Genomic DNA, 69,871 nt, shown 5'->3' with positions numbered 1-69,871 from the left:
AACTTGACATATGGTGCACACAATTTCCCTCTCAATTTCAGATCCAACTCCCACAGACGTCCTCGCATGCCGGCAAATTGCCACACCCCCCTCCCCACTGCTCCCACCACCCTCCCACTGCTCCTCTTTCCTCATCTCCCCATCTCTTCATCCCTCCCTCCCAATTCACTCCCCTTTCTGAAAGTCATCTGCTCGCTAAGCAGTAAGCAACATCGCGGGCCGCTCGCAGAAATGAGAGTATACAAATGATTTGTGGCACAGGCGTCCCACTGGCGCCAGCCTTGATGGCGGTGTGCAGAAGGAGGAGGGGGATCGAGGGCGGGAAGGGGGTTGGATAATGTCACTTTCACCTTGTGTTCCTCTAGCAGGCCCATGATGAACATTTTTCCCCATTTTCGTCGCAAATTTGTTTCGGGCCGGGGCTAGCGGGGGAAGAGAGAGAGTGAGAGAGCACAAGGGAAAGATGGTGGGTGAGAGCAATTCCCCTATGCTTCACAAAGTGGAGGCAGGGAGAGGGAGGGAGAGAGAGAGGGGTAAACAAGAGAGGAAGGGGAGGAGGGTACATATAAGGGGGGATGGAGCAAAGAGGAATGGTGGGGGGCACATCTGCACGGTGACCTTTTTCTGATCCAATCTCACTGATGAATCCTAATGAAGGATTTAATAAAATCACAGTTTACAATCTGTCTCTGCATCAAAGCGTGCAATCCAATTCGAAAACACAGGCCCATCTACATTTCCAATATTGTTGCAAACCCATCAACCCCACGAAGCCCTTCCCCGAAAATAAGTGAGCACATGTTTGTGTGTGTGTGTGTGTGTGTGTGTGTGTGTGTGTGAGATAGATGGAGGGAGAAATATTGGCCGGGCTGAGAGAGTGAGCGGCTGGCGCATTTGTTCCAGCTGTAGCCTAATGTCACAACTCGTCATATTCATTTGGCCCTCTAATGAGGCTAAAGTCAACAAGGTGCAGCATCCATGAGTGGAATTGCTGCTGCGGCGCACTGCTAGATGAACAGAGAGAAGTAGACAAGAGAGTAAAAGACACAAAGGACATGATACTGAGAGTACATGGCAATTCATTTCAAACTTGGTCATGTACAGGCCTGCTGTAAGTTCACGCAAACACACACACACACAAATTTCATACACGCCAGCATAAGATTGCATTGACATTTTCCTGAAATCAAAAGGGCACACCTGTTACACTGTCAGTGAGCTTGGAGGCTGCAGCGTAAACAAGACAGATGGACAGATCAATGTGACTGTTTGAATGTCTCTAAGTTGATGCAGTGAATTGAAGAGGGCCGACGGCTGTAAAGCAAAACACCGAGAGACCTGAGAGGCTCGCTAAATTCTTAGCAACAGTGACATCTGCTGGTAATAAGTCACAATATTATCGCTCTAACCGCCTTCAGAAGACTAAACCAACAATTCTAACAAACATACACACTAGGAGTCGAAAGCTTTAGAACACCTCAATGCTTCTTAGCTGTTTACATTAGATTTACATAAATCTATGTAAATCAAAGCATAGAACAAAACAACATTTGGAATATTTAGGAATAAAGAATCTAATTTGTTGAAAATTAAATAAAAATGGACTCATCCAGCCGCTGAACACTTGAAAACTTTAGACCTCATTTCCAAAATGGAGATGAAACCCTGCTGCATAGGTTCCCACAAATGTGTTGCACTTGTAGTTTGCTTTGTTTTCACCTTGTGTCCAGTTCATCACAAGCCCTGTGAGGTTTGGGCTCTGTAAGGTTTATGTCTATAATTTGTGTTGCTCTTCATCTTGTGAAGCCTTCGACAGCTTCTGTTGCTTCAGGGGGAACGTACTTTATACTATACTTACTTTCAAGGCCTCATTTACTTTCATTGCTGAAGGAACTATGTTAGTTAACTCGTCATCCCTAAAGGCCTTTTCTTTTACCTTGGGTAGTTTCTTATACTTGCAATTTAACAAGCTAGTGCAGTGATTGCTCAAAACACGTCTGTTTAGAATGGGTTGTTGATTGGCCGGTGGTAATGTGGGTTTCAGTTTTCTTTCCGAAACTGCAAAAGTGACCTAAGATCAACCAAATACTGTTTTTACCCCAATCCTAGCACCTATCAATGTGTGTGTCCGTCCAATATGGTGAAACATTAAAAATCAAATAATCAAAATGACCTGGCAGGACAGATATTATTACTGGCGGGACAGTTTTTAACGGTAGGGTAAGTTGTTGACCACTGGTGCAATTTATTAGAAGAGGTGTTTTTTTGTGTTCCCTAGAAAACTAGTTTTTTTGGGGGGCTTCCATTTAAATCAATGGAGTGTCCCTTTCAGACAAATAATATGAATATTAGATGAAGTCCAGTGAGTTACTTAAATCTAAAAACAAATATTAAATTGCTGAAGGTATCAATGCATGACAATGGTGTGACAGCTTGAACTGTAAGTCATTTAAATATTGAGAATATCACACCAGGCTGGATTGTCCTCCCTGTGTTTCAGTGAATGCCTCTTGGCCCAGTTGAACAGTTAAGATTCAAATTTAAATCATTTAACTTTCATCACTTAAGAAAAAGTTCTTCATCAGCCTGTTTTAGATAGGAAACAAAACCAGATCAATAAACTAGCTTGCTTACAATGCTTCTCGGCTGTGATATGTTATTGATCCACACAGTCAAATTGTTTTTTCATTTATGACCCTGAACAGAAGGAGTGCAGGTTCAGCTACAGTGCAGATCCCTTGGAGGGTTTCTCAGCAGGGTGGATGCTTGGAAAATTGGAGGTTGGATCTCTAGTTGAAGAGTAACTGCACCACCCTGCTGCCCCTGCCAGGGCCTCACTGTCACATAACTCCGTCCATACTCTGCGATCAAAGCCACAATACCACTACTACACAATAGATCAGTGGCAACTCTGAGGAATAGGTGCATTGATTGGATATGAGATCTAATGTCTGACTGCTGCCTGCAACTAAACATCTGTAATTTCTCCATGATTAGACCTCAGTTTGCAATTACTTTCTGTATTGACAACTCCGGTTAATGAGACTGTTTGTGCCAGAATCCCAATCTACATGAACTGGGCCCTGAGCATGTATAGTTTAATATGGATGTTTAGTTCTGGGGTATGCTCTAAATATCTGCATATTGTGCGTGTGTGTGTGTGTGTGTGTGTGTGTGTGTGCGAGCGTGTGTGTTTGTGAGTGTGTGTGTGTGTGTGTGTGTGTATGTGTGTGTGTGTGCGTGTGTCTGTGTGTGTGTGCGTGTGTGTATGTGTGTGTGTGTGTGTGTGTGTGTGTGTGTGTGTGTGTGTGTGTGTGAGTGTGTGTCTCCAGAAGGCCCGAGTTGATCAGAGTGTGGAGCGACAGCTGTGCTACAAATCAGAGCCCATTTACTGGTGACAGAGTCATTAACGCCTGCTCATCTCATAAAACACAATGCACATGGTCAAATACCATTCGCTCCATTCACGCTCATAACTCAGTCTACTGGGCACACTCACACACACACACAAACACAAAATCTCTCACAAAGGTAAACCGAGTGTGTCGATTGGAATGAGGTGGTTTCCCTTGTGTGTGTTTGTGTGTGTGTTGTTTGCAAATCCATAATAAGTAGGGTGATAACGACACAGAGGTAAAGATGGATATTTGCTAAAAGCACAGCAGCTGTAAACACTTTGTATAAGGCTTGTTTTTACGATAAGTGCACAACATATACACTATATCCTCTTCTTCTTCTTTTTCTTTTTCTCTCTCAATTCAGCGCAAACACAGAAAAACAATACAGACAGACACACACACACGTGTATATGTATATGTTTATATATATATATGCAAATCTACTGCATGATAGCATACTGCATACATAAACATTTAACTTTCATACACAACCCTCTGCCACATTGTTTCCCAGCTACACTGATTCCTGCTGCCACTGCTACTACAACAACCTCTCTCCTCTATTAATACCACAGTGTCGTAAAGATGTTTAAAAAATAAGGTAATATAATGCATTAATGTATTTTAGAGCTCAAGTCTCTCCTTTGAAATTGAAACAAGAGGCAAAAGTAGAATCCATGCATTGCAAAATATATTTATACCATTGCTGGGTACAGAATTAATGAATGTGTTAATGCAGTGGCCCTACAAAGTATTCAGACCCTTCTGCTCAATTTATTGAATTGTGGATTCAATTGTAATAATATCAAATAAAATAGGAATTTTGTCCATTGATCTACAAACAAGCATTTCTTTAGAAAATGGAATCATGATGAAAAACTAAGTATATCGGACTGTGGACCCTCCACATGGTAACAAGCATCATCTTGTTTTTCATTATTCTTGAGATGAATCTAGAAATGGAGCCAATTTTTCTCTCCACCTGTTTCCAATTGGAATGTTTAGACAGAGAAACATCTGCTTATATTACATCCCTCAATTCACATGATAATATTGCAGTGAGACACAGATCAGGGTATATGTAATATAATCATTTCTAAAAGTTCAAGTGATCACAGGAGCACAGTAGCCGCAATACTGAAACTGATGAAACACCAAAGACTCTTCTTACAGCTGGTCTAAGTAATAAGGCAATAAGGATTTTAATTTTGGAGGTAAAAAATAATTCAATGTTCACTCTAACATAACTTCAAAAGTCCTCCGCTGAGAAGAATGTGTTTGAATGATGACCATGGGAGTATACAAAAATCTATTTTGCTTAGAAAGGTTCCTAAATACACAAAGTAAAATGACCCAGACTTATTTCAGCGTATCTCCTTAAGCATAAAAAACATAAGACCATCCTGTTGCGGTCCCACAATTCAATAATGCGTTGAAACCTCGTGGCACCTGGATAGACTAACAATAATATATAAAAATAAAACAGCTGTTCTATTCTCATGAGTTGATCCAGAAGCGCTGTGTAGCTTCACATGATTGTGGAGGTCCTGATTTTCTTCTCTGTCACATCTGTCCAGTCAGGAGTCACAGTGACAAGCATATTGAACCTATGGGTCACAATATCATCATCAGAAGTAAATATATAAATAAAATCGTCATCCAACTAAGTACTAATATTAAAGTCATTTCAATCCCGATTCCGGAATGCACAAACAAAATGCCCCAATATACCCGTTCTGAATATACCTCGTGTCGTTGTCTTATCTCAATATTTCAGTCCTGTTTGTTTCGATTTTATTTCGACAAAATCTATTCTGTCGTGACTTCCTCTGAGTAAATGGTGGTTAAATGTTCCCTGTGTATGAACTATTAAGTTATCTTTAGTTAGGAGGTGTCACTGTGCATTGGACAGGAAACTTTACTTCTGCACATCATCGAGTTTATCACTATAATCGTACAGTCGTTGGTGTGTTTCTAGCATTTCTTATAAATAAAGTTGGTTTGATAAAAAAAAAACAAGTGTAAGTGGAGTCGGATTTTCTCCTTTCCTAACTCCTTATGGCTGCTCCTTCACATCTTTCCTTGACCTTGTGACATTTTCCGTCGGGGTTAAGGAATGGTGTTTAGGAGAGATTCTTTTGAGTTTCCAACCACAGCCGTGACTAACCAGCACTTTATAAATCAGGCCTGCATGGTTGGCGAAAAGCCACTCTGACTCAGGGGCACATGACAACCTGTTTGTCAAAAACATTTAAAGGATGAGAACACAAATCCATAAACTATGTCAAGTTAAACCCGGCAAATATGATCTCATGGTGGCGGCAGCACCAAGCTGTCGGGAGGCCTCTAAGCAGCAGGGACAGGGAGATGGATGAATGTAGCCAGATACAGGGAGCTCTTTGGTATGAGGAAAACCTGCTGTAAAGTGCACACAGCTTGAAATTTGGTTCATCTTCAGCCGGACAACAAGTTGATCCATAAACAGCCTAGACAACACCAGGGTGGATTTAAGTATCTGACTGTCCTTGAGTATGCCCCCCCCCCCCCCCCCACACACACACACACAGACACTTCTCACTCTTTCCATATTATTATTTTATTTATTTTTGATCATTATAATTAACTGGTGTGTCTATCTATACATATCACTCTTATCATTTTCATTATAACAACTGGTCTCTCTCTTCTCCCCCTCCCTCTCTGGTTGTACTGAAGACCAATACAGTTTGCTTCCTCATCACTGACAGTACCACCTAGTGTTGACGGAGAGCGAGGGTCGGCATCCCCCTCAGATTTATACAGCACGTTACAAACTACTATCTCAGGATTAATGTGCCATAAGCAGGCACTGGGGTGTTAAATGTTACCAACCTCAATCTGATCTGGGGTCAGTTGCTGTACACTGGCAAGGTCATCAGCCATGTGTGAGCTTCCATCAACACCACAGTCATACCCACCAAGGCCAATTTAAATTCACTAGATCCACCAGATTGCCAACACTCAAATAAATATCAGTACCCTAAACATTCCTGAATTTTTTTTTTTTTATTAATTGATGAATTGTTGTCTGAGAAATCAACAAAAATGTAAACGAATTTTAAAACATCCTGGATCAGCTCAATGTCATAGCTTCTTCCATGGTGCATTCTGTATCCTTCCATCCTTTGTTTCTGGAAATCTGTCTGACGTAGGTAATTATCAATGTGAACTTACTGTTATGCTAGTGGTAGCTAGAGTTTATTATGCCACATTAAGAAATTACAGAATCATGAACAATCCGTGTATCTTGAAAAGGTTATATGACTGACTAGTGCTAGAGTGCATGGCTTGCAGCTAGCATGCCGGGCCGGCTACGGCTGCTCATCAACTAGCCTTGCAAGTAGAAACTATGTTCGCAAGCCTCCACTTCCAAATAATTCAGTTTGGCACTAAACACAGGCCCTTGAATCTCTATGAACATCGTAAAACAAGCAATTGGAATACTATTGACATCTAGTTTCTCTCCATAGTGCAGCATCTTACCAGTTTACAGAGACATCCTGGACCACAATGAGTTTCATTCTGCTTTCATCATTATTCTTCATTGTTTTGGACCATGATTCCAGTCCAGTATACTGAGACTCTAGTATGCAAGCTCATATACATACAGAAATTGCCTACTGTAAATATTGCATGCATGCTGCGCTCTCATGCGGCGGCCGTGGCTCAGGAGGTAGAGTGGGTCGTCTAATAAACAGAAGATCCCAAGCTCCTTGATTCAGTGTGCTGAAGTGTCCTTGGGCAAGATACTGAACCCCAAATTCCCCTGTATGGCTGTGCTGGCTATGTGTGAGTGATATGCGATGGAGAAAGCTCTGTATGAATGTGTGTGTGAATGTGGGTGAATGCACTTTGAGTGGTCACCAAGACTAGAAGAGCGCTATAAAAATACAGACCATTTATCATTTCTTTCAATTTCAGAATTGGAAGTGAAGGTCAATATTTATATAACTGTAAATCAAATATCTTGACTTATGGTAAAGCTCATTACACTTTACAACAATTTAATTAGGAATTCTACAACACATACCTACATGGCAGATGAATTATGTAGACTGTACATAGTACATCACACACACACACACACACACACACACAGACTTCTCTGTCATACCTTTCCCCGAGAATTCACAATCCTTCATGGCCTGGTCACAGTCGGAGCATGTGAGAACAGCTATTGATGACCCGATGACCTTGAGATGAAGAACTCCGCTATACATCACCATGTGCCTGAAGAGGAGACTGAGTTTATTAGTGCCCACAACACAGGAGCCATTATCTTGACCAATTAAACTAAAGTTCCTGAAAAGTTGTGCTCTTGTTCAAATGACCCTTTTCTTTTTGTCACGCTAAAAAAACACTATTTTTCGCGTCATCTATGTATTTAACATTATAAAAGCAAAAAGTGTAAGATGTACATTATGTACATGATACTTTTAAAGTGAACATGTAGTAAGTCACATGAAGAAGAAAACTCACCTCCTTTCCTTTTCTTTTTAAAAGGTTCTGTGCAAATTTTCAACAAATCCTTTTAGCTGTAATTCCCCATAAGATCTCAAAACTTTAAGAACAACTACTGAGCTGAACACTCGCCACAGTGACACTACAACAAAAGAAAAAAGTTCCTCTTTCCTTAAAGAATGCTGTTGGAGTAGTTGTGTTGCCACTAGAGCTTTCAGGGAGCAAAGAAGTCACAAAGCTTTCCTTTCAGGGGTGAGAGAGGGAGCAAAACAAGGGGGTCACACAAACCAAAATATAGCTGGGGGCTTAAACTCCATGAGCATGTGCCATGGAAAAGCACACTATACATGTATTACTATTTGCTTCAGTGTGCTCTTCAGTCACAGACTTAGCATTAAACTTATCATTTGAGGGGGTTTTAAGTTACAGATCATATCTGTATTTACAGCTGAGACTTAGTTTATAATTAGAGTAGAAATGTCTCACATCCAAAATAAAGTATATATTTGGTGGTCTGCCAGGAAAAAGTTCAAAGTAAATGTGGAGTGTCATTAAAAAAATGTTTGCACCCCAGGCAACTCCAGTACTCCCGTAAACAGTTCCCTATTGTCCCGCCTTGTGACTCTATCAGTGTATCTCCTCTCAGCCCAACTGCTTTCACACCACTTTTTTCCTCGCAGAAACTCAACATTGAAGCAGAAAGTCACAAGATTTGCTTGAGGCAACATTCAAAATAAAAAAACAAAAGTTTGAACAAATTCTGAAAATGTGTGAATAAAACTCTTCTCCACTCATAATGACATTTGATCCACGGCACACATTTGTTCCCAGGCTTTAAAAATACTACAAGAGTAGAGCAAGAATCCCAAATCTAGAATCTTACCTGGGTTTTGTCAGTTGAAGTTCGTTGGATGCTGGAGGAGGTGAAGACAGGTGAGAGGCTGCATTGATTTCCCTAAACAAACCGTCACAGGAGAGCACCTGCGATTCAAATGCATCAGAGCAGTAAAAAACTACACTAAGCCACGTCTCCCAAACCAGAATTTGCCTGCATTTGAATGGGACAAAAGGACTTGAAAAGGAACTTTGTGAGTTGAATAAATAATTAGATGACAAGTCATTCAGTCTCATTCCACTTTGCACACATCTGTGCTGTCAGCTATCTGATTGTATGAAATAACTCAGCAGCATAAATGGAAAACTCACTTTTCAAACATTTACAGTAAATAAGAGGTGGTTCAACTGGTTTCATTTTGACCATGGATCCTTCACTGGAACAGAGAATGGCTGCCCTCATGTGGACAAAGTCTCAACCTGCAGCATCTAGAGAGAAAAAAAAGAGAAGTATTACTTCAAGCAGAGGAAGTGTTTTGATTTGCGTTCTGGTCTGTGTATGGCTTTTAATGTGAGGAATAACAGTATTTAATGAACAGTGCAGAGTCAGACCTCCCTATCAGATATTTACTACGTCTTTTTTTCTTTTTCTAAAACTGATTATGATTGCAATTTAGTCCTGATCATACAATACATTTTAAATATAATACACAAACCAAGGAAGTCAGACATCAGCTAGACAAGAGCACAGGTTAGTGTTGTAATGAAAGTGGATCATCTTAACATCTGAATATCAAACTCTTTTGTTAATAGTAATCAACATGTCTGACCATCTCTAGAGGAGGTACGGATTTGATCAACAGCTGTCAAAGTGCACGATAACTTTTCTTTATATTTGCATTTTTTCCCGGTCAACTTATTAACACACAGAAAGCTATGATTCCGTTTGAAAAATGTAAGACCATAAAACTACCAATATTTTCATTAGCAATAAGTCTGGTGATTATTTTCTTTCAGATTCTCTAATTTACATATTCACTGTGGTTTTGTTACTTTGTATGTAAGTATACATCCTTAACCACAATATCCACATTTCACTTGAACATACTAAAATAAAGCATTTCAGCCTTACAGCACTGGTTGGTTTCTGGGTATCTGGGGCTATACTATCATAATAATAACACATTTACACTGGGGGTCTCTGTCCTGAAGGTTTAATCTGACCTGAACATCAGCAAATCCCTAAAACTGAGACAATAGAACTAGGAAACGATTAATACCTCAATAGTTAGTTGTTAATATTCCCTGCAGTTTATAAGAAATCATGAGCAATTCATTTAAGGATTAATTAGAAAAGCAAAGGAGCTCAAAGTGCTTTGACAGGTCAGGCACCGGGATATCATGGGTGACAGTATTTAGTGTCACACCTGTCTCTCTGTCCAGAGGTCGTGCTGGAGGGAGACTCCTCCGCCATGTCGCTTCCTGTCTCACATACTAACAACACGCAGGCATCAACATGGCTGAAGTTCGAGCAGTGGCATGAACTCAATCCAGCAGCGGGGCTTCTCTCCGCGCGTCCCCGGGTCCGCAGCATCCCTGGCTGTCAGTTCACTGTCACCTCACCGCATCCTCCTATTGGCCACTGCCCTTGCACCTGTTCCCCCCTCCCGCCAATCACACGCCCCGGTCGCTGTGCTCCAAGATGGCGGCTTCCAGTGCTCCTGGTTATACATCATAAGCATTCGAAAGCGAAATATCTCCGTCCACCGGCTGTTTGAATCCATGAGGGAGCCGGGAGCTGTCAACACTGAAACACGGAAGCTGTTCCCCCGCGGTTTGTTCATGTCGGTTTCGGAGTAAGGGGATTGTGTTTACCGAGTATGGCCACCGAGAACAGGATCAATTTTTGGAGGAGAAACGCAAAGGTTCCCGGAAGGTGGGTCTTCGTCACTGTCTCTTCCTTACCGACGCGGGATTGGGTTCGTTTATTTAGTGAGTTTCACACAGTAATGAAGGATATGACAGGACGGAAACATGATCATAGCTGGTTTTGGCTTGAATACACAGTTTCAAGTTGATCTCGGCACATTTAAAATGTAGACGCCTGACTTGTAGTCATGAGTTGCTCATGTGTGTTCTGTGACTTCACGCCGTCTTGTGTGAGCGTGTGTGTCTGCTGACGGAGACACTCCACCTCTCTGTGTGGAGCTGCCAGCTGTCACACACCGTGCGTCGCCCGCCATATGTTGAGAGAGGGCAAGAATGCACTTGTCCAGATGAGGATCTCGGCTGGAGTCTCAGACCTCTGATTTCTGTAAAGATGAGTCAGAAGTTACATGAACAACATCCTCTTTTTGTGTCAGTTTTGACCACACCATGTATACACAAGGAGCAGGGAGCCCGTTCATTGTAGGTGTGTGGCTTATATTGGGAAAAGGCTACACACTTATTAGTTATCAATCCAGTTTTATTTGTAAAGCCCACATTCACAAACCACTCTTAGGGTGCCCTCTGCCCTTGACCCTCTACAAAAGTAAGGACAAACTACCCCCCAAAAAAAACTTTTAACAGGGAAATAAAATGTAGAAACGTCAGAGAGAGCCACAGGTGAAGGATCCCTCAGGACGGACAGAAGTGCAATAGATATCACCTGTAGCAGAGCACATCTACAAAATTACAATATTTAAAACATTGATTAGAAAAGACCAGGTCCAACATAGTGGAAAGGTGTATCAATGTTTTAAAGTATTTATGCAAAATGTCTTACAGAGACGAAGGGAGCAGCAATGTAATGATAGTAGTATGCCTATTATTACATATAAGAGAGTGAGAAGTCAGGGGAAAACATTAGTATTTGACTGAAGGTCATTAAAACCGTTACCTGTGCTTTAGGCCTGTCATGAACTGAGTACTCCTCTGTCACTGTGGCAATTAGTGATTGTTTCTCTGAAAAATATATACATGATCAAACCCACCAGGTTATTTTACTGCTGCTCTTAGGCATTCCTACGTGTACATGTGTCTTGGATAACGGGGGAAATATTACTGCAGTATTTTGTATAACAATATAAAACAATACAAGATAGTTCCAGTCAAGAGAAATATAGCTGGTAGCAAACATGTATTTTTATTGTGTCATCTCCAGCTGCCATCTTTGTTTTTAGGGGAGGCTGGAGTTTGGTCAAATTGCTTAAAAATCTGTTATTCAGCTAATGACTATTCTTTTTGTGAAGATGCTGAGACCGAATTAGTCAAGTGTTGTTAAGCTTTTCAGAGAAATGTATGTTAGGCATTTTCACTTGTATGGTTAGTGCCAGCCTGTAGTGCTCATTGTAGTGTAAGATCATGTAATGGGTTATAATTGGCTCTGAGGATCTAGGGGTATACTCTCCTTTTATTCCTCTCACTATACACTTTTCTGCTAAATGAGAAGTCACCATTGTTGTGGCATGACACTTTCATGCATGTGTTTTATATTTGTCTTAATTGGCCTGCATGTCTTCATGACTATCAAGACTCGTGAGTAGCTGTACTACTTGGGCTCCATGCAGCTGCCTGGCAGAGAGGCTGCAGCCGACAGGAGGGAGTGTGGTGGTGGGCAGCTTGTTATGGAAATCTGAGAAGAGAGGATCTTTAAGGAGAGGGCGTTGTTGCCTTTGTCACAGACTGATCCTTCTCATTCTGTGGTGGGCGGAAGGCTGGGAGCCCAAACTCAAACACATGTTTGAACAAGAAAAGCCAGCAGCAAGTCTTGCCTGTCCTTGAGCCGCTGCTGATAAAACAAGTCTGCTGCTGTTAAACAAGGGACTCTGGCTCTTCCAGATTATCAGCAGGCCTAGTTATAGCTTCTCAGGTATCAGGCTTACCGTCAGTTGGTGCATGCAAATAAATGAGCGAGGATGAAAAATTGTAACCTCTGATTTAGCCACTGTTTGACAAAAATCCAGGTTACTAGTGGTGTTTATTTCTTTGTGATATTAACACAAAAGCTTTTCAGCTTGTTTGAATGAGGTGCTTATCATGTGTGAATTTCTGAGACAGGGATGCTAGGTAATGTGTTAGACCAATGCTTGTGTGGGGAAAAAATAATATTCATTAGAAATAGCTTTGTCCTCAGAGGGAGAACAAACAACGACTGACCTCAGACAATTTTTAGTTTCCCAGTAAGTTTGACTGAAAGGGCCGTCGGTCGGAAATGTGACAGGTCAATTGTTTGTTTACAAGACGTAACTTATATTTGATTTGTGTGCTGTAAACACAGATGCATGACTCAGTAACCACGCTGTGTGACCACAACTACAACTGTGTGACTGTTGAGCTTGAGTATGTGTTTTGTTAGAAAAGCCTAAACAGCTTAAAATGTAGTGGAGGGGGCTGCAGTGAAAAGAGATAAGGAGAGGAGTGTTGTTGGCAGTTACGGCCCTGGCCCACATCCCATTCTACAACTCTTATCTGTATCTGCTTTGGGCCGATGGAGAGTTAGAAAGAAGCTGAGCATCAAGATTCTCACATCCGCTGAACATAATGGCCCCCACAGGGTGGTAAGGAATACGGGGGCTGTGCAAGCTGTTCCCTAGTTCAGTTCAGTACTCACTAAAAACCGCACGCTCTAAGTAAAACAGGGATGGGATATTTAGTCGGAGGGTTGAATTCAGCTGTCATCTGTTAACTGCAAATTTCAGTTTGCTGTCAACCTCATTTTTTCCTTTGTTTAGATTGGTTTTGTTCTACACAGCAGAAGTTGGATGGGCAGTATCCACTCTCCTTCCCTTGTGTCGGTATATATTTCCTTGTAATACTGGACACAGTATATGTTCGACCTTGTGCATTGGCTAACGTATAATTTCCATCAGTGGTGCTTCCTCATCTGTGATTATGCAGATTTTTAAAGAGATTGAGCAATTTATTGCAACTAATAAACAAAGCAACACAGACAAGTACAATATGTGCGTCTGTCCACCTTCCTCTGAACAATCATTCACGAGTCGATCTTCTGAAGATTTCCTCTAGGCCTAGTTAGGACAGTAACTTGGTAGCTGAATGTGTTTTGTACACAGCAGTGACCGCGTTTCACATCATCTTCTACAGCGTACAACCAGTCTATGGAGCACAGCATCCACCTCTTGACCCGCGATTGCGACGCACGTGAGTGAGCACATGAGAACTCGACTGCATGGTGTCAGGCCCCCCCCCCCCCCGTGGATGCATTTTGTTTGTGTCTCCCATTTTCACACTATGTTTTGCAGCTATTTGTTCCTTGCTGTGAAGATCTGAGCATGTGTGGATTGTATGCAGTACATATATTTACATTTACATACGTCTGCCTGTTCGAGAGAATAGTTTTGTTTTCCTGTCCTTTTCTGTTGGCTTAGCAGTTTAGTTTCATTGTTTATTTTTGTGATACCATCTTTTAACTGAGTATACATCAACAACAGCTGCTGCCATGAATGAGACTGTTAAATATATTTGTTCTGGCTTTCTTTGTTTAACCTCTGGATATGTCCCCTGCAGGTATCCCAAAGACACAAAGCCCAAATTCAACAATCTAAAAACAAAAAAGGCCTCCAGCTTCCACGAGTTTGCTTGCAGCACCAACGATGCCTGGGACATCGATGATGAGGAGGACGATGATTTCCTCGGGAGCCCCGCCCCAACTTCATCCCTGTCATCAGGCCTGTCCTCTAAGCCTGCACAGATCCATGTGATTATAAGACATCATTTTTACCTGTAAGGGCATGGGGTTGGTGTAAAATTAACGGAGATATTCTGAAGTGTTTCCTTTGTCCTTCCAGCAGCAGAGTCAGGCAGGTGACTCGGAGAGCAGGATGTCACATGAGCGGGAATCTCTTAGCCCAGAACCTCAGAACCTCCAGGATGTTCTAGAGGAAGACGTGGACAGTGAGACTGTCAATGGCAAGGTTGTCAAGTCTAATAGTGAGACCTACCTCAACTCGTCCTCAGGTATGTGACTCGTGTGCTGCAGCACTACATTGTACATTAAGAGTTACTGAGCATCTTATCAGGTGATTCATAGTAAAGCTAAGGGCCACTGGGATTATCAGGCCTTTAGAATATACCAGGCAGGGCATTCACAGCCTGAAACACTGTCAGAACAGGTGATAGATGAACAATTCAAACATTTTGTCTGCAAGGGTTTAAACAGAATTTTGTGTGTTATTTCTGGGGTTTTGTTAGTTTGATTATTGTTTCCTTTGTTTTTTAATAAAACACATGTTTTTACATCATAACCTATATAATAAACTTATTTTTTCTTGCATGGCCCTCTATAGTCAGATCCACACTGCAGAAACAGCAGTCTCTCCCAGTTCGTCCCATCATCCCACTAGTGGCTCGGATCTCCGACCAGAATTCATCCGGGGCTCCACCCATGACAGTGCGGGAGAAGAGCCGACTGGACAAATTCAAGTATCTGCTTGCCAGTCCCAACACTGACCTAGGTACAGTAGAAGAGCAAACCACACAGCTACACATTTTCAAAGTTTAGATATGAGTTGTGTTGTAGGGGCCGCATCCTTCGGAAGCTGCATTTAAAGGCCCATGGTGTCACAGCATTGTGACTAGACATGACTGAAAAGGGCATCTATCCGTTAATACAAATGATTCAATGAATGGATCTTTCTCAGGCCAAACTATCTCTGGATTCATTGAGCACTGGTGACAGAGCTTAGATGCTAACCATGCAGGCGTTCTAGGCTGCAGCAAGTGCAATGGCTCAAAGTAGCTGACGATGCAACAGAAGGGGTAGGAAAAGCTGGGGATGCCATAGGAAGTCCTGCATAGACCAGCCATTGTATAGATTCTTCCCTTGTGGTCTACTCGGCCTAGGAAGGCCACACTTTAGAAGGAGTCTAAACTCCAGAGGATGCAGCAGCTGATTTGGTACACAGCTATGGAGTAGGTATTAATAATAATTCAGTATTACATGCCACACTACCCTCTGAGTTACAACCAGCTGAATATACAGTTTTTCAGTGTGTTGATTGCTGCTGTGATTTTAATCCAGTGTTAATCATTTGTGTTTCTTTCTGGCTTTGTGCTGTTTACAGATGAACTTCGGAAGCACAGCTGGTCAGGTATTCCAAAGAAAGTCCGGCCAATCACATGGAGACTTCTCTCTGTAAGTCTCATGACCTTCAGTTTTAAAGTATCACACATTTCGGGCATTCTGTCTCAATATTCCAAAGTCAAATGTTCTAGCCTCTGTGTACCTATTTCCATTTCTTTGGGAAAATGCTGACATGACGTCAAAAGCCTTATCCATCCATGCAGCCTTGTCTTCAGGCGGCTCTCCTATATCAAATGGCCGTCCTGTTCTGCTCCTCTGAAACTGTTCATGTAATCAAATAGACGTTTCTTCTCACCGACACTTTCTCTTATGTATTTTCTCTGTGGTGCTCTGACAGGGCTACCTACCGGCCAACAAGGACCGCAGAGACCTGGTGCTAAAAAGGAAGCGAGAAGAATACTTTGGATTCATTGAGCAGTATTACCACTCCAGAACAGACGAGCACTTCAAGGACACATACAGACAGGTAAAGTTGACAAATAGAAATAACCCTTCTACTGCTAATGTGTCAAAATCAGTTAACACCACCATTTCACAGTTCACATGTTATGAGCTTTGATTATCCTGAGTAACATTTTAATGTTGGTAATCTTTCTTCCTGTTAGATCCACATTGACATTCCAAGAACAAACCCTCTGATTCCCCTGTTTCAGCAGCCTGTGGTACAAGAGGTAAGATCTAAGCTACTGCAGAATAAAGGCATTACAATATAAATATATGGAAGAAGATAATTTTGTATAATTTGTCTGTTAGTGTGGTTTTTCTAACGTGTGGGGACATGTGTGGGTGTGGGGTTAGGGTTTATGTTAGCCAATTAGTGGTTATGGCCATGAACTAGTTATCTTGTTCCTACGTCTAAATAACTTGTTGCCATACTCATTTACAACCTGTTTTTATTATATCCTTTATTCAATCAGGTAGCCTCTTTGACATAGATCTCCTTTGCATAGAAGTAGAGGATACTATGCACCAAAGTATGTATGTAATGGCTAAACCATATAAATATCATCATAACAAAGTCCAAGCTTGTCTCCATTGTTTTCCCTCATTATTCTAAGCCGTTCCCATGTGTCTGTTTCCGTCAAAACGGTAAAGCATATAAATCCAATCAAATCAAATCAAATCAAGGTTTGTTGTCACATGCACCAATGACAGCGTCATCGAAGCAGTGAAATTCTTATGACATGGCAGGCAAACATCTACGCAGTAGGCGACTTTACAAAATGAAAAAAAATATATATCGGCCTTTAGTTCCGCATTATATTAAATACTTCACTCGTGGTTGCTAATAGCTGCTAATAACAAATATAATAGTGATCTGAGATCATTGATCTTAGACTCAGTTAGCTCAAAGACAGCAAGACTGAGCTTACCTTGGTTTGTGATGGAAGTATCATAAATATATCAAGGACTCAGGGTTCATTTAAAAATAATGAGAGGATTCAATCATGTAAAAGAGAGATTTCTTTGAGGTGAGAGATTTTTGAAAGAATGCTAAGTTGTAGATGTTATGTGGATCTATCTTAAACTTAGATCACAATATTTAATTTCTCGTAATCACTCGTGGTTTGACCAATTATATTGTGAACTAGTGCTTTGTCCATTGTAAACTGGCCTGTTTGGAATGGGGTGGTTGCTTGGCCTGCTACTACTTAATCTAGAGAAACCCTTCAATTGGTAAAAAACAACTGACACTCACTCATTAATATACTTTCACAGTAATCAAATTCTCACTGAGATAATGATGATGATCATCAGGAGAAAAGCTTGTAAGCTCATGTTGCATTGATTCTGTGATCTCTATACCTGTTAATACATGGGTGTTGGAGTTTGAAGTAGATTGCAGTAAATTCAGTTATGGTATCAACCTCTCTGTCTGAATCTGTGAGGATTACTTAAATTAAATTATTTTCAAAGAATTGAGTCAAATCAAGAGTTGAACATTGTAATTCAAAGCAACTTTCCCTGAAATACTAAAACAGAAAGTTAAGAATCATGATTACAATTATACCATTGGTGTTTGCCTTGTATTCTCCGTGAATCTGCTCCACACATCTGCTAATCAACATGTTGTCGTCTTTCCTTCCTCAGGTTTTCGAGCGTATCCTCTTTATTTGGGCCATCCGTCACCCGGCCAGTGGCTACGTCCAGGGAATCAATGACCTAGTCACACCCTTCTTTGTCGTCTTCTTGTCAGAGTTTGTCAGTAAGTTTCTGGAGGGAGAATTCCTGTAAGAGCCCCATTATCTTCAGATGGTCAGTTTCATGACGCTACATTTTACAGTGTTGTTACCAAATCAAGGTCATAAACATGTCACTTAGCCACCTCAGCAGAGGGCAGCGTAGAAGAATCATATACAGATCGTATCTGTATGATCAGTGTTGTCTTGTTTTTCAGTGGAGGATGTAGAGAACTTTGAGATGGCAGCGCTGCCTCTGGAAACCCAGAGAAACATCGAAGCTGATAGCTTCTGGTGCATGAGTAAGCTGTTGGACGGAATCCAGGTCTGCTCACACACAAACACATCAGTGAACATAAAAAAAAAAAAGGCTGTGCGTGTTTACTTAGATTGTTATTTTCTCAGGACAACTACACCTTTGCTCAGCCTGGAATCCAGAACAAAGTAAAGGCTTTAGAGGAGCTGGTCAGCAGGATAGATGGTGAGTGGACGCCTGATAGTACTTTTATGTCATGTGCCCTGCTCATTCCTCCTTATTTTGAACTTGTTTACTACTAGCTTCTACTTGCTAAATCTGATTGAGTGCTCTGTTTGTTTGTGTGGTGTTTGTCTCCAGAGGACATTCACAATCATTTCAAGAGGTATGAGGTAGAGTACCTGCAGTTTGCTTTCCGGTGGATGAACAATCTGCTGATGAGGGAGCTGCCTCTTCGTTGCACTATCCGTCTCTGGGACACCTACCAGGTAGTGCAGACTGGACACCATAATTAAACCTAAAAATAAGAAATTTATTTGGAAAAAAGAATCATCTGTTAAGTTGACTAGGTTCAGCTCTGGAGGCCGACTTTAACCATTTTATTATTTTTTGCCTGTCACATTTGAATGATGGATTTATTGAGTTGTAATCTGCTTTTTTTCACAGGCTGAAGCAGAGGGCTTCTCCCACTTCCACCTGTACGTCTGCGCTGCTTTTCTCATTGAGTGGCGCAAAGAAATTCTCTCCATGGTTGACTTTCAGGTACCACTGTTCTAGCAGTTGCCCACACACGACTGAGAAAGTAACTAAATACTGAGAGCAGAGCTAACAGATGAAATCAGGACATATATTCATATAAAGAAACTCGTGAATCTTGGCATATCAATTTCCCCAATTCAACATGAAATGCTGGATTTTCCCTTTAGTTGACTTCAAATTCTATTGGTGAAAATTTACATTTGTGGGTCTCTCACCCAGCTTCATTCACAAGGCATTCTTGGTACCTCTCTGTTTGAAGTGAGGGTCTGAAAAATCACTGTTTGGAGGGGTACAGAGCCCTTACCCTTGGCCCTGCCCCTCTGTCCCAACTGGTATTGGGACAGCCTACCCCTACACGTGAACGCGCAAAACAAAAGGGTAGGGCCAAGGGGTACGGCCAAGGGTAGAAATGAGATTGCGCCTAACAGTCTGTCATTTATTATTATTACTCTACAAAATCTAAATGATGTGCTCCCTGTGCTCAAAATATCCCGCAACAACTTTAACTTATTAATGGGCAAAAGCAGCTGTTGTCACTGTGTTACATTATCAGATGTTTGATAAAAACCATGTGTGAGTTGATCTTAGCAGCAGACAGCAATCCACACAAACTACACATGCGTCCTTCTAGTACACACAGGAAGTTAAAGAACTACTTTGTTGCTGAAAAGCCTTTGGTAAATAAATTCAGTTTCAAAGTTAAGTGTTGCTTTACTTCCATACAGGCTGCTGTACAGTAGGGGACATGATTTTACTTTGTCAATTATTAGCCCACATATTTTTTTATTTCTGAAATGTTATACATACTCTGTTATTAACTGCTACTTTTCAAATATAGTGTGAAAGTCACGAAATTATTCTCTGTTGCTCTTCAGGGCCTCCTCATGCTACTGCAGAATGTTCCGACAATCCACTGGGGGAACGAGGAAGTGGGTCTCCTCCTGGCTGAGGCCTACAGACTGAAGTACATGTTTGCAGATGCACCCAGCCATTACAAGAGATAGCTTCAGGGCCACCTCGTCTTAGCAAACACAGTACTTTCAAACTTCCAATCAAACCAGACTGTGACTGCGAGGGACACACTCCATTCGGAGGTCCTTGAAAAAAAAAAGGAGACATGTCGGATGTTTCCTCAGAGCCACTGAACTTCTCTTGTCAATTTCCACTGGACAATGAAAAGCTCATGGTGCAGCCGTCGAGCTCAGTGACAATGAGATTATTTGCAGTTATAGTACTGCACTGTATCAATGGACGGTTACCACAACCATAGCTATGCCATTTTGGTGGACCTGTACTGTTGGTCAAGCAACATTGATTGTCTTTCAAGTCAAGCGTACACTGAGATGTACATGCTGTAATATAAAGGGATGATGAATGTTTGTGAGATCATCCTCTAGTGAAAGATGATTTGTTGTAGTTAATGTTTTACAGTGGAAACATATTAGATGTAACCCAGGCAACTAAAACACCTTGTCATTTTTCTTTTTTACAAATGTGTTTAGTCTGACACTGTTGAGCTGTTCTGAATAAGGACAGCTAATCTGTGTGTATATGTTGGTTCAGGGTAACCAAATCTGCACTGTACAATCAACCAGTCAAAGTCCAGAGTTTGGGCCTCAATCACTCAATGGAATCAGTTTCCACTAATGATATGTTAGTTTGTATTTAGGTCTCAGTCCCAGCGGTAGCAAATAGTAGGTACTGTGTTTCCTTTCAGGTTTTGTTTTGATGGGAGGTGGAGAAACTAATTTGATATTTTTTAGAATAACTATCAGGCTCTTTGGTGCAGCTCCGAAATGTCAACACTGGTACATTTTGAAATTGACCTTGGGCTCTGAAGAGAAGAACTTCAGGTTGGCGTATCTGTGGAACTCATACATATGTCTGCTGAAGTGGGTCTAATTTAATGATGCAACTGACTTAGATTAATCTAAGTGTTAATATATTTTAGGCAATTGAAATACAATTTGAGTTAAAGATTGTAGCACATATTCTAACAGCACAAAACAAGATCAATAACCACTGATCTTTGGGCCCGAGTGTTTGTTTTACCAAACTCCATTTGTATGCATAACAATAAGAGTAGCATTCTTATTAATGATCCTATGATAGTCTTTGCACTATTGAATTAAAAACCTGTGGCCATTGTAAAAAAAAAGAAACTGCAGATAATAAAAATTAGTTTAGCATGATTGTTTATGGAGGATTTGAACTGAGAAAGTTCCCCTGTCAATGTCTGTTGGTACTAAAAGACATTTAGTGGCACATTCCTACCTACGGACACAGTGCAGCTAATTTTTGGTGAATTCTTAACATACTCCATCCTGTCACAGTGTAACATGGATAATTGTTAATGCTTGTGTTTCTCATTTGGTTTCCTCTTTCCTGTGTTTATTTGTAGCAGCATTTTTCAGCGTGTGTGTGTGTTTTTGAGTGTGTGGTTTGGGGGAGGGTGTTGACGATTACTCAAGGACCTTCATTACCAGTGATGGTTATTATACAGCCCTGCTCATTGTCCACTACAACTAATTTAATTTTGAAGTATAAGTAGTCTTAATTCGGGTCCAGGAATGGCTGGGGTCACTTTATGACATTATATTCAGTAAGGGAGACACTGTGAGCCTGAAAACGAATTAGTAAACTCGATCATTTTAATTTTTGGAAAAGTCTTAACAATCTTATACCTGTTTATAGATCATTCATTGTCAGTTTGGCATTATGAATCCACCAGTAATCTCGTTTTTATCCGCCTGGTTTCAGCTGAAACATGGTCACAGTTTGCCTTCAGCCTTAACGTTGGTTTTCTTCATTCATGTGCACCGACTGATTGTGTCCCTACACTGATGGTATTGGTCACTCCATGCTGTGCTTGTGTTAAAGGTCAAGTGTCGTAAATTTGAATTTCGATAACAAAAGGCCGACAAAAACGGACCAATTGCTGATTTGTACCAAGAAGTGTTTGTGCTGTTTCAACATTCATCTTTATTGGGCCGATACAATGTGTTTTATTAGAGTGCTTTTATTAGAGTTCACTGCTGGCTCCAGCCTTGAATGATGAAATATAAAATGATTACAGTACCTGCTGTATGTTCAATTTTTGTTTATATTAAACTATTGTTGTATACAAGTGCCAACATGAAGAGTGTGTATTTCTTTGTGCTGTGTTTTAGCCGGTCACAACGCAATTCACAGCTCATTCCTTTTCTTCTCAACTTTATTGGGAATAAAGTGCAGCATCAACACTATACAGGTACTATGCAGCACAAGGTCATACTGTTTTCATTTCTTGGGGTACCTTAACTGATCTCTTTCTCACATGAAATATGGTTACATTTGGAATCATAGTGGTGGATGCAAATTATGATTTGCTGTTGAATGCCACCCTAAGAAAATGTATAATCCATAAGTCCATAACCCAGACTCTATTTACAGTCTGCATAATAGACATTGCATTGTAATAAAAATTCTTGAGAGGAAAATAGCCAAAAACCTGCCAAACTTTATTTATGCGATATATATATATATATATATATATATAAGAATATTGGACAAGATGTTGAATATCCCTTGCACATTTGAAGTTCTTATGCACAATTTAAATTACCAACTACCAATAGATGTTAGCAGCCACAAGTAGATGTTAGGGACATAACTTCAGTTGTGCACCATAGCGTCATCAAGTGTGTTTTGGCCTTGTAACCAACAATGAAGGCCCATAGCGTCATCAAGTGTGTTTTGGCCTTGTAACCAACAATGAAGGCTAAACTTGCGGGCACACTGAGGTTAAAGGTATATATAACTGAAACCGTATAGATTTGTCACTAGCAGCTTCTGACAAAAAAAGTCGCCATGAGGGTTTGGAAAGTCGCTAAATTGGCAACACTGACCACTCCTGGTCGGTGGAGAAGGACCTCTCTGTCCTTGTTCTTCTATTTCAATTTTGAAACTATATATATGTGTATATATATATATATCCATATAAATACACATACACGATATATATATTTATATAAATATATACATGATCAATGAAAATGAAAAAAAAAGGTGAAATAAATGATGTGATAAGTGACGTACCGGAAGTGACCCTAACAGCTCGCTGGTGAAGCCCCCCTCCGGACAAACAAACTTGTGTATCACTTTCGCAGCCATGTCAGTCAGACACCGAGCGTTAACACGACGAACCGTGTGGCCCCTAGCAGCCGCAGTGTTCCAGTGAATTGGACGGAGAGTGGAGGTAAGTCGAGATAAAGGGAAGTGAGCTTTTATTAGCTTTATTAGCTCAGCTAGCTTCGAGCTAACGTTAGCCGAACACGCAGTAGTGTGGTCTCACCGCCGTGTCACATCTGCTGCTCATATATTCAGGTGTTACCCACCTGAGGATATAAAATCGACATTATAGAGCACCAAGCCAACAAGTAGTTGTGTTTCCCCAACATACTTGGCTAGCTGCTGTCTGAACTTAACTGTCGGGGGTTAGCAGTTCGGTAGCTCTCATGTTGGATTGTTATCTTTTTAAAACACTGCTCCATATTGAATGCAATCTCTTGTACTTGTGCAGGTTTCAGGCTGATGACCTAAACGTCAACGAGAGAAGCGTGGTGAACAGGAGGATGGATGGAGTGAGCTGGAGCACCACAAGGACCCCGGAGTCGTTCAGTCGCTCCCCGACAGCTACCGAAACTCTGTCCCGGCTCGCCAGCTTCATCGCCCGGTCAGACACCAAACAGCCCGCACACAACCCGAGGCAGCGATCGTCCCACCTGCACGCTTATGTTTGTCCAGAGTGTGGCAAGAGTTTCCCGTATGCAACCGATCTGCTGCTCCACCAAGAATTAAAACACTCATTACCCAAACCTCACCGGTGTCCCTCTTGTGGACAGGAGTTCTCCCTGCGGTCCTCTTTGCAGCTACATAAGTGCGACAGGGATTCCTCTCCGTGTGAACTTTGTTGTGGAGGGTCACGGAGTGGCTCTCCTTGCCCTTCGTGCATGCATCACGCCTCAGATCCCGGCAGGCCACAGGAAAATTCCCTTCACCTCCAGCCTCACCTCCTGGACAGCAGCCCTTACGCATGTGCACCCTGTGGGAGAGGCTTCAGCCAGAAGAAGGCCCTGCTGCAGCATCAGCAGGCTGGCTGCAGTGAACCACCATCCCCATCAGATGGAGTTGATGCGAGCAGCCTTCCAGATGATTCTCCTCCAGTTTCTGAGGCAGACACAACCCGCTCTGACTCTTCAGACGCCCCAGGGCCCACAAGCAGAGCTGTCCGTGTGTGCCAACTCTGTTCCAGAAGCTTCCGTACAGCGGCTGGTCTGCAACGCCACAAGCAGTGCAACCACTCTGAGGAGCAGTTGAGGGCCCCAAAGCGACAAAAGACCAAAGGAGAAATGGGGAAAGAAGGAGATGACAATGAAGATCCAAATAAAAATTCCAAATCCAAAAAGAAGCTTCTGAAATGTCGCTCTTGTGACATGATTTTCATGAGCACCTCTAAGCTCTACATGCACAGGACAGAGAAGCACAGCAGAGAGAAAAGTACTAGGAGAGACCCGAAGCCAGTCGTCAAAAGGCGCTGGAAAGGACATGGGAATCCGTGTCAGGTCTGCGGCAAAGTCTTCTTCCATCATTTGTCCCTTAAGGCACATTACAGATTGCACACAGCCTCAAGCTTCTCTTCAATTGACAACAAAGGCAGGTCTGAAGGAAGCACTGCCAAAGACTATAAGTTACCAGAAAATAGACCAAACAACCTAAAAGCCAACTTAAAAGGTACAACGGTAAAGCCTGGACGAGGGAGGCCCAGGAAAGTGCCCATTTTAGAGATTAAGAAGAGTGATTTGAGAAGATGCAAGAAAGTGCCTGAAGTGAAGGAAGGGGAGGCAGGGGATGATGATGAGGAGGAGGAGGAAGAAGAGCGAGAGTACCCATGCCCCTCCTGTGCAGAGGTTTTCTCTCTAAAGTCCAAGCTCTGGGAGCACATGGAGCTCCACCAGTCGTGTGTGAAGAGAAGACACTGCAGTGTGTGCACAAACGAGATGGACACCTGTAAATGGCCGGGCTCAAAGAAGCACAGGCTATACCACTGTGTGCCCTGTCAGCAGGGATTCTCGGCCATGGACTCTTTCCTAGAACACTGTCAGGAGCACCTGCGAGTCAGGGTGGAGGAGGACAGCCTCACAGAGGCCTACATGCAGCAGGCCAGCAAAGCCTGACATCCAGTTTAAATGTCATCAGCGATTTACCTTTTTTGCCTTCAAGGGCCAGAGAGCAGAGAGGGATGAGGGGAAATTCTTGTATTAACCAGTTCATTCACTGAGCGCTCAGAGCATCTGGATTTAATTGGTCCACGGATTTAATTTATTCACGACAACAAAGAAATGTTGAAGATATTGGTTGATAAAGGCCCATCCCAGAGTCTATACGTTTAAATCAAATTTATTTAACAATTTTTCTTAATTCTTCAATTCATATTTATTTCTAATTCTAATTTTCTATCGCTGCATGTTTGGTTTTTTGGAAACTGATCATTGATGTGGTGTCTGTGGGACTGATCTCAGACAGGACCAGATGTCACATATTTTGGTTTACTGCACATCATCACTTGAAGCGGTACATCCCCCAAATTCTTGACATGTTTGTCGGTGTCTTCTGTGTGTGGCACTTTCATCCTGAAACATTTTTATCCTTTTAGATTTTTTTCATTTTTTTCCATTTTGGCATCTGTAGTCATTAACACAGACTCCCTGTGAATCCTGCGAAGGATCCTCCTGATTTCTCACTATTGCGATTTCACATTCAGCCCCCCAGAGAATATCAGTTGATTATCTGGAGTCAAATGTATGTCTGAAAACCGCTTCCTGAGTTTCAGCTTCATTACAACAAACGACTAACAAAATTTTGATGAAACAGAAAGCCTACAGGTTCACTGAGATGGATCACGTATGTGTAAAGTTGTCTATAGTTTTTTTTCTTTTTTTTCTATTCTTCCTTTTGAAATACACTGAAATTTGTGGTAGTGTGAAATGCTAAAGAAAATTGCCAAAACAACAGTGTGATTCTTAAATAGTCTGAATCTGACATTGGAATGATCCTATTGACCAATTTCCCTGTTGATTTACGTTTAGACCTGTGGACTAATCTGAAGTAATAGAAATGAGGACCGAAGTCAAAGCACTGCAAGACTTGGTGTTTGCCATTATTTGTTTTCATGTCAGACCATGACCCTCATGGTCGAGCCTGGTTAATATTTGCAAGTGATTCACCCAGGTTGGTCAATTACCACAGAAGGGGAAATGTAAGTTGAGCATTTGTATGCACTGTTTCAGCCATTCTTTGAAATCCACATGGCTGACGCAGATAGTTTTACCCAGCCCAATGCCTCTCAACATGGCCTGTCTTTTTAGCTGGCTTAAACTCTTGTAATATTACCTCAATATGCAAAATGATAGACCATTGGTCTGTGGGATGAGTAATGAGTGCACTTGTGAATGAAAAGGATCAACGGGACTTTCTCTTTAGTTTGTTGTTATAAAGGGTTTTCAGCTACTGTTTTGAAAGAGCTACTGTGAAAATATAGAAAGTTACTTAATAGTTTTGGAATCTTCCATTTTTTTCAAGCTCTTTTGTAAAATAGTTTGACTCTTTGTAGATAAATATTATTAAAACGTATCAAACTGTTTTCTTTCTGTGTTTCTTTGTCATACTGTTAAACTGGGAAGTCTGACGGATCCTGAGAACTTACCATGAAATTACTTTCTCTACACTGTTGACAGTCTAACAGTTCCCTAAATTCTTTAAAGTTGAAGTGTGTAGAATTTAGTGACAAAGTGGTGAAGTTACGTGTTGCAGCTGAACACCCCTCACCTCCTCCCCTTCCTAACATGGAAGAGAACCTGTGGTAAGTTTCAGAAAAACTCAAAGGGTGTTTAGTTTGTCCAGTCGGGCTATTACAAGAAACATGGCAGGCTCTACAGAGAGGACCCCCGGTGTAAATAGAGTATTTCAATTTAAAGGCCCATTCTAGGGTAGATAAAACAATTTGTATAATTTAGATGAAACACTCGTGAAAACATCACTAGGATTATTTTATATAAAATATCTGTCTTCAGATCTTTCAGCTAAATCTTATACACTGGACCTTTATGGCCCAATCACAAATGCAGTACGCAAATATAGCGAGTTTTCTTCGCCCTCTTGCGCACATGGATGTGAAGGTTCGCCACTGAAATATTTGCTCATGTGTGACCATTCCCTTACACTGACCATTCTTTGATAACGTGTTGACTGGAGAATGATAAGGATGACTGACTGGTGGGGCACTAGTGGTGGGAACACAGCTTCAGACCTTTCTATTTAAAGAGACTTCCTTCTATATTTAAAATAAATCGATAAATGTAGCTGCCCGTGGATTGAGAGAAGCACAGATAACATAGCAAATGAAATGTTCTCAATCTTAATTACTAAATATCTGCTTAAAAAAACAGGCAGCTCTCCTCAAATCAAATTTATGCAGGAGAAGATAAGGTCTGTTAAATACCTGCCGAAATAAGAAGTCATCTCATATTCATGATCAATGCTTAATCACTTAACCCTGTCGCCGGGATGTGATTATTTCTGAAAATATATTCAATAACAAACACAAGTCATGTTTTGTCTAACAGTTACAGTCTTGCCTCTTCCAAGCCACATGGGGGCACTATCTAGCAGTAACAACCCAACAGCCGTGGCGGAAGTGTGCTCTTTAGGTTCCGGTTCTCCATTGCACGCTTTCCTTCCGCGGTTTTGTGAAACGATCTTCATACGAGTGAGCGTCGGTGTGTTGAAAAAGAAGAAACAATGAGCAAAGCACACCCTCCCGAGCTGAAGAAGTGAGTTGTATAAAGAAATATTTTCCCAGCAGCAGGTTTTGTATAGTTTTTGTTTAGTATCGTATAGTATTGTATATAGCCTTGTTTGCTAAGTCAAACGAGCTAATGCTAGCTAACCTGCCTGGACACAGCTCTGTATGAAACGCGAGCGTCACGAAAGAAAGCTAATGTTATGTTTTCTTTCCCAGGTTCATGGACAAGAAACTTTCATGTGAGTATCATCGAGTACAGCACATGGAAGGAGCCTCTTCCCGGGTTTTAAATGGTCGTTGGACATGAGCTTCATCAGCTCAGTTGGTCCTGAGCCTCGGGGCTGCAGCTATCAAGGCACTGCTTCATATTCGTTTAGTCGTTAAAAAGTAAACGTCTGGAACGAACTGAATGTTCAGACGGACCATAAAGAAAAAGCCCGAATGAATAAGGGGATAAATACAAGATGCAGAGGCCTCCACACCGCCATTATTTCGGTTCTTTTGTTCCTTAGAGGACTATAATCAGGCCGCACTCTGAGACCCAAAGGTCCGCTGATATTTACAGCAGGACAGAAAAGCACTGGACTGACATTCTAGCTGATGGAAGATGAGTAATCGTGTAACATTTTTTGATTGACGGGGTGAATTCTAGTGGATATTTAATTGATGATGTGGAAAATAGAATCAATATTCATTTATAAAACAAACTGGACAAACTAAACACATTTGTAGATTTTATGACAACTGAAGGAGACCACAAGTTCTCTTTCATATTTGGAAGAGGAGGGTGACGGGAGGGGTATTAAGCTGAAACATGCAACTTTACCACTAGATATCACTAAATTCTACACACTGAACCTTTAACCTTTAGTATATACATTTTTGTAGAGTGGTCGATAGATACAACTCAAAAACCTTCATTTAAGACAATACAATGAAAACCCATAAAACAACACAAACAATAATAACAAAAGAGAAATATGCACAGTGGCAGTTATAACCCGGTTAGTTTACATCAGTTGTATAACTCTTAATCATTGCTCTTAAGTATGTTGCCATTGAGGATCCTTCCCGCAAAGTCTCATCAAGGTTCGTGCAGCAGATAAAGCAACTCTGAAAACATGCTGGTAGCTATGTTCATTGTTGGAATCTAATCTCAAATTAATGTGAATTAATCTATCCCAATACTTTTTCTTTGGAAAATTATAATTTCAGGACATGGCCACATAAGCAAACCACAGGTACTCTTACATTTCAAAACAAAACGAAGAGCAAAAAGGGGTTATATTTACTGCGAATAGCATTCTAAAGATTGAAACAGAAAAATGTGTGTTAATTTTCTATACATGGCAGTTATTTAAACTTTAACCCAAATGTGAAGAGCTTAAAAATAACAAAATCAAGATGAGAGTAAACTTCTGATTTAAACAGACATGATATATATTTCTCAAAGTTCCCTCCCTTTCTGACTTTTAGTGAAGTTGAATGGAGGCAGACACGTGCAGGGCATCCTGCGAGGGTTCGACCCATTCATGAACCTGGTGATGGATGACTCTCTGGAGATGGGCCCTGGAGGACAACAGAACAGCGTCGGCATGGTGGTAAGTGCATATTACAGGAATGAAGTGTGCATATAGAGAGAACCAATAATAAAGGACTATAATCCTGATTATTGCCTAAGCATCCCACACCACCCAGCACAAAAACAGTGGAGGAGTAAAGTATATCAGGCGTTGGATGCATTAGTTTGACACCATGTTGTCTGTAGTCTGCAGATTCAAGTTTAATTTCTTGAAATAGGTGTTTTCACAGCAGACACTGGTGTAATTGATGAGACAAATCATTGCTTTGTTCATTCATCTATGATTAATATCCCTTCTGCGCGACACTGTGAGACCTAAATGGAAAGCAGATGTTATGGCAGCTGTGCTTTTCCTGTTGTGGAAAATCAAAGTATCTTCTGTGAAAAAGGGCATATCCAGGTTAAATTAGCCACTCCACAAGTGAAGATATGGTAGAGCAATAGGACGACCAATTTGAAATGTCCTCCTTTTACTCAGAAACACTTCACCATGTAAATAATATTAAATATAACTGTGGTCTCATTTCTCACAGGTCATCAGGGGAAACAGCATAATTATGTTGGAGGCCCTGGAGCGAGTATGATAGAGGAGGAGCTGGCTGCAGATGGAGGAAAGAGAGAGACCCACACCTTTTCACATTCTGTTTCTCTTTTAGACGGTTGTTTTGTTTAAAAGAGGCAGAGCTGACTGTGTCTTTGAATTATCAGATGTCTGCTTTCCACTGACGTCTTTTTTTATTTTGAATAGTGTATGTGTTAATAAATCAGTTTTCTTTGTATTTTGTGTTTGTTGATTCAGTTTGGAATGTACATTGCATTACCACAACCACAGAATATTGTTTGAAGGTGTCTGTAAATCCTAATAGAATCTCACTTTGACCATTGCTTTGTTTGTGATCAAGGAGACATTAGTTTATTTATCTGGATGCTCTTCCCCAGATCCGCAAACCTGCAGCTCAACTGCTTTTTTATTGATTTCATTTTCTTATGAGAACAAGACTTAAAACTATATACAGAATATGAAAGTGAAGTGCAAAGAAGACAGACTGCCCTACAAAGGTGAACAGTTTAAGGTGAAACATTTAGATGAATATGAATATATTGTTTGTGTCAGTGACAACCAAAGGCATTATGTTTCTGGTTTCTCATTCCTTTCCGTCCATGTTTTGTATACATGATCTCAAGAACATCGTGAGAGATTTAATTTTTTTTTATTTGATGCAGATATTTACTAGTCCTCAATGGGGAGCCGATGAGAATTAAGTGCAAAGAGCAAGGTTGCTGTGACCTCACAAAGACGAAATCTCAAGACCACATTGAAGGTTTTAGCGAGACACTAATGCAGCAATACAATGAACGCAGCTACATACTGATGCGACTGGGGCTGTGATGTAGTCACACGGGTGCAGTGTTTGTGGACGGGAGTGCGAGCCATGGACCAGTGCACCGATCCAGATACTGCCTCAACATGCATTTTTGGGGAAGTGCACCTGCATTGGTGTATGGGATGCATAGTTATTTCACTCTTAAAACAATTATGTACTAAGTCTTGTACCATTGCCTTTCTCCCATTTTCCAATATTTAAATTTTTTCGGTGAATCAAATGTCATGGAGAAAATTGGAAATTATAAATAACTTATGTACCCTTAATAAACTGAGTCAGTCAAGAATATATAAATATGAGGCTGACTCATATATATATATATATATATATATATACTCTCAATGCTGAAGCAGGGCAGATAGAGGGCGCCGTCTCGACGGTGGACTTCATGCTTTCACCGGACTCTTATTTTGAAAGGCGACAGACGTCATCGCGGACTACTCCTTGACGTCGTGTGCCGTCGCCGCTTGACGCTATGTGGAAAGTAGCAATGTCGGACGAGGTTGGGAAGGCGCTACAGTCTGTGGTGGAGCGGGTGAACCAGGCGGCTGCACGGCGGCTCAAGGTAACTGCAGCCCGGCGGGCTCCGCTCGGCGGCACCGCTGCCGTCGCTGCCACACTCGGGGGTCCGGAGGAGAGTGTGGCTGCGGCGGCACGACTCGTTATGTAAGGCAGCACCTCAACCTTCGGACGGGAGACAGCCGGGCGCGTGGCTGCACTAAACACCGTGCACGGCTGGTCGTGGCATCTTCACACGCGTGGGAGCAGGTGGCACCTCGACGTGCCTGGCGGCTGCCGGTGTGCACATGTTCCTGATGTGCATGTGACACAGGCTGATGTAGAACAGCCTCTCCTCCTCACACCACTCTGTGTGGAAGACAGTGAAGATATCAGCTTGTTCCTCCTTAAAAACAACATGGCATCACATGATATGTAGGTCAGAGCGTGGAGGAATGAGCTGGTTTGTGAGCCACTAGAGGACCGACTGATGTGTCGCTGCATCGGCGCACAGCAGCAGCCACAAACAATCCGCCTTCGTCATTTGTTTTGAAGGATCCTGTCGAGGCTGACTCACACTTCAGACCCCCCACACTGAGCTCCTGCACTGATACAGCCGATAAGAGCTGTAGTGATGCAGCGAGCCTCTGATCCAGTTAATAGTCACATGGTGATCCAGGCATGCAGCCATCCAGTGAAACTGCAGTAAAGTGACAGAGTAGTACAGTTATACAGTGACATGGTAATGCAGTACTGTAGTAGTACAGGGGTTAGTGTTAGGGACAATCCAGTGGCGTTGTGATACAGCGATATAGCGGTGCTACGATATAAGAAACAGTGATCCATTAAAACAGTGATCCAGTGATATAGTGATGCAACTGAAGAATGTGTGTGTTCTGTCCATCCCCAGACGCTGCCATCCGTGCCTCCCCGTCTTGTGGCCGTCAGCAAGACCAAACCCCCGGAGATGGTCGTGAAGGCGTACATACAGGGGCAGCGTAACTTTGGAGAAAACTACGTGAGTGTGAAATGCTGCTGGTCTGCTTCACTCCAAACTTTCCAAATGTCACAGCATGAACGTAAAAGCTCCAGAGAGGAGCCGAGCTGAGGAATGTAAAGATTGACCCCATCCATTATCTCCTGCCAGGTTAATGAACTCGTGGATAAAGCTTCAGATCCACTGGTGGGTTTCTCCAGTCTACAAGGTCAAAATAATTTCTTCTGACCCAAGTGTGTTGCTAATTTTTTTAACGGCGTTTCTTGTTGCCTCATTCAGATTCTAGAATCCTGTCCAGAAATCAAGTGGCACTTCATCGGCCATCTACAGAAGAATAATGTCAACAAACTTTTGGGTGAGTGTGTGTCAGCTCTCCCGCCCTTGCTCTGAAGCTGGATGTTCAAAGAAAGAAAACCACGACAACCACCTAGCACTGAGTCTTGTCTTTCTTTTCCCAGCGGTGCCAAACCTGTTTCTCGTGGAGACGGTCGACTCTGCGAAGCTGGCCGATAAGGTCAACAGCTCATGGCAGAGGATCAGGGGAGCCAGCACCCAGAGGTTAAAGGTCATGTTGCAGATCAACACCAGTGGAGAACAGAGTGAGTACTGATTTGATCACAGATCTGTAACGTACGCACAGTCAGGTGATCTAACACAGTATATGTGACATGGGTTGCAGGTAAACATGGCCTCCCACCAGAGGAGACAGTGAATACAGTGAAGCACATTGTGTCCCAGTGCTCCGCCCTGCACCTCTCAGGACTCATGGCCATCGGGCGCTATGGCTACAACCTCACCCTGGGCCCCAACCCGGACTTTCAAGTACAAATAATATTAATATAACTTCTCCAAAACCTCAATTTTTCTTTCAATAATGAGTAAAAGCTTGCCCGAACTAATCCTGCATTCATTTATCTGACTGAAACTAGTGACGAGCAAAGGGAGCCATGAGGCTTCGTTTGCAGCAAGCACCCGAGATCACAAGTTGTCGTTTACAGCTCAGCAACACTGGCATTGACTCCTATCACCAAAAGTTCTCTTGACATCTTCATTTGTGTCTTCTACATGTAGGGCACAACTTTTCAACCCTGAGATATTGATTTTCTCCCTGTATTTTTTATTTTTAGCATATGTCACTTGATCTCCCTTCAGCTCATTTGGACATTCGACAGAGTTCTTATGAGGGGCTGACAGGAACAGCTCAGGGGAAAGTCTAAGGCCTCTCACTCTCAGCCCCTCTGGAGAATGTCAGAAGATTATCTGGAGTTCAGGGCTTGTCTGAAAGCAACTTAAAATTTGTCGAACAGACAACCTATGACAGTTTATGATGCCCAAGATATGTTAAGTGGGATTATTGTTATTGATAGTTTAGGCCCACTGTCACTGAGTTCTTATCACACCATGTGTCAACTGAGAAAAGCACCTATGCTTGAGGGTTTTTCTCCATTATGTAAACACTGTTGCTCGTAACTTTAAAAACAAGATAGACACCAACCTGTTTCTTTCCACTCTGTACCAGAGAGAGGGCAGGTCAATTTCGTTCTTATCACAACACCTGACATTATATCGGATTGCAGGAAATCTAAGCACAAGCAGGGTTTAGCTGCGTGTGAGCGACAGATTTTGAGTACAGGTGACATTTGAAGCTTTGGACGTCGTCGGTCATCGTGTTTTCCATTTGACATGAGCATCCGTAACATACACTCATCTCGAACTAAAATAAATTACATTATAATTGTGCTTTTCTGAAAACTCCAACTCCTCCCAGCCTGCTTATGCTTTACTCCAATCTGCAAAGTTATACTGGAACCAAACAGCAAGAAAAGATAGATTATTTAAAAACGAATATGCATTTTTCAACTGAAGACCAATCCCTCTTATTGTAATTATACAGATGTGGGCTCATATGTCAGCTGAGAGACAGAAAACTGCATACAGAGTCACTAACCATCACTGTCACCTTCCAAATCAACATAAAATGTCCTGCTTAGTTTGCATAATGGTCGCACTTCCACATCTCTAAAGGATCTGTGCAGAATAATATAATCACATGCTCTTGTTTTCAAATCAGTATTATAATCTATCAATATTCCTGTCTTGTAGATGCTGCTGAGTCGAAGGCAGGAGGTGTGTGACAGTCTGAAGCTGCCTCTGGAGGAGATGGAACTCAGCATGGGCATGTCCACAGACTTTGAGCATGCGGTGAGCATCACTTCTCATTAGCACTTAAACATACCTTCTGCACACAAATCATACAGGAACTATTTAAGGGTTTTGACTCATATGTTGAAATTTAAAGGTTACCCTACCGGCTGGTGGATAATGTTGGGGGGTTTGCAATTTTATTTAGCTATAACTGTATAAGTCTGCCTCCTCAAGAATTCATTCAACTCAATGAATAATTACCTAGGAATTGTCACTTATTACTCAAACACACACACAAGCATACACACAGCGTCATCGGTTAAATCTGCAAACTCAGACAACAACATCACTTGGTCTTCACCATCAAAAATGAGTTATGAATTTAAATAATTATTTGCATATAGAGCAGCGAAGTGAAATTCAATCACTGGTCACAGGACACACGCGTTCAGGATGCATTTTCAAGTCCCTACAAGGAGTTTTTTTCTGCTTATGAAATCTTCATAGGACAGTCATGTTGGAAAAGCCTGTGTTTACATTTCTGCCGGCAAAGAAAAGCCCCTGTCGGCTTTTCCATATATATATATATATATATATATATACTGTATACTTTACAGTGTGTCTTTGGGGCACTGTATGGAGCATTTTAAAAGAATGTAAGGAGGATTAAAGTTGACATTGCAACATGTGTCTAAACATGCTTTCCTCTGATTTGTTCAAGATCGAGGTGGGCTCCACCAACGTGCGTGTGGGCAGCATCATATTTGGCAACCGGGATTATCCCAACAGTGCAGCAAACACTCCAAATCCCAGTCCAGTACCTAGTCCAGCTCCCAGCCCGGAGAAAACAACCAAGGCGGTGACCGAAGAGGCGGCCAAGAAGATGCAGCACCTCACCGTGTCCGAGCACTGAGCAGATTCCACCTCCCGAAACACCTTTTTAAGAAAGTTTCTAAAGAAAATCCTCTTCACATGCAGAAGGATCAGAGCAGTGAAGCCGACAGTTTCCACAGAGCCATGTGGAGTTAGATTGCAAAATTATTGCATCATTTTAAAGTGTATTTCTGAATCTTCCTCACTTTTCTGTGCCCTTCTTGCTGTTTTAAGCACTAAAAAGTGGCATACGCTACAGAACTAGTTTAACAGTTTTTTAAAAGTAGTGTGTTACTAACCTATAGTGCTCTGACTTCCCCTGTGTGGAAATCTATCCTCAAGCCACAAATCTGAAAACAAGGCGACAGATGGTAAACAATGTACTCTTATGAGTTGTGGGATAGTGTGGAGATTTGTCTGTTGTTCTGGTGTGATATTTTCTACCTTTCCACCCAACATGTGACAGTGCTGAAACGTGCTCGGCTTAGTACATTGTCCCAGAGATCAGGAACAATGTACTGTTTTTGTTGTACAGATGAAACAAAGACTTGCTTTAATAAATCATGTATCCCTTTATAATGACACATAATTTGTGTGTTTGATATGGTTTTGTACTGTGTGACAAACATGACCGATCTTTATTCTAGAGTGGAACAGTTTCAAGAGGGAAGCTGGAGAAGTGTTTTGTCCCTTTGTTACCCTGTGTGTGTGTCTGCTGTGCTCCACTGTTGTGGATGAGAGGTGGCCTATGCAAAGAGGTGATCTTGTTTCAGCGTGTTTTTCAGTAAATTTTTACACTGCAGCTGTGATGGCATCGTAGTGGTAAATTCAAAGATGTCAAAAGGTTGGTGTATTTTTCTGTGTCCTGATTTAAAGAGAGGTCCATCAGCTTGCGGGTAGACGGGCGGGTGCTGTCCGAACAAGGTGTGGCCTTGTTTAGTTTGGAACCTGGCTCCGAGGGAAGCCAAGCAATAAATTGAACTGTTGAAAAAAAAACAACTGCCATTTATTGTGTATTTCTTCAGGTTGAGGCAAAGTGGCACAAATGAGCTCACAGACAGCTGGTTTATTAAGAACATGTACGTGACATCTTGAAAAGCTGGAATAGTTAGTGATGCTCTAACAAAATAGAAAGGAAAATTGAAAACATTGCTCAAGGGTTGTTTTAAATCAACATTTAAAATATAGGATAAAAATTACCGTTCCTTCCAATTGACATATGCTCCCTCATTAGGAATCTAACAATTAATATGCTGTTCAGTGTTGAGAAATACAAATGTCTCAAAACAATTAAACCTAGGTTATGACTGCTCAATAAATAAGTTGAAGGAATAAAACTCGGTGACACATCCGAAACAAATGTAAAGACTTGCACATCATTTAGTCCATATGAAAGGCATTAGAAAACAAACAGGACAATCAATAAGCTCAAGCTGTTATTTACACCGTTCATTAGAATCCTGCTAATCATAGTTGAGTATCACAAACTGTAACTACAGGCCGTGCTCTGGTAAAATGAGCAGGGACCTGGACTCCATGGAAACTGTACAGGCAGTAGAGGGATGGATGCTAACACTTCATTTAAACCCCTGTTTCATTTTGATAAGAAGTCAACACCTAATGGTTTACAATGCACTCTAATCAAAGCCTCTTCTGTGAAGTAATTGTGACTGGTATACAGACAAATACTAAATGACAAGTTGACGTATAAAATCTGAGTTATTTACATTTGTTTACTGTGTTCATGTCATCTGGAATATTTATTTACAATTACTCCGTAGTACTAAAAAACATATTTTCGGATGAAGGCCACAAGATGGGGCTGAGAGCCACTACAAATGGAATTTAGGTGAACCTTGAATTCAAATGATTCATGTTCTTTGGTCAAACTACCTCTAAGGTTCAGAATGAATCTTCAGGTTCCACATGTCATTGTGAGTTTGGATTTATAAACTCACCTGTGAAGGATGGACATATGTTTAAACACAGTGCTATCATTAAAGATTAATAATCAGTCTATTCACCAGTTACATTTGCTTCACAGGAGATTTTAACTGTTCACCAATACATTACTAAAAGCGGAAAATGTCAGTTTATTCCAATACATTTCAGGCAATTATAAACCATTAATTAAGTATTTATGTTTTACTTATAAATACAGGAGTTAAAGCAAAGTGTCAGAGCATGTACATGTGAGGAATCGAGGCCGGTATAATATTTGCATTGCAGGTATGAACACAGCTAAAAGCTAATGTTAGCCAAATTATAAAACTACGTGCAACACTAACAAAGAAACAAATAAAATCAGGAGTCAATAAACTAAGATGTTTTTAGACAGGAACTCCAGAGAAAGTCCGGAGGACTGGGTCCGGACTTTCTATCGAGTTTGCTGTTGCCTGTTCGAGACATCAACACACCCTCTCGCTTGTGGTGAATCCTGTGGAGGATGTTCTGCCGTGTTCTCACATCGGCCCCTCCGACCGTATTCAACAGGGATAAGACGGAAGAAGGCCGCAGAAACTCTGGAGGCTCTAAATCAGACATTAGCACTCAGATACAGAGCCCCTGTGGAGAAACTCCGGAGGATCTCCTGAGTTTGGTGCATATCTGAAAGCTGCTTTACTTGGTTATTAACAGCTTAAACATTCTCATTGTTATACATCTCCTGCTGTACTGTATTGAACAGGCACCAAAAAACGGACACGGACCAGCGATGTCAAGAAAATATGAAAAGAAAGGCAGTAGGAATGGTGTTCTATTGTGTTGTGGCTAACATAAGAACAACAACAGCTTAAAATGTTAGCATGGAACAGAAAAAAAAATACCCCGCACTGATAACTGCTGGAATAAATTAGCTTGTACCATTTATGACTGTAAGTAAGACTACGCGTCTTCCTCTGGATGTTTTTGTGGCTCTGTGGGTGGATGTCTCTCTGGTCCACTCAGTCAAGTCTGTCTTCTTGTGTTTTATGTTGTTTCCTGATGCTGCCCGTTCTCACACACACGTTACACCAGTTTCTTGGCTTCAAAGAAGCCTTTGAGGTGCTTCATCTGCCAAATCCCAGTGATGAGGAGGATGAGTGTTTGAGCGATGGACCACCATAGAACACGCTGATTGGTGCTCTCGCTCGTCATGCGGAAACGCTCCTCCCGATACTGGAAAAGACAACACAGGATGAGGTCACTGAAACTATATACCCACTTCCTAAACTTATTTGTAAAACTGTAATCTCAACATGACCTGGCCAAACGTGTGTTTCTTTTAACTGACCCTCTGGTAGTTTTGCTCCTTCTGGATCTGTTCCACCTGGTCCAGCAGTTGTCTTACTCGCAGCTGCAGCTCGGTGAGTTTGTCCTTAGCAGCGATTTCAGGGTAGTTGTTGGTATGTTCTCCAACCTGAATATCCAGATGCACTCTCTGCAACATCGGGCAAAACAGAAATTGTGTAAATCTTCACTCTTGAATTATGTGAGCCAAAAGGTTTTTGAGTACTGCTCCTAAAACCAAATATTTACTGATGAACAGACAGATCTTAACCTTCATGTTATAAATCAGGTCATCCTAGTACAAGTGAAAGTTTGTTTTCTCATATATGAACAGAGGTCTCAGACCTGAGAACTCCCACAGAATAACAAATACCTGTATAAATGCTTATAATAGTCAATAAGGTAGTATTATATGTCTGGTATTACAGGAAGATTGAATAAACTTCAACAAGTTATATCAGCCATCATCAGGGGAAAATGATTAAATAAAAATGAGTAGGTAGGACAAACTCAATGTATTAATGCCAAGTTTCAGACCTGGAGAAGTCAGGAACTGTTGAGTTAGAGTATTAATTAAGATAATTCTAATAGGATTCAGTTTTTAATAACTCCAATACAGAAATCTAACTTAACTGGGACCTCGTTCTGCTGACAAGAGGAATTGTGGATCTGCACTGGTGGACCATGTCTTATTCAAGTGGGACCCTTACTGTAAAGTTTCTAGTCCTCATGCGTCTCTTTTATATCAATAAATATGTGCTGAAACTTAATGTGCCATAGCTATAAGATTAAGAATTAGACAGTAATTCATGTTAAAAAAGATACTTCACATTTTTAGGAACATAACATCTCCATGAAGTGGTTTTGATTTACTATGAGTAAAAGTGATATAACAGTCTCCAAACAGCTTATTTCAGACTATCTGTTCCTTGTGTATGTTAATAAGATCATACACCACCGGTAATTTGTTTACGTTTCTTTAATTTCATGGAGGTGTACCATTTAAAGGCCTTGCAATCATGTTCATCTCCGGGTTCTTCCCAGGTGACACCTCCATCACTCTCCTGTTAGCTGTGTTGCATGTGGTAGGAATGTCGAGTCCTGATTGCCCCATGATTGATCCATCACACCATCATCCTTCTGACAAATTCAGTGAGCTAAAGTAATTCCCAGCAGAAACCTCTCTACCTTCATGCAACCAGGGCCCGAAGCGGAGCAGCCAGAGTAACTGGAAACACCAGTGTGGGTGTGACGGACCATTCGAGAGAGAACAAACATGCCTCTCACTAGAAGTCTGCAGCTCTTCATATTGAGCAGACCCTGCTACATCCAGTGTCCAAATGTGATCAAACTGACGAGTACAATGCCTTGATAGCCTCATCCAGCGTTTGGTTTGATAGGAGGTTTTGTAAGCAGGATTACACAAAAACAACTGAACACATTAACACAAATCTTGGTGGGAGTTAAGGAAGACCCAGTAAAATATTGCCGCTGATCCAGATTAGACAGCAGATCCAGGATTTCCCCGCCTAATTAACTTAACATTGTAAGATAGGCTTTAAAATTCATGGATCTTGATATGAAAACTAGGCACATTAAGGGAAACGATGTCTATGAGTGTGTGAAATTTCGTGCATCTTGATTGAATTTAAACTGTTGGCCTAACCCTTGGGAGAGGTAATTGTCTCTGGCCTAATTCTGCACATATCTCTTACTCCAGAGCTGCAGAATTAAGAATATCATTTAGTATCTGTAATCATTTCTCTCCTTTCAGTCCAACTGGTCAAGGCAGATGCAGAGTGATTTTAACACCACTTCAGCCTGAGGTGCACATTAGCCTTAAAACTAACCTGACCAGGGATGGATATACGTTTCCATGGTAACTCTGCTTATCAGACTAATCTAACCCTGATTTGACATGGTTTCCTAAAGATAAGCCGGATTAACTGAGTGAGCCCAACTTAATGACACAGCCCTTAATCAGTACATTTAAAGACGCTGCACCTATTTCTCAAAGTCCCAGTTTGAACATGTAGAATATGAAAGTATGGTCAATAGTAATCAACATTTATGTGAAACATTTTGAAGGAAAATAACTGATCATGTAAAATGAAATGAAAATAATGATTTTGACTGTACCAGTTTTCCACCTGCAAACAGAGCCATTTTGGTAGAGTTGGAGTGCAGACAGATCTGATGTTCTCCAGGAGTGTGGGAAGTAAAGGTAAACCGTCCGTCTGACCCATACTGACGAGACAGGATTATCTGGGAGAGATTTCAGAGAAGAATCTTAAGATTGCATTCATATGTATGTGGGTGTGTATGACGTTACGTCCTCTGTCCTGACCTTTGTATCTGGATCTTTGATCTCCACATGCATCCCAAGGCCGGGGGTGGCTGGGAGGAACAAATTGGTCTGTTTGTCCCACAGCTGAGTGCTGTACTTTCCTGTCAAACAGTAAAGAGAAATAGGATTTCAGAAAATCATGAATAGAAGTTGCTAATTTATTCATATTTCTAATGCAAATATTATGAGGGGGTTAAGTGAGATTGAAGGCCCAAATTTTGTCTTCTTCTATTGGGTTCATCAAGGTGCAGACCCCAATCTGCCTCTTCTTACTGACTCATGACACATGATGAAGGGATTAAAACAGCATCCATCATAGCTCGGACAAAGGAAATGTTAAGTGTGTATTTATATGTCTATCCATATCAAATTTTTCATCTCACCCTAACATATTTCAAGATTTGTATTTACTTTTCTGCATCTCCACTCAGGCCTTTTATGCACAACTTGAAAATGCATACATCTCTTGTTATTTCAGAAATTGTTAAGGCATAACTATTCATTATGATAGCATACAAATTTTACTTACATTAGGTGTACATAACGTGATCATCAACTGTAAATTGTCAATATCAGTACAAGCTTTCAAATGATCCTACTGGAACTTGGAAATCATAATTTTATTGGCAAGTAAAACACAGTGGAATTTAATAAATAAAGATTCTATACCCTAACTGAAAAACCTCATTCTATTTGGATGCATATTTTGATCAACAGGTTTCAACATAACATAATTGAAAAGAGACATGCAAAACTGGTATTCTAGCATAACTTAGATCATTTGTCTATCCGTATTGTGGATGACAGACAGAGTAGTGTGGGAGGTTTAGACTCATGAGAAATTATAAATGTGTTTATGAGAAACACTTACTCATCACTATCATTGACGTTAATATGATGTTATCAGAGTCATGGTGGAAATGCTTCTTATCTAAACCTCGTTTTACGAGCTCAAGTCATCTACCATCTCCAACAAGTTAACAGCTTTGATAGTGGGAAGACAAGTTGATGATAAAAAAGAATGTGTTCCATCTTGAACACAAACCTTCCTCCACTGCTATCAGCACAACCATATTATTTCAAATTCAAGTCAACTTTATTTGTACAGCCCCAAATACTACAGAGGAACGAGCATTTCTCACATCGAGCGAGCACTTGGGCGACTGTGGAGAGAAAGAACTCTGAACTGGAAGAAACCTGTAGACTCACTGTGGGCGAACATCTGCCCCGACCGGTTAAGTGAGAGGAGAGAGTGGAGGAGGAGGAGGAGGGGACCAGGAAACGTTTGGGAACTGTCATGTTTTAGCTCAATCAGACTGGTTACTATCATTAAATCAACAACAGTGATATGATTAATTGTGTGCCTTGAGTATATTATCACAGTTGTTATTCCGAATATGAAGCCATACAGTCCGGTGTAACGCTGTCCCTCAATGGGAACATCACTGTGAAGTGTTAGCGGGTAGACCGGCAGCTACAGACGCCATTAGGAAACTCTCCTTGTGCCTTTTAAATGTGTGCGTTTGCTGCTGCCACATTCAGAGCCGCATCTTTCAGCATCTGTTCGCGTGCAGGGCTAGTGAGTTAGCATCGTCCAGTTAGCATCTTACCGATCACCATGGTCTCGTCTGGAATCTCCTCAATGAAGCATTTCTTCTCCGTCTCTCCGATGTGGAAGTAGAGCGAAGAGGTTGGGTGAACCCACGCGGACAGTACGGACATTAGGAGAAGTGCAGCGAGCATCTTGTCGCCTCCTTCTCTCAGAGACCAGTGTATACGCTTTCGCTTTGAGCACAAGAGCACAGGAAGCGCCACTGCTGCAGACGGCTGACGTCATCTCCTACTGCGGAAGAAGGAAGGGGATTTCCTGATGTACTGGGATTTGTTTACCCTCCGTTCAGCCTGTCAGGCAGAACCCATGGACGTCTGTGGTTTGTTTTCTTTTTAAACATTCATTTTGTCTCAAGTATTAACTGATATGATTATGGTAGCCGAAGGTAAAGGTCACAGTGGCAGAGGTAAACAACAACAGGGGCATATTGTTTATTGTGTGTGTGCTGGACATTGTGTGTAGAGCTTTTTATATGGTGCAGAGTAAAGAGAGAAAACTTTGTGTTTATCCGAAAAATGAAATGAGGGATTCTACACCTACTTACATAACATAATTACCAATAGACATCCTAAAATATCAGCAGCTGAGACATTTCTAGTCAGAGTTGTCTATTAGCCTCATGCAGCCTGAGAGGAAGTGCTGCCTGAGAGGCTGCAGTCAGGGTAAAATACATTTCCTCTAGAGCTAACAACAGTCGCCTCGGCTCTGACTGAGAACCTTAACCCATCTTAACAACGACACAGTGTGATGATAACTTCATGACATTGGGCCAGGTGACGATTAGAAGACGCACGTTGACTTTATGTCAGTGAGCGAGTTCGGCAGATTATTCCGAAGCTGGATTTATTACCCTCGCTACCTTGGAAGCTAACTCGCTAGCATTAAGCAGCTCGGATAAATAACGTCGGCTGCGCTCACTCCCAGGTCGTACCTGAAGAAGAGTGTGTTCTTCTGAACGACACGCGCGGAACCAGACTGAGGGTAAGTGGACCGGGGTCAGATTCGATCACGTGTCACTGCGGGGAAGAAAAACACCATGGGTGTTAGCTGTAGTAAACATCCCGTGGTCATATCACGTACATGTACCCGCATTTCAAGGGACGAGTAGTGTTTACTTTGAATTCTGATGTAAACAAATGTCGGAATCAAGCTTCGTGTCCCAGCCGAAGCTTTTTGCCTCGTGGTTACTGGGGATGACGTCATGTTTTCCTACAAACCACCGGTCCCTGCTTTGACAGCTCAGAGGAGTTTGCACATCAGCACACATCAGCGGGCCACAGGGCCTCCTGTCTGAACAGAGACCAGGACTTAGAGGAAAGCGAAAACGGAAAGTGAAAGTAAAGGTGTCTCTGCCATGTGTCTGTGTGCCAGGATGAAAGTATATACTCCTGTTCGTAACATTGTGCATGTGTATCCATAGGGATGGTGCAGCCCCAGCCGGATGGCCCGATGCAGTGGGACATGTCAGGAGAGGACAGTGGAGGCGCCCTCCGCGTTCCACCAGAGCTGGCTGCCAATGAAGTGGTGACCAAGTTGCTGGGTGATAACCAGCAGCTTAGAGGTAACAAACCCAGCAGTAATGACTCGACATAGTACTGATGAATGATCACTTACTGAATTAAATAGATGGTAAAGGGGAATGTGTTAGGCATACTATTATTTCCACACAAGCGTTTTGGCTCCGTATTGGTTTCATATCCATACTAACAAGCCTGAAAAGGCATATCACATGACCAAGCACATACACTGGTGTGAGCAGGAAGCATTTGGTTGTAAGTTACAGAATTTGCACAGTTTGCTAGAATAATAGTTTGCCCCCTACACATGTAAACACATGTTTCATTGTAAAATGCAGAACTTAAATGCACAACAACTATTAGCAAAGACAACCAAAAACTGGTGATTCATTAACCATGTTGTGCTCTACACTGGAAAATGAGGCTAATGCTGGTTGTTTTCTCCCAGAAGAGGGGCATGTGATAGGAAGCTGAGGAATCAGCAGAGGTTGCATTGCCAATCAGCTAGTGGTTGTGAGTGTCGATGTCATAATTTTCAAACTTCTTTACTAAAACGCTGCCCGGAGTTTTCAACCTAAAATGGGGTCAGCGGCGTTTCCAAACTTCTCGGTTGTAGCAGCTCTAAACTCAGGAGTAGTGAGGACACCAGAAGTATTCGTAACAGAGTTGATGCATTTCCAAACACAAATGTAGTGTCAATTTAGCCGTAATGGTGGAAGATTAAATGGCCATTTCAGAAGATCATTTTACAGAAAGTACTTAATGTGTATGTGTGGGCAATTTAAAAGTAGATGCATTCATTGTATGTCAGTGCTTCTATCTCTATTATTTGTCAATTGTCTTACACTACAATGGGACTTCACCAAGACCCAACAGTCCAACCATGAAACTGAATTTAAATGCACTTGATCTGGATCTTTATTTGGATTTTTAACATAATTTCACTCACTTATAAATATCAGTCACCTAAACATGCCAGATATTTTCCATAAAGATCCATGAATTACTCTCTCTGAAATATATATTTTTTTAATTGTTTCCCAGAGTAGTGAAACACATTGGATTCAGGAGTATTACCAAACAGGAGCTGTTTTTAAGAGCATTAAGACGTTTTGACTCCTGTTTTTGACTTGAAATCAAACACAAATTTTATTTAAAGTATCCTCTAATTATAATCAGAGAGACACACAGAGTTAAATTCATCTCCACATTTGTGGTTTAACTTCATCCCCTTCATCTCGTCCTTCTCCTCCTCAACATTTTTTCACCTTCAACCGCAGCTGGTCATCTTTTTGCGTGAGCTGGGGCTGTACTTTGGTCAGTGGGCCCACCTCATCTTATAGATCCCCCTTTTCTGTGTTGAGGCCCTCCACCTTTTTGCAGTAGTTCCCTCTGCATGGATCAGCTCCTGGCGCAGGCTCGCCTTTACTGTAACACACCTTGACCTGCCCTTTGCTTCAGTTCCCTTTCATTTTAATCAGAATAAGCTGTTTCCCCCTTGTATTTAATTGTACTGGAGATTTTGTGTGGCACCATGTTACATATCAATCTACTTTTTGCCTTTACCCTTCTGTCCTCCAGAGACCCTGCGGCGAAGCAACCTGGCCTTGCGTCAGCGCTGTGAGGAGATGGAGGGATGGCAAAGAAGGACGAGAGAGGAAAGAGAGTTTCTCAGCTCTCGCTTCCAGGAGGCCAGGTCCCTGGTGGAGAGGCTAGCCCAGGAAAACCACTCCTTACAGAGTCTGGTGAATGGACCAACCTCACCGTCATCTCACTGCTCCAGCCAGACAGAAGACCTGCAGGGACGCCCGGCAAGGAACGGTCCACACGAGGGACCACAGGTTAGCATGGTGAGAGACACACGGCTGCTTTCGTACTTTTAACACATGATATACATTTTATATAACATGATCCTGTGTTGTCATGTGTATGCAGAGGATATTTCATTATCCTGTAATAGTTACTGTAATTTTGCCACATCTTTAAACACCTGTCTGATGTACGGCAATGTGAACAACCACAAGCCAATCATATATTTAAAATTTTTGGAACCAAGTTTCTAACATTATGACTGCAGGATCCAATGCCAGTGTTTATCGGGCCCTCAAGTGGAGTTGCTCCTTTGTGTCTTACGCAGGGAGGGTGAGAGAAAGGGAGTAAAAGAGACAGAGAAGGTTTTCATGCCCCTGCATGTTACCTCTGTTCTGTCCCCTATTGCTCACTGTGGTCACCTATACTATTAAGTTCAACCTAACCAGCGTTAGAGAATATTCCAAGCTGCTGCACTTCATTTTGTGATCATGACATTTGACAGAGGCTGTGTCCGAAATCGCCCTCTCATTTACTACTCCCTACTTTACTCTATATGGACTTCTATGAAGAAGACTATATAGTGAGCTCATCGGCCAAAGACACTACTTGGTACTTTTCTCCATGCAGGTAATAACATCATTGTTGCAGGATTACAACATACAACAACAACAACGTCAGCCAGTGGAAAATCCAATCATACATTTTAAATGTTTATTTTTCACTTTAAAGCAACCGCTAAAACAGAGTGGTAGCTCTGTGAAAATGTCAGCAAATATAAAAACCTGCCTGTCTTTATCCACATTATATTTCAGATATTTTTGACAGGATTAAGAGGGAGTAGAATAGAGAGAGAAGGCTGAGACGTTCTGCCCTCTTTCCACTCCACCATTTTCTTCTGTCAATGCCGCTAGCGCAATACATGATGGTAGATATTGCTCGATTAGGGACCATTGGTTTAACACAGCTTTTCCCGATGCACTGTCGTATACAATGTTCCACTATAGTTTGGAGAGCACTACAAAGTGCAAACTCACTATATAGTGGACTTTGAGGGATTTCACACACAGCCAAAACAAACAAGTATCGTTTAAAGACAGCCGAGGAGCAGTGGCATAGCCTTCACTGACATTTAAAATGATCACAGAGAAACTCTTCTACCAGAGCTGCCCTGCTTAATTCACATAAAAGTCCTAATTTTCCTCAAACCACCTGTGATGCAGCCTCTTATTTGAGCCTCCGACGGAAACAGACACTTTTAGCTCAGCCCTCCTTAATTTCCCACATTCTTTTGATTGGCTGAACATCCGGAAGTCTGCAGAGGGACGGTGCACCAGTGCTTAAGAGCATGTGCTCATCCTCTCACTGGTGTGGAGTTTGGAAAGGGAAACTTTTTAAATCCATCCGAAGTTGAATGAGCCCTGATCCGTTTATGAGGACAGACCAAACAGCAGAAGCAACAAAGACTACAGAATACGTTCTCTGACTCGATGGATATTACACTGATAACCTGCCTCCCTCTGTAACATAACTGCAGCTATAATATTTGCATCACAATCTGTATTTAAATATATTTCTATTTATGCCCCTCTCTCATATAGGGAAATGCCAAATGAACGGAAAGCAAAAGTTCATACTGCTGTTATTATGGGGTCACCAAATTACTGATTATGTGATAACAGCACCATGGATTAGTTGTGTGCTTGAGTACATCAAAAGCATGTAATACCTCTATAGTAGAGTGTTTTGAGAGAAGGAGCCGTGTTTGGAAGGAAGAGCGACTCTAGAAATCTGTGACGAGCTGACATCAGTATAAATAACCCTGGAATACTGTGTTCACAGCACTCTGACACCTGAGCTTTTACCTGATGAAGTCACTTCAACCATGTTAAATATGAACATCCAACTTTTTAACATTAATTATATGATAGAGAAAAAGATATTTGAAGTATTATAAGTTCCCTTCAGGGTACTCACAAGTGGCCAGGCATCTATATGTAAATGAGCGAAGTTGTATGAGTTTTCTTCCGTCTATTAGTCTCTAGACCAGCGTGAGAGAAAGAGAGTGAAAGAGATGGATCAACACACACAGACCACACCCCCTCGCAGCCTGGTAAGATTTATGGTGCTGTTGTTGACTTTAACATTCGATGCATTTGTTTATTTTATATCTAATGGGTCTGTCCGTGTGCCTAGGATGTCTCCTTGAGTAGCTCCCTCCCCACTCCCCCCACCTCATTTTCAGAGGCACTGGGGGAGGTAATGGGAAGGGGAAATGGCCAGGTGAGACTGCGCACTCTATCTTGATTCCACCCAAAAGATCCCACAGACTTGTTTTAATATGTTTTATAGGTCTGGTTTAATTCTTCACAGACCACCTTGTCTGCCATTGCATTCAGGTTGGTCAGAAATCATCACTTCCTGCTCGAAAAAAAAGGACACTGTTTGAGTTCTTAATACAAAACCTAACAATGGTCACTAACAGCATTTTAAATAAATTTTCCAATAACTCAACTGAAATTAGTTTTTGGCCATATACCTTATATCCATGTATTTGTCATGGAATTCCGAGCAGGAACTGGATTGAATGGAGGTTGTTCACGAACCTTTATAAATTTGTCTTTTTCTCACTTTGAATTATGCACATTATCTTTATGCACTGTTTGGCACTTTTAATACCCCCCATTTGATCTGTTCTTCTTGTGTTATCTTACTCTTGGTGTATTTCTACTTTTCTGCCAGGGTGAACATAGTCTAACTCTTTTAACTTTGCTCCTGTCAGGGCTTGTTCTTTACATCCATGCTTCTCTGTTTCTTTCAACTTCCCGTCTTTTCCCCGCAGCCTGTGGAAGGTCCAAATGAGTTCCTGCAGCTTCTGAAGAGCCACAAGGAAAAGCTGGAGGAAGGCATGAAAGACCTGAGGACGAAGAATGAAGAGCTGGAGAGGGACAGAGAAGAGGGAGAGAAAGAGAGGGAGCGGATGTGTCGCTGCATTGACCAGCTACGCTCCAAACTGGCCCAGGCACAGGTGACGCTTTGATTCAAACATGGAGAAATTCTTTCCGAGGAACTAGTGCAGTGATGCATTACTTCAGAGAGCATGACAGACATGAGAAAAATAAGAGCAACAAGAACATGCAGACGTGTGCTTTTAAATCACAAAACATAGGAAATCTGGAATTCAACTAATTTTTTTAAGCAGGGATGTAGTTGTAAAAAGTGGGTAAACTATAATTTTCGGGCAGCTCTCTCACGCCATTATTAAAAAGGTGGGGGTGTTGCGGCGGTTGCCAACATGAAAAAAAAAACGAACACAGTATATATTTGTGTTGGCAGCAACGCCTATATTTTGTATTTGGTTGGTAGATCATGTTAAGCTTGTGTGTGTGTGTGTGTGTGTGTGTGTGTGTGTGTGTGTGTGTGTGTGTGTGTGTGTGTGTGTGTGTGTGTGTGTGTGTGTGTGTGTGTGTGTGTGTGTGTGTGTGTGTGTGTGTGTGTGTGTGTGTGTGTGTGTGTGTGTGTGTGTGTGTGTGTGTGTGTGTGTGTGTGTGTGTGTGTTCACAGGCAAACAGTGTTGCAGAGGAGGTTGTTCAACATCGCTCTGAGGCTCAGCACTCCTCTGACAGGTAGCAAATATTTCCCCTTTAACTCAAAACACTTATATGCATTGTTTGGAAGTAACGCCCCTAAACTGACTTGTATTGTGTGTTTGACTTGAAGTCACTTTATCTTTCAGACTGGTTGATTTTCAATTAACCTTGCTTTAGTAGCACTGCATTACTTATGCTTGATAAAAGCCTGTCTTTTGAAATCTCCTCCTCCTCTTCTTCCTCCTCCTCCTCCTCCTCCTCCTCCTCCTCCTCCTCCTCCTCCTCCTCTTCCTTTCTGTCTATTTCCCTTTTCCAGCTCTAGTCTGGCTAAACTCACAGAGCAGCTTCAGGCCACACAGGGCAGGTGAGCCCACCACTCTGTGTGGCTTTCTTTCTAACTGTGTGCATGTCTGCTGTCTACATGTGACTCTGTGTTCCTCTTATGTTTGAACTCATTTTGTCCCTGTATGTGTTTATTTTTTTGTTTGTTTTGTTATTGTTAATTCTTTATGTGCTTACTCGTGTTGTCTCAAGTAGGATTTCTGTCAATCTCCTGTCATGTATGGCAACATTAAGACAAAGTTATTCTATTATCCATAGAATAATTAGTTTACTAGCAGACAACTGAGCTTACTTCAGGATCAAGCATCAGGATAAAGTATCCACTATGGAATTATCGATTGACAAAATCTGCTAGTTTATATAAATTTGTGGGGCTTATATTTGTAATGGAATGTTTACTTAATATGGCATTACCACTTGGATTTAATAAAAAATATGAGTACTCCATATACATCCACAAACGCCATGTTTTGTGGCATCAGTTGCTACTTCTCAATTTTATAACTTATCATTAAATTAGTCTAAATGTTTAAATTTTAATATACAATTATTATTATATTATTATTTTTCAGGCCTTACATATTGTGGTAATATATACAGTTAACAATACATGTACATTCGTACATACATACATACAGTGGATATAAAAAGTCTACACACCCCTGTTAAAATGCAAGGTTTTTTGTGATGTAAACAAATGAGACAAAGAAATCCTGGCTGAACTTTTCCCACCTTTAATGTGACCTTTAACATGAACAATTCAGTTGAAAAACAAACTGAAATATTTTAGGCAGAAAAATAAAAACTTACAATAACCTGGTTGCATAAGTGTGCACACCCTTAACCTAATACTTTGTTGAAGCACCTTTTGATTTTATTACAACACTCTTTTGGGGTAGGATTCTATAAGCATGGCACATCTTGACGTGGCAATATTTGCAGACTCTTCTTTGCAAAAGTGCTCCAAATCTGTCAGATGGCGAGGGCATCTCCTGTGCACAGCCCTCTTCAGATCTCCCCACAGATGTCCAATTGGAATCAGGTCTGGGGTCTGGCTGGGTTATTCCAAAACATGAATCTTCTTCTGGTGAAGCCATGCTTTAGTTGTTTTGGATGTATGCTTTGGGTCGTTGTCATGCTGATTGGTTAAATTCCTTTTCATCTTCATCTTTCTATTCTTTTGTACCCTTCTCCTGACCGATACCTTTCAACAATGAGATCCCTCTGATGCTTTGGAAGCTCTCTGCGGAACATGGCTGTAAGATGCAACTAAGAGAATGTCAGGAAAATCCTACTAGAAGCGCTGAACTATATTTGGAATTAATCAGAGTCAATGTTTTTTCAATTGAATTGTTCACGTTATAGTCCATATTAAAGGTGGAGGAAGTTCGGACAGGATTTATCTTTGTCTCATTTGTTTATATTACAAAACCTTGCATTTTAGGGGTGTGTAGACCTTTTATATCCACTGTACGTACATACATAATACATAATACATAATACATACATACATACATACATACATACATACATACATACATGTATTTGAATGTAGATGCAAGCCCGTGTCAGTACTGAAATGATTTTGCAGCTGTTTGTTTGCAGGTATCGGGAACTTGAGGAGAAGCTTGACTACCTGCAGAAGAGTTCAGCTCAGCGGGACAGAACTGAAGCTTTGCTGAAACAGAAGGAAAAGGACTGTTCCCAGGTATGATTGAAAAAGATCCAAAATGTTCCAGTTAAAGGGCCCATATTTTAATTTGAGGTATTGGTACTCCTAAGATGATATATCAGTGGTTTAAAGTTGAAAAAACTGCAGCGATGTGTATTTCCATGTCCTCTCTTCTGTCTCTGTCTGGAGCTGCAGACAGAACAGGCCGTTTTCGCCTGCCTCTTGAGCCCCTCCTCTGATTGGCTGACTGCGCTCTGAGTGACAAGCGACCAGGCCTATCATCGGTCTCGAAGCGATCCCGAATAACATCATACGAGGGAGGAAGTACGAAACAAGATGTTTCGATAACCTATTTCTTAGAATGGACTGAGTAAAAAGTCTGCGGAGTGACTGTTTTCATACTTTGAGGGTTCCTACTGACCCCCTTCAAGTATTACGGGTAGTAAAAGCTGTGGAAATTTTACACAATGTGGGCCCTTTAATTGAGTTAAATATGGTGGTGCTGTAGAACGGTCTTCAAATATCAGCATTTAGTCAACTAACCTAAACATGTTGTATTTCTGCAGCTAGCAAAGGACTGTGAGGCTCTGAAAGCTCAGGCAACTTCCCTATTAGGAGAACTGAAAGAGAGACAGAGCTCTCTAGAGAAAAGCGAGAGAGAACGCAAATTGTTGGAAGAAAAGTGAGCAGTCACGTCACTACAGCATGAATATATACAGAAAATAGAGTCGTCTCTCTATTCATGTCTTTCTCTCTACCTGTGTGTAGGCTGTCGAATAAACTGAGGCACCTGCAGTCAACAGAGCGGGAGCTAGAGCAGCTGAGGAAGCAGAATCATGTGACCAATGACAAGTTTCTGCTGCAGACCCAGAGCCTGGAGCAGGCCCTGAAGACAGAGAGACATGTGGTCACAGAGGAGAAGTGTGTTCATCACACACACAGTTACCCACGAACACACATATGGCTGTGTCCCAACTGGTTATTAAATGACATCATTATTCATTTTTAATTTAATTTATAGATAAAACAAAATAAGAAACATTTTTAACAAGCACCCAGTTTGACCAATATTGAGTCATGTAATACCTGTTGTTATGAATGGCATTGTGTTATGTAGTATCAACCCTTCAGTAAACATTAAAGTTGAAACCCCTTTTCAGTACCACGTTGGATTGTTAGAAAAAAAAAAATTAACTTTTGAGCAGAATATATTAATACATTTTATAATTTTTTTTCTCTCACCTACTCAAAAGATTTTTTTAAATCAGGACAGAAAGGGCTCCATAACAAGACAATACAACTGTTATTCATTTGATTCATTACTTCTCCACTGTTTCCAGCAAGATACCTGATATTTGGTATTTTTTATACTGTAAGGTAAATTTATGTTTCCTTTCTTTCTCTAAGGAAAAAACTAACACAACTGCAGCATGCCTACACGTGCCTCTTTAGAGACTATGATTCTAAACTGAAGAGTGAGGTAAACGCAGTTCAACATCTCATTATTTTGGCTGTTTACCTAATTTATATGAGTCTTAACATTCATGTGCCTTGCGTATTTGTTGTATGTTTGTCCTTTAGGGAGGAGATCTGTGCAGCCGACTAGAAGAGGCAGAGCGAGCGCTGGCCCTGAAGCAGGATCTAATCGATAAACTGAAAGAAGAGGTGGAGCAACAGAAAGGCTCACTGGAGACAGTTCCTGTCCTCACTGCTCAGGTACAGTCATACCTGGTAGACAGGTTGGGATCCGACCTCTTGAGCAGGTTGTTTTTAGATGTGGGGATCCATAATAGTTTTCTTCATTTTAATAATTTAATTTAGTTAAAGATCTCTCATCAGTAACTTTATAGTTTGATTTGTTTGACTCGCATCACTCTTCAAACCATCATGCTTCAGGACACGCAACATGCTTCACATTACTGTTCTGAAATCAGTGAGTTCCGCTCCCGGATTCTGATTTCAGTAGTGATTTAGTCTGTGCAGGGCTCTAGACGAACTTTTTTTTACTAGTATAGCACTGGTGCTCATTGCTGAAAAGTTTAGGAGCAATCAAATTTAGGTGCACCACTTGCAACAACATGCAACGCAACACAGTCATATTTTTTCCCATCCTAAATGTTTTGGTAATAAATAGACAATTTACGAAATAGAGATATAGGCTGTTTTTGTGAAGTAGTGCTTTAAGAGGGGCAAGAGAAAAGTGCTGAGAAAAAATGTTAAATGGTGCTTTTAAAAATATTAACACCAAATATAAAAATTTGAAATGTAAACATAAGGTATGTGGTCAGTTGATTACTGTCATTACAGCTCAACCACAACAAAACAAGTAAAAGAGGAACGTACTTTTACAGAATACGTCTATGTATGAAATGATAAGTTATATCATTCAGTGCTCATTTCCACACAGTTTCTCTTGGAAGACAGATCAGCCATTAGATCGGTGTGGATGTCAGATTGTAGTACATCATTTGTCGTGTACAAATATTGTATCAGCCATAATATGTTAAGGGGATGCTAAAGTCAAATCTCCCAACCTCTGTAACTGTCTGTGCAATTCCTCAGGCTGAGATCTACAAGGCAGATTTCCTAGCGGAGCGAGAAGCAAGAGAGAAGCTGAACCAGAAGAAAGAGGAGTTGCAGGACCAACTGACTCAGGCCATAACTGAGATTGACAGGCTCAAACAGGAAGCCACATCACGGTAAGTGAATAACACATGTCCATTTCAATTATTATTTGTTCTCTGTATATCGGTAATGGGAAGATTTATTGAAGGTGTACAGTATGTACTGGTCTACCAGTTCTTGCTGTGTTCATTTAGCTTTTTTTGTGGCTGAGGAAGTTGAAATCTCACCGTATAGCCCATTAGCAGCGAGACAGATCTCAACTGCTGATCGGATGCAGCATCATGTCCTACCTGGGGTCAGAGCTGTATCTTTATTTGTACCGTGTATTGAAAGCCCTCATGAAGTTTGTCTGCATTCACTTCTTTAGCGCACGTATGGAGCAAATGAAGATGAGGCACGTGGAAGACTTTCCACCAAGGGCGCCACACATTCCTCCTCCACAAGGTACATGAAAACCAACTCACATAAATTGATGTATATATATATATGTGGGTTAGGGTTATTCTTTCATACAGGACTTTTAGACTTTCACTAAACAGTTCACTATGTTATTTTCACTATTTTATATAAATAGAGTGTTTGAATAATAATAATCTACCTACCAATTTCACAAACGTCTATCTTTCTGTATGTGGAACTCATATTGTACAAACTGATCATCTAATCAACTTCACACTTGGCATGTGTATATTTAGTGGCCTGAGAAAGTGCAGTGCCGAAGTTTGTGTGATTTGGACATGCAGCATGTTAATTGAACAGGTCTTCTTCTTCGTCCTCAGATATCAGACCTCGACAGTCTCATAGCATGGGGGCTGATCCCCTTCATGGCAACAAAATTCACATGATCACTTTGCGTATGATGATTTGTCATCAAAGTAATAGCCCAACGTTAGTTTTGCTTCTGTAATGCATTATATCAAGCTGAATTACAGAGCTTTTATTTTTAAAAGTTGTGAACTTGGGTCTGAATAATTGTGTTGATTACTTAATAGACTTCTGAACTAGCCAATATTCAATCGCTAGTTACACTAAAGTTCACTGAATCGTTTACATTTTTGTTTGAACCCTACGTGAACAGTAATCGGAAAATTCAGTTTCATTTTATATAAAAACATTTTATACTATAAATCTTCATTGCAGATACACCAGGTAGGATGAACACAGACTGTTTATAAAAAGTTTATACCGTTTTTAAAAAGCTCTGCAAAGTAGAACAGGTTGAGGCGGACTCTCCATGACAAGGAATAATTCTGACATAGCTCCGGAGCATGTCAACGACGCATCATTCTTAAAATTATAATACACATCTCTTATTCACAAAATGGAAAGAGGAGGATCTCTGTCTGTCTGGCATGTGTCGAACGAACAGTTCACTAGTAGTAATAATTATAATTATAATAATTGCTAGTTTTATCTTTACCTTTGTTAGATGTTTTATAAAAATGTTGGAAATTTACTTACTCTTAAAATACTACAATGCATTACTTTAGATTAGGATTGTGCCGATAGAAGATGATCCTGGTGATACAAGTTGATGAGTGCGAAAAACATACTGAGCCAAAAGAAACAGAACCCTGGAGGTAGATTCATCCGTTTGCCACAAATGTAACACCACAGAATGTTGACACTGCTGTGATGAAATATATTTTTTCCCATTGTTTTCTTTTACGATTTTTTTTTCTCCCTTTAGGTCTGTTCCCTGGTCCAGCTTTTAACACGGTGCCCGCTGCCCCCTCATTCCGTAATCAGGGTTTGGTGCCAGTCGGGGATCAAGGGGCAGCTGGAGCTGAGGAGCTGCCAGATTTATGTTGTCCCAAGTGCCAGTACCAGGCTCCAGATATGGACACACTGCAGATACATGTCATGGACTGTATACAGTAACATGAGCAGAGTTCAGCACACCATGACACCAACACACACACACATTTGCAGATATATAGTACAGTATATTTACATTTTGGACGTTCAGCGTGTCTGCTGCCAGCTCTTGGCATAGCCTGGGGAAAAAATCTTACTGCACCTTACTCTCTCTGTCATGCAAACACACACACAAAAATGTACTATACAATTTTAAATGTTTAATATGTTGGAATCAAGTTGAAATCAGATGACAGTATGAACAAGTGAAACAAAAATAATCAACTAGTATTTTCGTAGAAACGTTCCACAGATTCAGTTTCTGCTGTAGCTTTTCCATTCTGCCACCCATCCCTTTTCTCACCATCCTTTTTCTCCCCTAGCACCTCTTCTGTTATTTCTCACTCCGTCTTTCCTTTCCGTGCCTTGCCTGTGGGACACTGATGCACATGCCCATCAGTGTTTCTTGCCTCAGTCCCATTTCTAGTCTCTTTTCACTCCAGTGGCATAGTGGTAACTGAGGAGTAAACTATATAGTGGGGACTAAGCATGCACATGTAGACTTTGAATCTATCATCCATGTTGGTTACATGAATAATTATCGGGCCTAAAGTGATGATATTTCATGAGAAAAATCACAATTCACAAGGGTAATTATCCCTACAAAGGAGAAAACACATGAGAATGTGAACAACTTGGTGAGCTTGAAATCATTCATATTTAAATATGGTTTAACAATAAATGTTGCTTGTCTACGTTACCTCAAAACATGTACTATAACGTATTAGAGATGGATGTACTCCATTGAAAAAGTAGCCATTCTCTGTGTTCTGTGCCTGTGTATATCTTTGACAGCACTACTCCTTTACCATGAGCTCCCTGTAGCCCTGATTCTGTCTTCTCTTTACCTGTGACACCCAGCTATTTATCTTACTGAATGTAAGCAGATAGAAGTTCCTTCACTGTGTGTGTGTGTGTGTGTGTGTGTGTGTGAATATTGGCTGTAATTATCAATCATTCAGTGCAAAGAATATTGTTTTGAAACTGTTAAAGATTTACCAAATAAATCAGTTATTCATTAGCCCTCTGTGTGTGTGTGTGTGTGTGCGCGTAAAAGAAAGAAAACGTTCATGAAGATTTGGGGATAAATCCTTGAATTTTTTTACAACTACTGCTCTGGAAGTTTTCTGGAAGCTGGTGAAAGTTGAACTCAGGCAGCATCTGATGTCTTATGCAGAATATTTTAATGCAGACTTGATGCATCAAGGAGACCAGAAGGTGGAATAATATACCAACACAAACAGAGTAACATGAGCCATTGTCAGCCCAGAGTCAGTAGCTGTCTCCCACAGCTTCCCCATATATCTCCCTCTACATGCGTCACCCATTCTAACAGCACATCCATGAATGGCTGGAATTGCTGTCACTCTATGTTATATGTAGGTGATGGAATCCTAGTGTTAAGCCTAAAGTATGCATTCATAAATCACATTGTGTCCTTATGTCTCGCCACTGTTGTAATAGGCAAAAGAGTTGTAGTCTGTGCCTCTCTGTCTGGAGCATCTGAGTTAGATATGAAAGTCACTAAACGTACTCACTACAATGTACTGTTGGTTGGTCCCTTATCTATAACCTGACCTTGGTACTGCTTAGAGAGAGAAGGGAGAATCTTTGGAATTAGACCGGCATTATTCTCCTGTACAGATATCTAATATACATGATATACAATAATATATAGTGGCATATACAGTAATGTGTGAGGATGGTCAAAAATGTATCAACAACCATGTAACCAAATGAAAATGCATATCCTACTGAAAATGCAGTGTGAATGCTTCACTGCTGAAATGCTTTACTTATCAAGGAAAAAAATTGTCAAGTATTAATAATACTAATAATACATTTCATTTATATAGCGTTTTTCAAAGTTCTCAAAGAGTCTTATCTTAATTTGCAGAAATTAAAGCTGACGATAGCTGAATTCAATCTGAATTTGTTTTTTTCAGTCAAATTAACTGGCTTTTCGAGGGCTTTAAAATTTGGGTAAATTAGAAAGTGATAAAAGTTTTCTCCTGCAGTGACTGTGGTCATAGATCAGAGGAATCTTCGATGTCTTGTAAAGGTGACGTGTCTCTCTCTTTCTCTCTCTCTCTCTCTCTCTCTCTCTCTCTCTCTCTCTCTCTCAGAATTGTGACATTTCCTCAAACCTTGTAAACATTGAGGTGCAGCGAAGGATCCTCCTTCGCCAAAGGTGACGATGTTGTCATAACTCTCCACTCTGCATTGTCCTATCACCACCAAACTTGTGTCTCATGATCAGAGTCCAAGCCTGAACAGCTTTATGTGTCAATATTTCCTCAGGGTCATAGCGCCACCTACTGATCAGTGTGAAACTGAAGTTGTTGTAACATTGTCCAATTGATACAAAATTGCTCACGCTACATCAGAGCCCTTACTTGAACAGATCTTTAGCCTGTATGTAATAATACTGATGGCGCCATCGATTGGCAACAGGAAAAAAGCTTTGTTTTACAACTATCATTCAATTTACATAAAGTTTTCAGAGTTTGATGGGCAATTGATAGTGTTGACCGTAATGAGCAATTAGCAGGCAAGAATCAACATCATGTGATGGACGCAGGAAGGGAATGTTATCCTTGCCGCAGTGCACAAAACACATCCAAGGCTTCATAATGCATGTGCTCGGACCTGTTCAGTGCTGCTTTTCAGTCCTAGAAATTGTTGTTTATTTTTGGTTTTAACTGTCGGAATTAGTTTAATTCTACTTCACTGTCTTAGTACATTTACTTGTAATGGAATATTACTTTACTGCCTTCGTACTTTTACCTCAGTGAATGATCCGCACTTTCTTCCAACATTGGAAGTTTATTTTGTTGCTTAAACTTTAGTACTTGTAACAGAGTATTTCTACTGTGCAGTATTATTAGTACTTTCGTTTCCTCTTCGTTTCCTCTTCGTCCTCCCGTCCAACAGGGGTCAGTGCTGGCTCCGAGTCTCAGGTTTCCTGCCACTGGCTCTCTTTGTTCGCTCAGAGACTGCACAGAGAAGAGGTAAATTGCCGCCGTCCAGCCACTGCGGGTGTCTGTACATGAGCGGATCAGCGCTGCCGCTGAAGACTTTCTGCTGCAGGTGGAGGAAGGAGGAGGAAAGGCTCAAGTCCCGGCGCTGAGAGCGATGCTCACCGAGCGGCTCGCGGCGGGGAGGAGATCCTCGCGGGGCTTGAGGAAACCGTTGCAGAGTACGAAGACAGAGTGGAGCAGTCCGAGCGGGAGATCTGCGCCAGAGGAGGCTGCTCAATGCCGTGTTGCAGCCCGTAGTCCGGCTGCACAGAGCAGCTCAGTCCCTAGAGCAGGGGTCACAAACCTTTTTGAGACTGAGAGCTGATTCGAAGGTACTGAGTAGTACGAAGGGCTACTTGTTTGATACAAACTTCCTGAATAACAAAGTTGCACAGATCACCTTATAATATTAATAATAATATATGTGAAGAGACTGTCTGATAACGTCAATGTTAATTATTCCTCACAATAATTATTAACATTCTTTCCACAACAATGATGGTAGGAAACAGATATTTTAAAACATGCAACATTTATTTCTGTTAATCTGTTTCAACTTTGCTTAAATTTAACTTAATTTAACTACTGTAGGTGACATGTATCACTACATTCCTCCATCAGTCTGTACTATTTCCAAAATAGAGAGCAAATTTATAAAATTATAATCACTTTTTGAGGGGAGACAATACTCTGGACCACTGTTACAGCACCATCAGCAAGGCGTATCATGCAGTTTCCAGCACTGTCCTGGGTCTATCCGACCACGCTCTCATTCGCCTGATCCCGGCTTACAGACAGAAACTAAAACTTTCTAAACCTGCTGTGCTGAGATTAAAGAACTGGAACAGCAGAGAAGCTGTGGAGGAGCTGCGTGACTGCCTGGAAAACACTGACTGGGACATATTAAAACTGCTTCTAACAGCCTGGACGAATACACAGATGCTGTGACATCCTACATCAGCTTCTGTGAAGACAGATGTATTCCGTCACGCACCAGGGTGAGTTATAACAACGACAAGCCCTGGTTCACAGCAAAGCTCAAACAGCTTCGTTTGGAGAAGGAGGTGGCCTTCAAGAGTGGGGACATGGATGGTTTCAGACTGGCTAAATACACGTTTGGCAAGGAGATTAAGGAGGCCATACGAAAGTATTCGAAGAAGCTGGAACAACAGTTTGCAGCCAACGACTCCTCGTCAGTCTGGAAGGGCCTTCGAGTGATCACCGGCTGCAAGAAAACCTTGAGCCATCTGAACAGTTTTTTCCCCATGGCAGTGGGGCTCATAAACAAGCCCCCTGCATCACACTGACTGCCCCCGCCCCCCCCCCCCCCCCCCCCTTATTTAATTTAATTTTAATTAATATAAACAATTTAAATCTTTTTTAAATTTAGAGCATGCCTTGCGGGTGAATCGCTTGGTCCTGTAGGCACTGTGATGGCTACCCCTGCCCTAGAGGAAGCGCTCACAGGCTAACGTTAGCTAGCATTAGCTCGAGCAGCAGAGATAATACGCCACTTCTTGTCTCTGTCTGCTCAGCTGCTCCACCTCTCACATAAATAATGTGGGATTTGATGCTGTTGTGAACGGAATCTGTGCAGAAAACCTGCTGCTGTGTATCTCATGTCTGAAACAGAAAGACTGGACATAATTCTCTGAGTTTTACCCACAGGTCTTGTCTGAAAGCAGCTTAATCAACTAACTAACTCTCTCCTCTGTTAGTGACCTAATTTTTTTATTTGACCAGACACCCTTTGTTTTATACTTATCCCCTTACAAGCTGCGTTTTAACACCAGCTATTAACGATCGCAAAATCTCTTCTTCCTGAATGTGATCCTTCAAAAATCACAACAGTCGACATTAAACGCACAACACAAGTTTTTCAAAACACTTCAGGAAACTCTGAAATGATAAACGTGTGTATTTGTGTTTCAGTGTGTCCTGCAGACATCCAGCAACTGATGGTGAATAAAGAAGAGGTTCCCCCTGAGGAGCAGCAGTGGAGCCCCCTTGTGGACCAGGAGAACCCAGAGCCCCCCTACATTAAAGAGGAACAGGAGGAACCGTGGGCCAATCAGGATGGGCCGCAGCTTCAAGGACTGGAGGAGGCTGATATCAAGTTCACATTGACTCCTGTCACTGTGAAGAGTGAAGAAGATGAAGAGAAACCTAAATCGTCCAAGCTTCATCCGAATGAGACGAAGGTCGACAGAGCGGACTGTGGGGGACCAGAACCAGCCAGGAACTTAGGTCTTGATGGACGTTTACAACCAGGTCCTGAGGACAAGACTGAAGACTCTTATGAGACTGAAGACAGTGATGATTATTGGATGGAGACCAGGGAACCTCAGACTGGTTTAAATACAGGAGATAACAAACAGCCTCCAAGTGATATGGGATGTAAGACAGACAAAAATGTGTTTAGTTGCTCTGAGTGTGCTAAAAGATTTAGCAAAAGGGACCGTCTAAATAGACATATGAGCAGTCATACAGCAGAGAAACCGTTTAGATGCTCTGAGTGTTGTAAAAGATTTCGCCATAGGTTCTCTCTAAATACACATATGAGGAATCATACAGGAGTGAAACCGTTTAGTTGCTCTGAGTGTGGTAAAAGATTTAGCCAAAAGGCCCATCTAAATTCACATATGATGAGTCATACAGGAGAGAAACCGTTTAGTTGCTCTGAGTGTGCTAAAAGATTTATCCAAAAGGCCCATCTAAATTCACATATGATAAGTCATACAGGAGAGAAACCGTTTAGTTGCTCTGAGTGTGGTAAAACATTTAGCAAAAATGGCCATCTAGATGTACATATGAGGAGTCATACAAGAGAGAAACCGTTTAGTTGCTCTGAGTGTGGTAAAACATTTAGCGAAAATGGCCATCTAGATGTACATATGAGGAGTCATACAAGCGAGAAACCGTTTAGTTGCTCTGAGTGTGGCAAAAGATTTAGCCAAAAGACCCATCTAAATTCACATATGATGACTCATACAGGAGAGAAACCGTTTAGTTGCTCTGAGTGTTGTAAAAGATTTAACGAAAGGGGCCATCTAAATGTACATGTGATGACTCATAAAGGCGAGAAGTGATTCAGTTGCAACCTTTGCTACAACAAATTTATTAGGATTTATCAGCAGATATTCATATTATACATATTCATAGTTCACTGTTTTAAATAGACTATTAATAGTTTATATGTCCCTAGAAAATATAACTCATTGAATAACACGAAAGATTTGTGTTTATATATCTTGTTTCTACTGATTTCTACATAATTTATCTATTTTTCATAATGTCCATAGTGTCATTTTAAGGTTAAAGTGTGTTCCTTGCAACGTTTGAGTGTGTGTTTTTAACTAGTTCATTTGATTAAATATGTTTCTTTTATCGTATATTTGATGCAGCCGAGAGGTCGATGATGTTGTAGAAGTTGTTGATGATGAAGGAAGGATTCCGAGGACCCAGTAGTTTCGGTGTAACAAGGTTTATTACAAGAAATTACAGGTCGGGACGGGCATCTAGATACCCGGAGACACACAGCCAATAGTGAAAGTCTGACGTGCTGGGGTCTTACACACAGTTATATAGGGAGATTCGTTCCACCCATGACTTCTGGGTAAAACACATCCCACATGGGATTTCTGACTAAATAAGGACACGTTTTTGTGTCCGAACATGAAGACACACTGGTCAAGAACATCCCTTCTGAGCCCATCTGTTAACTGGTCAGAGATGGTTCCCTAGATCAAAGGTCGTCCCCAAATAGGTAAAGTAAGTAAGACAAACACCTGGTGGACTCTCTGAGAATGTCTGAGTGTCCAGAGGGCAAACACCATAAATGTAAGCCTATTATTATGTTCTAAGCATATGTCAACATGTTTTACTCTAACGAATACACAACACTTTTAAAACAATGGTTTGTGAGATTCAATGACGGTGTGTGTTCTCCTTAATGTATTGACTGTGTTTCCAAGAATAAAAGTCTAATAAAAAGATGGATGCGTTGTCGCCCTCCTCCTCTTTGTTTCTGTACGAACGGAGGCTGCACTGGCTACAGTTGAATTGTTTCATCGATAGACGAATTAATCAGCTTCTCACAGTCAATCGGAAGCAGCAATGACGGAGGAGCCCTCGTTGACATGAATGACGGTAAATGTCAGACAGCAGGATTGTTAAATTCAGAGACAGCTGTGTTGTCCCCAATCTATCAAATTTAAGATGATTATTTTTATATGTGTGTTTGTACTAGGATGGTTTGGTTCCGTTGGTCATTCTGTGATACTGGACTCAGTAGATCACAGATCTATATAAAATAACAAAGATCATAGGGCAGTGATTCAAAACAAACTTATATAATCTAATGAGCAATTAGTAAGCAAGGATCAACATCACGTGACGGGCGCAGGAAATTAAGTGTTTATCCTTGCCGCAGTGCGCACAACGCATGCCATTCTTCAAAATGCATGTGCTCGGGCCCCTTCAGTGAAGCTCTGCAGTCCTAGATATTGTCATTTTAATGTTTAATTGTTTTTGTTTTCATCTCAATTGGAAGTTGATCTGTAAGCCCTGGTAGAAGTACATCAAAGTAAAAATGTGGAAAATGGCCACTAAATGCAAAATTGCGGTCTTCCTGTTGTGTTTTTCATAATGCCCCTTGAGCCTTTTTTGTTTTTCTGGTTTTCCATTTTATTCCATTATAGTTGAAATTTGTCTCTGGTTCATTTTAATTCCTAAAGATGTAATAAGAGCTACAGATTAGATTTAATGATATTTTACCAAACAAAAAAGGCATAGTTGGTTTCTCGTTGATTCCATAGTTCAGGTGTTTTTTGTCTTCATACGTGCCCTCCATCATATGTATCCTCTGTGTGTCGACAGATTCTGGTCTGAAGACAAACACTTTGTGCACAGCAACAACGGATTCAGTTTGTGAATCTCTGGAAGGATTCTACTGTACATAACCAACAGAGCAGGTTATTTGAGCCATCCAGTCAATGAATTGTCAAACGGATTTCAAATATTTCAACTCAAGGTTTTGACATGGTCTCAAATGTCCCCAGTGAACTGGCGGATGTGCAAACACACAATGTGTCCCTAGTCATGTGTAGTGTTGTCCAAAAGAGGCAAAGCTGTAATTACACCTCTATCTAGAAAATTCTTACATTATTTCAGTCTGAGAGTGATGGACATGTCTTATCATGGGTTAGATTCACAGATGTCTGTTTCCACAGTTCATCAAAACAGTTGTGGACAGTGGACATAAGTAGATGGACGGATAAATCTTCCATCTATCAAGATGATTTGTTTGAGTTGGAGAAAACAAATCCAAATAACATCTCCCTTTGCAGCTGTGATAATAATAGTAACAATAATAATAACTTTCTTTCAAAAAGAGAGAGAGCTGAGCTGCAGCCTGCCAGTTTACAAGAATGACAATTTTGAAAAACAGCTTAATATATACAGTATATTTAAATTTGTCATTATTCATATGTTTATTCTTACTACATTTTGCTGCTTTCCCTGTGCTGCTGCCTCGACTATGAATTTCCTCCATGGAGGATTATTAAAGGTACATCTTATTTGAGCATGCACTTCTCAAAGTAAAGTAACAAAGCAAAAACCTAAAAAATATGAAAACAAATAATGAATATAGTTATAAAAGACAGTTCAGTGATCCAGGTGTGATGAGATAAAAGAATGTAAAAAAGTTTCTGTATCTTGAAATGTAACATAGAAGAACAGAATTCTGTCAAAGTGTGTCTGCTCTATCTCAAAAGGAGACATACACTACCGTTCAAAAGTTTAGGGTCACTTAGAAATGTCCTTACTTTTCAAAGGAAAGCACTGTTTTTTTCAATGAAGATAACATTAAATTAATCAGAAATACACTCTATACATTGTTAATGCGGTAAATGACTATTCCAGGTGGAAATGTCTTGTTTTTAATGAAATATCTATGTAGTTGTAAAGAGGCCCATTTCCAGCAACTATCACTCCAGTGTTCTAATGGTACATGGTGTTTGCTAATCACCTTAGAAGACTAATGGATGACTAGAAAACCTTTGAAAGCCCTTGTGCAATTATGTGAGCATTGCTGAAAACTGTTTAGCTGGTGAGAGAAGCTATACAACTGGCCTTCCTTTGAGCTAGTAGAGTGTCTGCAGCATCACATTTGTGGGTTCCATTATACTCTCAAAATGGCCAGAAAAAAATAACTTCTAACGTCTATTTTTTGCGTCTAAAATTTCCTACAATGGTGTGTACTACTCCCTTCAGAGAACAGCACAAACGGGCTCTAACCAGATTAGAAAGAGAAGTGGGAGGCCCCGGTGCACAACTCAGTATATCAGAGTCTCTAGTTTGAGAAATAGACGCCTCACAGGTCCTCAACTGGCAGCTTCTTTAAATGGTACCTGCAAAATGCCAGGGTCAACGTCTACAGTGAAAAGGCGACTCCGGGATGCTGGCCTTCTAGGCAGATTGGCAAAGAAAAAGCCATATCTGAGACTGGCCAATAAAAAGAAAAGATTGATATGGGCAAAAGAACACAGACATTGGACAGAGGAAGATTGGAAAAAGTGTTATGGACAAACAAATCTAAGTTTGAGGTGTTTGGATCAAACAGAAGAACATTTGTGAGACGCAGAACAGGTGAAAAGATGCTGGAAGAGTGCCTGACACCATCTATGAAGCATGGTGGAGGTAATGTGATGTCTGGGGCTTCTTTGGTGAAGGTAAAGTGGGAGATTTGTACAAGGTAAAAGGGATTTTAAATAAGGAAGGCTATCACTCCATTTTGCAACGCCATACCCTGTGGACAGCATTTGATTGGATCCAATTTCCCCCCACAACAGGACAATGACCCAAAGCATATCTCCACATGATGCTCTCTTGATGTCGTCTTCAGTGTCTTCTTCGTGTATAGCAACGCTTTTTATGCAGAGATTTTTTATTTTTTTTGCAAATGGTTAGCCTGACGTTGTCAGACTCACAATTCTAGTCAGAATGTGTGTCTGATACCGCTCCATTGGGCTGTGATTATGGGGCGTGTTTCAACCGTCGTTGTTCCTGCTCCTATCCTTGTGCCGGCACTGTACGGCAGGTGTCTTATTGCACTGGTCCGCAAGCGAGGGATCTGGTGCGTCTATTAACATGGTCCGCTCCTTAAACTGCAGGTATTTATGCGAGGGGAGTCGCTACGTGTAAAACTAAATAAGCCCAACACAAAATAACAGAATAAAACAGTATGCATTACATTACATGTCATTTAGCTGACGCTTTTGTCCAAAGCGACTTACAATTTTAGAACACTCATTTTATGAGGGGCCATTTTAGGGGTTCAGTATCTTGCTGCAGAACACCCGCTCTATCCCCTAGGCCACGCTCTCCCCATAAATGCATAAAGTGGCAGGTGTAGCAGTCAGTTACAGTAAAGGTGAATGCACGTACGAACAAGTTCTCCGTTAAGGATTACAGCTCCACAACACATCAAACAAATCGTATCGCATTTGTCGGCCCTGTAAGAACTTAATCACACGGTTGGAACGCGACATTCCCGTATCCCATCTTCTTCGTGACCATTGGGGCCAGCTGATAGATTAAACTTTTTCCGAATCCCGTAGGAAGGATATCAAAAACATCTTTTCGATCTACAAATGCCTTGATCGCGTTTCTCTGTTCCTCTTTCAAAATGAATGTGCTGTCGATGTCTTCTAAAACAGACTCAATGACAGCATCTACACATCTCAGCTCTCCAGCGGCAGGCATGTTTGTGGAAAACAACGTCAACCCAAGTGCACTTTGATGATGTAGTTGATTACGTTACCGTTGATCATCTGTCCATCATCGTATAAAGCCCGCCCTGACATCTGATTGGCCCGGATGATTTCGAACCGGGCATAATTTCTCCCCAACGGAGCGACTCCAGACCGAACTTCCAGACCTCAAATGTTGTGGGCGGGGCTAAATTCGTCTGGCATCCAGGCTAGCAAATGGTAACATGCTTTAAGCTTCATCAACATACCCACTCGCTCGCGTTGATTCCTGCTGTATTGAAACATTAGTTAAAGTTTTAGAGAGAAACTCCTGCGAAAGTCCTGAGGCTCTCACTCTGACTTTGCATTCTCACATACAGCACCTCTGGAGAATATCAGGAGATTATCTGGAGTTTAGTGCATGTCTGAAAGTGGCCTAAGATTTATCTGACTTCCCCCTTTAAAGTCTGTTCACATGTGCTAGAAGTTTCCATTTTAATACCACATATTTTTCTCCTGAGCAAAAGAGATAAACCTGCAGAAAACCCGTAAACTGTTTTTATTCACTGCAGAGAGAACGTGCTCTAGAATCCAGGTATAATCCCACTGGGTTCCAGCACTTTGTCTTGGTAGGGTACAGAAATAAAACCACTGCTTTGTTACAAAGGGCACACAGCTCATCGTCTCACAGATGTCACTGCACCCATACTACAGTCGCCTGGGAAATAAAACTTGGAGCATCTCCCTGCCCCTCCCCCTTGTTTTTGTTAGGGTTATCTTGCCCTTGAAACATAATTACAAGACTTAGTGGTGGAAATCTTTCCCTTCAAATTGTGACCGCGTTTCAAAAAACGTTGACACTTCATTAGTAGTCATTAATGTAAACTAATCCAACAAAAAGTATTGCCGGGGTTGTCATTGTAATAACATTGTTGAGATCTTAAATAAACCAATGCAATTGTTTGCAGTTACTAAAATGACAAACCTATAATATCCTAAGAACATCTTTGCTAATGCAGGGGAATCCATGACATTGGCCATTCATCCAATTGATATTGAAAAGCTTAAATGTGCTGCATTATTCACGTATAAATCAAAAGCATCCAGCTTCAGGGTGCTAGCAGTGGTCTGTTTGCAACACTGCCAGGATGCTTTGTTATTAGAGGGTTGTTTCAGTGCTTATGAAGCTGTACATATCTTCACGCTCAGTTAAGTGGAAGGACTCTTTTGACTTTAATTATGAAAATACATAAGGAATAGGAACCGTCACCTTATCGTGGTGGAGAGGTTTGCGTGTCCCTGTGAACCTGAGGGCTGTGTTGTCTGGAGCCTTGTGCTCCTGGTAGGGTCTCTCATGGCAGAGTGGTCTCAGGTGAGGGGCCAGACTAAGAATGGTTCAAAAACCCTCAATGAATATCGGAAAAAGAGGAGATGGGACCCGGCCCGGAGGAAGCCCGGATTTTGTGATTGTGTCATCTGATCTGAGGCCGCATGTTTTGGACACTCGGGTAAAGAGAGGGGCGGAACTGTCAACCGAACACCATCTGGTTGTGAGTTGAATCGGGGAATGGGGGAAATTTCCGGATAGACCTGGTAAGCCCAAACGAGTAGTGCGGGTGAACTGGGAACGTCTGGAGGAGGCCCCCATCCTAGGTATCTTCAACTCACACCTCCGGCGGAGTTTTTCTGGCATTCCTGTGGAGATTGGGGGCATTGAGCCGGAGTGGGCGGTGTTCAAAGCCTCCATTGCTGAAGCTGCGGTGGCTAGCTGTGGCCTCAGGGTCTTAGGCTCCTCAAGGGGCGGTAACCCTCGGACACCGTGGTGGACACCGGTGGTCAGGGAAGCCGTCCGATTGAAGAAGGAGGCCTTCCGGGATATGATATCCTGGAGGACTCCTGACTCGGTTGCAGGGTACCGACAGGCCCGAAGGGCTGCAGCTGCTGCCGTGTCGGAGGCTAAGCAGTGGGTGTGGGAGAAGTTCGGAGAGGCCATGGAGAAGGACTTTCGGTCAGCACCGCAGCTCCAGAAGTGTTTCCGGCACCTCAGGAGGGGGAAACGGGGAACCATCCAACCATCCATCCAAGCTGTGTACAGTAAGGATGGGACTCTGTTGACCTCAACTGAGGAGGTCGTCGGACGTTGGAAGGAACACTTTGAGGAACTCCTGAATCCGAATAACACGCCCTCTATGTTGGAGGCAGAGCTCGAGGTTGATGGTGTTTCATCGTCAATTTCCTTCGTGGAGGTCACTGAGGTGGTCAAACATCTCCGCAGTGGCAAGGCCCCAGGGATTGATGAGATCCAGCCAGAAATGCTAAAGGCTCTGGGTGTTGAGGGGCTGTCATGGTTGACACGCCTATTCAACATCGCGTGGGAGTCGAGTACAGTGCCAAAGGAGTGGCAAACCGGGTAGTGGTTCCCCTGTTCAAAAAGGGGGACCAGAGAGTGTGTGCCAATTACCGGGGCATCACACTTCTCAGCCTCCCTGGTAAAGTCGACTCCAAGGTGCTGGAAAGGAGGGTTCGGCCGATCGTTGAACCTCAGATTGAAGAGGAACAATGCGGTTTTCGCCCCGGACTTGGAACTACGGACCAGCTCTTCACTCTCGCAAGGATCCTGGAGGGGGCCTGGGAGTATGCCCATCCGGTCTACATGTGTTTTGTGGATCTGGAGAAGGCGTATGACCGGGTCCCCCGGGAGAAACTGTGGGAGGTGCTGCGGGAGTATGGGGTAAGGGGGTCTATCCTCAGGGCCATCCAATCCCTGTACTCCCAAAGCGAGAGCTGTGTTCGCGTCGTCGGCAGCCAGTCAGTTTCGTTCTCAGTGGATGCTGGTCTCCGCCAGGGCTGCGCCTTGTCACCAATCCTGTTTGTGATATACATGGACAGGATATCGAGGCGTAGTCGTGGTGGGGAGGGGTTGCAGTTCGGTGGTCTGAGGATCTCGTCACTGCTTTTTGCAGATGACATGGTCCTCATTGGATCATCGGCCTGTGACCTTCAGCACTCACTGGATCGGCTGGCGGCCGAGTGTGAAGCGGCTGGGATGAGGATCAGCGCCGC

The 69,871-nt window shown here is 41.6% G+C and overlaps 7 protein-coding genes across 16 annotated transcripts; 6 read left to right on the top strand and 1 right to left on the bottom strand.

Moving 5' to 3' along the window:
* The first annotated feature begins 10,441 nt into the window (after positions 1-10,441).
* On the top strand, positions 10,442-22,148 carry tbc1d22b (TBC1 domain family, member 22B). Of its 3 annotated transcripts, XM_062392503.1 has the most exons (14): positions 10,442-10,668; positions 13,821-13,877; positions 14,244-14,433; positions 14,528-14,693; positions 15,023-15,190; positions 15,800-15,870; positions 16,157-16,285; positions 16,425-16,490; positions 17,911-18,025; positions 18,218-18,324; positions 18,405-18,480; positions 18,616-18,743; positions 18,922-19,017; positions 19,890-22,148. In XM_062392503.1, the coding sequence occupies exons 1-14, from the start codon at positions 10,613-10,615 to the stop codon at positions 20,016-20,018; spliced, it is 1,554 nt and encodes a 517-aa protein (XP_062248487.1). In that variant the 5' UTR covers positions 10,442-10,612; the 3' UTR covers positions 20,019-22,148. The 3 variants fall into 3 exon arrangements, with proteins under 3 accessions (XP_062248487.1, XP_062248486.1, XP_062248485.1); XM_062392502.1 differs by lacking the exon at positions 13,821-13,877; XM_062392501.1 differs by lacking the exon at positions 13,821-13,877 and having other exon boundaries at positions 14,525-14,693.
* Positions 22,149-23,096: 948 nt separating this feature from the next.
* On the top strand, positions 23,097-26,695 carry si:ch211-148l7.4 (uncharacterized protein LOC563603 homolog). The gene is made up of 2 exons (XM_062392272.1): positions 23,097-23,251; positions 23,576-26,695. Exon 2 carries the CDS (start codon positions 23,628-23,630, stop codon positions 25,227-25,229), a length of 1,602 nt encoding a protein of 533 aa, XP_062248256.1. The 5' UTR covers positions 23,097-23,251; positions 23,576-23,627; the 3' UTR covers positions 25,230-26,695.
* A 1,034-nt stretch (positions 26,696-27,729) lies between these two features.
* snrpg (small nuclear ribonucleoprotein polypeptide G) lies at positions 27,730-30,217 on the top strand. The gene is made up of 4 exons (XM_062392809.1): positions 27,730-27,884; positions 28,073-28,095; positions 29,333-29,457; positions 29,972-30,217. The coding sequence occupies exons 1-4, from the start codon at positions 27,853-27,855 to the stop codon at positions 30,020-30,022; spliced, it is 231 nt and encodes a 76-aa protein (XP_062248793.1). The 5' UTR covers positions 27,730-27,852; the 3' UTR covers positions 30,023-30,217.
* A 1,010-nt stretch (positions 30,218-31,227) lies between these two features.
* Positions 31,228-35,925, top strand: plpbp (pyridoxal phosphate binding protein). The gene is made up of 8 exons (XM_062391616.1): positions 31,228-31,388; positions 32,232-32,339; positions 32,469-32,504; positions 32,598-32,673; positions 32,777-32,917; positions 32,998-33,140; positions 34,422-34,520; positions 35,185-35,925. Exons 1-8 carry the CDS (start codon positions 31,299-31,301, stop codon positions 35,374-35,376), a joined length of 885 nt encoding a protein of 294 aa, XP_062247600.1. The 5' UTR covers positions 31,228-31,298; the 3' UTR covers positions 35,377-35,925.
* Positions 35,926-36,387: 462 nt separating this feature from the next.
* On the bottom strand, positions 36,388-42,774 carry tmed4 (transmembrane p24 trafficking protein 4). The gene is made up of 5 exons (XM_062391617.1): positions 42,561-42,774; positions 40,951-41,051; positions 40,743-40,868; positions 38,608-38,754; positions 36,388-38,492 (listed from the first exon to the last, which is right to left on the bottom strand). The coding sequence occupies exons 1-5, from the start codon at positions 42,691-42,693 to the stop codon at positions 38,343-38,345; spliced, it is 657 nt and encodes a 218-aa protein (XP_062247601.1). The 5' UTR covers positions 42,694-42,774; the 3' UTR covers positions 36,388-38,342.
* A 446-nt stretch (positions 42,775-43,220) lies between these two features.
* On the top strand, positions 43,221-57,055 carry ikbkg (inhibitor of nuclear factor kappa B kinase regulatory subunit gamma). Of its 8 annotated transcripts, none has more exons than XM_062391667.1 (16): positions 43,221-43,543; positions 43,983-44,123; positions 45,661-45,920; positions 47,927-48,001; positions 48,085-48,171; positions 48,731-48,916; positions 49,453-49,514; positions 49,795-49,842; positions 51,426-51,528; positions 52,059-52,174; positions 52,261-52,413; positions 52,900-52,972; positions 53,074-53,208; positions 54,055-54,191; positions 54,485-54,561; positions 55,808-57,055. In XM_062391667.1, the coding sequence occupies exons 2-16, from the start codon at positions 43,985-43,987 to the stop codon at positions 55,996-55,998; spliced, it is 1,842 nt and encodes a 613-aa protein (XP_062247651.1). In that variant the 5' UTR covers positions 43,221-43,543; positions 43,983-43,984; the 3' UTR covers positions 55,999-57,055. The 8 variants fall into 8 exon arrangements, with proteins under 8 accessions (XP_062247651.1, XP_062247650.1, XP_062247654.1 ...); XM_062391666.1 differs by having other exon boundaries at positions 45,661-45,929; XM_062391670.1 differs by lacking the exon at positions 48,085-48,171.
* A 3,809-nt stretch (positions 57,056-60,864) lies between these two features.
* On the top strand, positions 60,865-63,050 carry LOC133956220 (oocyte zinc finger protein XlCOF6.1-like). The gene has a single exon (XM_062391108.1). The coding sequence runs from the start codon at positions 60,959-60,961 to the stop codon at positions 62,141-62,143; it is 1,185 nt and encodes a 394-aa protein (XP_062247092.1). The 5' UTR covers positions 60,865-60,958; the 3' UTR covers positions 62,144-63,050.
* Positions 63,051-69,871: the final 6,821 nt, after the last annotated feature.

This window comes from Platichthys flesus, chromosome 7 (assembly GCF_949316205.1).
Source record: "Platichthys flesus chromosome 7, fPlaFle2.1, whole genome shotgun sequence".
Lineage (NCBI taxonomy): Eukaryota > Metazoa > Chordata > Actinopteri > Pleuronectiformes > Pleuronectidae > Platichthys > Platichthys flesus.
This window is presented reverse-complemented; position numbering and strand designations above follow the sequence as displayed.

Excerpts from the sequence above, each read along its gene's own strand:
- tbc1d22b (XM_062392503.1), top strand. The coding sequence starts at position 10,613 with ATGGCCACCGAGAACAGGATCAATTTTTGGAGGAGAAACGCAAAGGTT. Across the intron at positions 16,286-16,424 it reads TCAAGGACACATACAGACAG|ATCCACATTGACATTCCAAG; the intron begins GTAAAGTTGACA and ends TCTTCCTGTTAG. Across the intron at positions 18,325-18,404 it reads AGCTGTTGGACGGAATCCAG|GACAACTACACCTTTGCTCA; the intron begins GTCTGCTCACAC and ends TTATTTTCTCAG.
- si:ch211-148l7.4 (XM_062392272.1), top strand. The coding sequence starts at position 23,628 with ATGGATGGAGTGAGCTGGAGCACCACAAGGACCCCGGAGTCGTTCAGT.
- snrpg (XM_062392809.1), top strand. The coding sequence starts at position 27,853 with ATGAGCAAAGCACACCCTCCCGAGCTGAAGAA. Across the intron at positions 27,885-28,072 it reads CACCCTCCCGAGCTGAAGAA|GTTCATGGACAAGAAACTTT; the intron begins GTGAGTTGTATA and ends TTTCTTTCCCAG. Across the intron at positions 29,458-29,971 it reads AGAACAGCGTCGGCATGGTG|GTCATCAGGGGAAACAGCAT; the intron begins GTAAGTGCATAT and ends CATTTCTCACAG.
- plpbp (XM_062391616.1), top strand. The coding sequence starts at position 31,299 with ATGTGGAAAGTAGCAATGTCGGACGAGGTTGGGAAGGCGCTACAGTCT. Across the intron at positions 32,340-32,468 it reads GTAACTTTGGAGAAAACTAC|GTTAATGAACTCGTGGATAA; the intron begins GTGAGTGTGAAA and ends ATCTCCTGCCAG. Across the intron at positions 33,141-34,421 it reads GCCCCAACCCGGACTTTCAA|ATGCTGCTGAGTCGAAGGCA; the intron begins GTACAAATAATA and ends CCTGTCTTGTAG.
- tmed4 (XM_062391617.1), bottom strand. The coding sequence starts at position 42,693 with ATGCTCGCTGCACTTCTCCTAATGTCCGTACTGTCCGCGTGGGTTCAC. Across the intron at positions 41,052-42,560 it reads AGACGAGACCATGGTGATCG|GAAAGTACAGCACTCAGCTG; the intron begins GTAAGATGCTAA and ends ACTGTTTGACAG. Across the intron at positions 40,869-40,950 it reads TCAAAGATCCAGATACAAAG|ATAATCCTGTCTCGTCAGTA; the intron begins GTCAGGACAGAG and ends AATCTCTCCCAG.
- ikbkg (XM_062391666.1), top strand. The coding sequence starts at position 43,985 with ATGGTGCAGCCCCAGCCGGATGGCCCGATGCAGTGGGACATGTCAGGA. Across the intron at positions 49,515-49,794 it reads GCTCAGCACTCCTCTGACAG|CTCTAGTCTGGCTAAACTCA; the intron begins GTAGCAAATATT and ends TCCCTTTTCCAG. Across the intron at positions 52,175-52,260 it reads CGCAAATTGTTGGAAGAAAA|GCTGTCGAATAAACTGAGGC; the intron begins GTGAGCAGTCAC and ends ACCTGTGTGTAG.
- LOC133956220 (XM_062391108.1), top strand. The coding sequence starts at position 60,959 with ATGATAAACGTGTGTATTTGTGTTTCAGTGTGTCCTGCAGACATCCAG.